We start from the raw sequence: 70628 nt of genomic DNA, 5'->3' as shown, positions 1-70628 counted from the left end.
CACTATTATATAATAAAATTGAAAATAAAATCATTTTTTAAGGTGTTATTATTGGCATTCCTAATATCTCATTGTGCACTCCAATTTTTTATATTTAGAAAGAAAAAAAATTACACTTATAAAAGTGCATTATAAGATTTTAAAGTGCTAATAAAAGTTTTTTTTTAATATATAACATTATTACATATAAATATAAGATACCAAAAATTTTTTGGGGCCTGTGCAATTGCACTTTTGCCTCGCCCTCAACGCAGACTCTGCATCTCGCCAAACAAAGATTTCTCACGATGTAATCATATGCCAAATAGAATCATCATGCGAAAATTTTCCATGTCATCATTGTTTCATTAAAATAATGCTATTTTATTTTTTATTTTTTGCTAGAATAAGAAAGTTAATTAAATAAAAAGCCTCTAGTACAACCAGTTCCATAAAATAATGCTATTGAAACCAACATCTTCAACAGTTTTATTAAAGATAATATTAGGAAGATTAAATTTGTAGACAAAATCTTATAAAGTAAATGGAAGTTGATGATTTAGATCATTATTTAAGTATTTATTATTTCTATTGATAAAACATTATTTAGTTTGCTAATTTAGCCTACAAATTTAGTCTATCTAGCGTTACTTTTTTATTAATTTTTTGTTATGTTAGTGGGTGAATAGTGTTAAAAAAAAACTACTTTAGCTAGTCTTCTTAGCTTTTTATCTATGATCCCTTAACTTTAACTCAATTGGAGCAATGGTCATTCAACTAAAAATTCATTACCATTGGTCCCTCAACTCATCAAAATGTGCAGCTATGGTCCCTCAACTGAAAATCCATTACCATTGGTCCCCCAACTTTAATTCAACTGGAGAAATGGTCCCTTAACTTTAACTCAATTGTAGCAATGGTCCTTCCAACATAACTCATTTTGACAAAAATTTTGACGTAGTTGACGAAAATGACCATAATTACACACTTTGATGAGTTGAATGACCCTTATTATATAAATGGTTATCCCAACATAACTTATTTTGAAAATTTTTGACGAAATTGATGAAAATGACTATAGCTACACATTTTGATTAATTCAGGGACCAATGGTAACAGATTTTTAGTTGAGGGACCATTGCTCCAATTTGATTAAAGTTGAGGAACCATTGCTACAATTTACTCTTTTATCTTTAACAACACTCTCTATTTTAACAAATTTTGGATATTTTATTATCAATCATTTCAAAAACAAAAAACCTAGGAAGAATAAATTTATAGATAATATTTTATAAACTAAATAGCATGGAAGTTGATGATTGAATTTTACTTAAGCGTTGATAAATCATTCCTATTGGTAACAAATCATTTAGTTTGCAAATTTTATCTATAAATTTAGTTTCTCAACCATTACCATTTTCTATAATCACCTTGTCTCTCTTCCCTTTCTCATTCGCACATGAGCCCACCCTCGAGTTCTACTAAGTATTTCATATTTTAGCTCATAAACATCACTCTCTAAACTTAAAGAGTAATTAACCCCTTCTCCTTTTAATTTAAAAATATCGATGTATTAAAAAAAAAAAAAAAAAAAAAAGTAACTTTTCGTTTTGTTATAATAAAGTTATAGATTAAGCTCGTCAACATAAAGTTTTAGTGGCTTTTTAGCTTCTCTTAGAGATGCATCCTTAATCAAATTATCTCAGCCAACAAAATTCACTAGATAACGATCTTCAACTTGACTCATAACTGATACCAAGTTTGGTTATTATGATTAACAATTCAAAAACTGCAAGGTTAGGAACAATCAATGCTCTCACAAGCGGGGCGGGAGGTCTTTATCAAGGCGGTGGCCCAAGCAATTCTAGTCTACTTGATGAACCTTTTTAAATTTCCTTAGACATTATGTAATGAATTTGATGACATGATCTCTCAATTTTGGCGGGGGCAGCGGAGTGGAGAAAACCGCATCCATTGGGTCTCCAACACAAGGTTATACAGCTCCAAGGCTGAAGGTGGACTTGGTTTTCGGCATTTTGAATCTTTTAATGATGTTGTGCTGGCCAAACAATGTTGGAGATTGATTCAAGAGCCACATACGTTGTGGGCACAAGTTCTTAAAGATTGATATTTTCCCACTTGTTCTTTCCTTGACACTAAGCGGGGAGGACGTGCTTCCTGGACTTGGTCTAGTTTATTGGCGGGACAAGATATATTGTTAAGGGGCGTTCATTGGCAAATTATGAATGTTTGACAAGTTCAAGTTTGGCAAGATAAATGGCTCCCACACCCACACATCTCATTAGGTAGACCGGAACCATTGAGTGTGGTGCCTATCACTAGAACTTTGAAGGTGAGTTCTTTGATTAATCCGGCCATTGGGCAATGGGATGTTGAATTCTTGAAATCTTTTGTGTCGCTGAGAAACTATTAAGCAATCTTGGACACACCTGTTTGTGACCCGTTGTGTCATGATCGTTTGGTGTGGCCTTTTGAGAAACATGGCACCTATACTGTTCATTCGGGTTACCATTGGGCTTATGCCCACCAGGGACTACCACAACACATGAGTTGTTTTACTTCAGCTACTATTCTAAATTCTATTTGGAAATGGGTGTGGAGTATGGAGGCTTTACCTAAGATTAAGTGTTTTCTGTGGAAGACCCTTAATGCAGCGGTTACTATTATGGCCTCACCTACTTCAGGGCTCAATCTTGCGAAAGCATGACCTTCAGCTGTCTGAAATAATAGAGGTACAGCTAATTGACCCAACAAACATTCAATCAAACATTAAAGACAAGGTACGATCCAACTTAACCCTTAATTGTGGAATACAAAAATCTCTTTTTTTGCTGGTGCTTCTTCTGTATTTCCTATTGGAGTTTGAGAGAAGCGTGCAGGGTGAGTGAACAAAGAAAACAACTACAGCTTATCTGCAAGTCATTTCAAGTGATTATTGGTCGTATATCTCTATTTGGCTGGCCTGTGAGAAAATTATTTCACAACACCTCATGGCAGGAGAGGCTGTTGAGGAATTAGTGGTTCATCTAGAGAGAAACTTGGAGCTTACTACTTTGGAGTGGGGCGTCAAGTTAGTAGGTGTAGCTTTGGTACATAAACCCTTCAATAAATGATGAATTAGAAAAATTCTTCGATCTTTCTAGAAGGAGATGGGGGAAATAGAAGTGAAGTAGGTAAAAGATAATATGTTTATTATTACAGTACTTGATGAAAATACTGCAGTGAAAATTCTGGAACAGGTGCCGTGGGCAGTTATGAAACAAAATTTCTCTATTAAAAAATGGCCAAGTGAGCTAGCTTTAGAGGAAATCAATCTGGAAGTTGTTCCATTTTGGGTACAAATAAGAGATGTTCCCCTATATCTAGTAACTTTAGAAAATGTGCGGAAACTAGCTTCACAAATTGGGGAATTTGAGGAATTGAAGGACTCGGCAAAGGCAATTGGATTTTTTTGAGAGCGAGGGTGGCAATTAATACATCAAAGCCACTAACTATTGGATGCTGGATTCCTAGGGATAATAATTTGGAAATGTGGGTTGAATTCAGATATGAAAGATTAAAAGACTTCTGTTATCGGTGTGGTCGGATTGGACACTCGAATATGAAATATGCATTTTAACTTACCAACGGTGGCATGGCCGAGTATGGGGACTGGACAAAGGTGGTGCCAGTCTGCGACATCTTTGAGTCTCCATGACAATTAACTATCATGGGAGATCGTCGATTACCGGGGTGTCACGAATGAGCTTAAGGATAACCCATCAAGGTAGCATGCGGACCAATGTCGAAGCCATCACTCATGACGTTGACACATCAATATAGACTTCTCACAAGGTGGCAGTGCAGAATGTCGAGGGTAAAAACTCGAAGAGGTGGCATAGACTACAACGACCGGGGGGGGGGGGGCGGCCAATAATATTACGGATCAGGGGAGAATAAGAGATTCTAGTCAGTTGGTCCACAATCCAGTTGAGATAAGTACGAAGCCTTTGGCGTTATATGGTGGAGAAGAACAAAATCAAGAAGTTCAAACTCCGGAACTGCAAGCAGGAAGGTGCAGTTCGAGTGGATGGGAAACAGGGACGTCTCAAATTAGTGATCTAAGATACTACAGTAAGCGGTGGGCCGAATTGAGTATGGACAAAAAGGTGTCGGAGGTTGAAAGGGATCCACATGATATGTCAGGTAGCAGTTCGAAATGGGATATGGCAAGCAAAACCAGGAAACAGTTCTTTCTCCACAGAAAAAAACTAAACTTCATGGTGTAGTAGATGCAATTTATGGGAAGCAAGCGAAGACTGCTGACAGATTACACAGAATGACAACATAAGAAAAATGTTTCTCAGCATTATATAGATGCTCACTACAAGTTGGTGGATGTACAATGTGTTTTTTGATTTACAGGAATCTATGGCACGTCTTATAAAGTTGACAATACGGATTTTTGGAGTCATATGAACCAACAGTTTGTCCCAAACACCATACCCTGGATTTATGGTGGCGATTTTAATGAATTCTTGTGGGACTCTACAAAAGTAGGTGGAACTGAAGTCCGATACAACCGACCACGCTATCTGGCGAAGTTTATGAGTAAGTTGGAGCTTATGGACCTAGAGTTCAATGGTCCCCAATATACATAGAGAGGAACGAGGAATGGTCAGTTGTTGGAGGCCCGCCTCGATCGGGTGCTTGTTAATGATAAGTGGCAAACGCTATGGCCTAACTCGATGGTCACACATGATGTAGTACTAGGGTTCGACCACTGTCCAATTTTATTACATGAGGAACCGAAGGTTGAAGGGGAAACATCTATTCAAGTTTGAGCCCTTCTAGGTCAAAGAAGCAAGTTGCAGAGAACTAGTGAACGAAGTGTGGGCAACTCCTAGGGATGGCAACCATGCGGAGCGTTAGACTTTAAAAATCAATGATTGCCGTAATAAATTGAGGAAATGGAGTAAAGAGAAGTTCAAAGAATGTGGGTGGAAAATTCAAAATATGTTGAATGAACTACGGAATCTTTAAGGGAATTGGCGGGATAACTGTCAGAAAATTGATAAGCTCTATAAACAAGTGGATCAATTGTGGCGACAAGAGGAAAGTTATTGGCACCAGCGTTCCAGGGTGAAGTGGCTCACGGAGGGGGATGCAAATACAAAATTCTTCCACCAAATGACTTTACAACGGAGAAGGCGGAATTTAATGGTTTTGTTGAAGAACAACCGTGAAGAATGGGTGGCCAACCAAAGAAGGATTAGGCATATGATTGATGCTCATTTTGTTGATCTTTTTACGTCACAGGGGAATCGTGATTGGGGGGATATCTTGAATTGTGTCACTCCAAAAGTCACGGAGGATATGAATGCCCAACTTACTCTGCGGTTTCTGTGGATGAGTTTAAACAAGCTGCAACACAAATGGGCGGCCTTAAAGCTCTAGGTAAGGATGGCCTCCAAGGTATTTTTTACCACTCTTATTAGGATATCACTACAAATTATGGGAATCAGCTAGTTTGGGACATTGTAGAAGAGTCACAGAATCCAACTCGGATTCATGCCACTCATGTTGTCTTATTTCCGAAAGTGCCGAAGCCCGAAACGGTTTCACAGTTCAGACCCATTATTTTATGCAATTACTCATATAAAGTGCTCTCCAAGATGTTGGCGAACCGACTTAAAGTGTTATTGCAGAAATTGATATCCCCTACACATAATGCGTTTGTAGCTAGTCGACAAATACAAGTTGACATATGCATCACTCACGAGCAGTTCCATTTTCTCAAACTTAGAAAGGCAAGACATAAGTTCGAGCTTGGGCTTAAATTGGATATGCATAAGGTGTACGATATGGTGGAATGGGATTTCTTGTTGGCAGTGATGGAGAAGATGGGCTTTAATTCACGTTGGAGGAATTTGATTTTGAGATGTCTCTCTTCAGTTAGCTTTACAATTCTCCTTAATAGTCAACCAGCATCAAACGTTGCTCCCTCCCGAGGACTGCGTCAGGGAGATCCCTTATCGCCATATTTATTTCTTTTCGTTAGTGAAGTCTTTTCCCTTATGCTTAAACAGGCCAGTGTTCGGAAGTGGTTACAAGGACTGCAGATGAATACGGCTGGTCCCATTATATCCCATATGTTCTTTGCTGATAATACTCTCATTTTCCTAACGGCAACTAGAGAAAACTGTCGGCGTCTCATTCAGTTAATTGATCATTATTGTTTAGCCTCAGGACAACAGGTAAACAAACAGAAATCAAGTGTTTTCTTTAGCAGAAATGTTCCGAAGGGTTTATTAAAGGAACTGACCGACATTTTGGGCATTATGAAAGTTAAAGACCCAGGGTCCTATTTGGGGGTCCCAGCTATATAGGGACAGTCGAAGAAATACGGCTTGGCATACGTCAAATTATGACTTTTGGGGAAACTGCAAGGTTGGAAACAATCAATGCTTTCACAAACGAGGCGAAATGTCTTAATCAATGCGATGGCCCAAGCAATTCCAGCCTACCCGATGAACCTTTTTAAATCCCCTAAGACATTATGTAATGAATTTGATGCCATGATTTCTCAATTTTGGTGGGGGTAACGGAGGTGGAGAAAACTGCATCCATTGGGTCTCCAACGTGAGGCTATGCAGCTCCAAGGCTGAAGGTGGACTTAGTTTTAGGCATTTTGAATCTTTTAATGATGCTCTGTTAGCCAAACAATGTTGGAGACTGATTCAGGAGCCGCATACGTTGTGGGCACAAGTTCTTCAAGCTCGATATTTTCCCACTTGTTCTTTCCTTGACGCTAAGCGGGGGGGGGGAGGGTGGGACGTGCTTCCTAGGCTTAGTCTAGTTTATTGGCGGGATGAGATATATTGTTGAGGGCCACTCATTGACAAATTATGAATGGTTGATAGGTTTAAGTTTGGCAAAATAGATGGCTCCTACACATCCCATTAGGTAGACTGAAACCATTGAGTGTGGTGTCTATCACTAGAACTTTGAAGGTGACCTCTTTGATTAATCCAGCCATTGGGCAATAGGATATTGAATTCTTGAAATCTTTTGTACGGCTAAGAGATTATGAAGCCATCTTGGACACACCTATTGGTGACCTGTTGTGTCATGATCATTTGTTGTGGCCTTTTGATAACCATGGCACCTATAATGTTCGTTCGGGTTACCATTGAGCTCGTGCCCGCCAGGGACTACCATGACACATAAGTTTTTCAACTTCGACTACTATTCCAAATTCTATTTGGAAATGGGTGTGGAGTATGGAGGCTTTACCTAAGATCAAGTGTTTTCTTTGGAAGAATCTTAATGCGGCAATTGCTACTATGGAAAATTTATTTTTGAAATGATCTTCTCCATCTTCTATATGTCCTATTTGTAATGCTCAAGAAGAATCCATTGAGCATCTTCTCCTATCCTGTCCATGGGTGGAATTGGTGTGGTTTGGGGGAGAATTGAGCATAAGGATACAGCGGTGTGAAGTTACAACATGGTTGGCTTGTCCAATTAATTGCCTAGAGGCGATTCCTGGAATGAAGTCTGATAAGAAACGGGTCTTATCTTATGTTGCTTTTACCTGTTGGCACATTTGGAAGACACGATGTAACTTTCTTTTCAATCACCAACCCATCAATCCTAGGTAGGTAATCCGCACAATTTCCACTTCAATAGGGGCTTTCTTGGCAGCTACCCAATCATCAGGCACTCGTACAATACCTAGTTCTTGACCATCGGTGACTCCCGTTACTTGGACTCCTCCAAACCCAAGGGTCATAAAGTGGATGCTAGTTGAGATGCAAATTTAGGCTTGGGTTTTGCAAGGGTGCTTGCATGGGGCCATGAGGGGCATTTTTTGGGTGCAAGTGGGTATCCCATGAAGGTTGGCAGTGTGGCTATGGTAGAGGCGCTAGCTATCAAGCATGGTTGTGAGCTGGGTCACCAATTGGGTGAGAGTTCAGTGATAATTGAATCTGATTCCTCTGATGCAATCTCATGTCTGCAGGATTCGCTTTCAAATGGCAGATGGGACGACTTCCCTATAATTTCCCAGTGTGCTAGATTGGGAAGGACTTTCCATGACTGTCGCTGGTCTTGGATTCCAAGATCGGCCAACAAAGCTACACACCTCTTGGCGTCACGGTGAAGTAGGGAAATGTGCAATGTGGTTTAGATGGACAAACCTCCATCTTCCCTAGTTCATGTTCTCTGTAATGATGGACTTCCCTATCCACACTAGGTTTCTTTGTGGGTAATGTGAGGAGTGACATTTCACATTAGGTGCAGAGTCAGTCTCCATGTAGTTCCTTACACTATCTATTTTCTGGTGCCATGGTTGGTTGTTTGCCTCTCTGTAAGCCATCTTGTATACCTTCGGCATCCGGATTAATATAATCTTGTGTTACAAAAAAAAAAAAAAAAAAAAAAAAAAAACATCATGTCGTTAACTATAATTATCTGCACAAAAATATCCAATTTATTTTTGTTTTCTAATACAAGATTATATAGGTCTTGTTTTTGTTTTCTTAGATATGACGACATATTTACACTAAAGAAGCATAATAAATTGTCATCGAACTTGGTATATATAAAATTCGAACATAAAATCTATCACTTACAAGTGAAGATAATTATCATTTTATCGTGATACTAAGTGACTATAAATGTCTTCCGCGCTTTTTATCAGTAATACTTATTCGTAACGTTTTTATGAAAAAGTAGTGTGTTGCTTCACAAGCAACCAAATAGGTGCTTCAACATTGATCAGTGCTTTAGATACTAAAGTATAGTGTTTGGCTACCAAATGAAAAAAGCATTTAGTACTGATAAATATAGGACATTATTTTCCAATGAGCTCCTATTTCTCCCTTATACCAAATACGTATCAAGTTCATCTCAAATCATAATTATCGGTTTGTTTGAAGAAAGGTTGATGTAAATCTTTCAAGGTTTTTTATTTAGGTTGCAAAATTTTTAGAAATTAACTGTATTTTGAAGAAAGTTGATGTTCCATCATAAAAATAATTGGCAATATGAGGAGTAGCACCACCTCTTATAAACCCATGCAAGGTTTCTCCTTTCACCAATGTGAGACATTTTTACGTTCACATTCTCACATGCCCCCACATGTGGAGAATTTTCAAGCCAAACACGTAGACAACACAAATTGGTTGATGTGGAGTACGTGTGGCCGATGGGCTTCACAAGTGAGCCAACCTACTCTGATACCATGAAGAAAGTTAAGGTTCCACCATAAAACCAATTAGCATTATAAGGAGTAGCCTAACCTCTTATAAGCCCATGCAAGGTTTCTCTTTTACCAATGTGGGGCATTTTTACCTTCACATTCTCACTATTTGAACACCAACCTCCAGCATAAAACTAACACAGTGACTCTTGTGAAATCCCTTTCCTGGACTTCACTATTGCAAACTACGTATTTGTATTAAGGAGAAATTACGAACGTTAGAAGTTTCTTAAATAAAATAGGAATTTAACATTTTGAGGGGTTCCTATTATTTTGGAAAGGAACCAATGAGAGAAAGGGAAAAAGAAAAAAAGAAAAAAAAAGAGAGAAATCGAGGAGACCAACCAGAAAAAAGGAAGGGCAGAAGAGAACAGGAATAAGAAATGAGAGAGGGTGGCCGAATCGGGAAATGAGAGAGAAAGAAAGGTGACCAATAGAGAAAGAAGAAGGAAGGAAGGAAAAGGGGAAAGAAACATGGGATCATAGATCCCTTACCCAGATCTTTGCGACCCGACTCGATCGGAAACAATGGAACTGTTGGTTCCTTCGGCCAATGGCGAATTAAGTCGAGCCACCACCTAGAAACATCTCATCATCGTCTCACCTTCGAGGACACCCGATGGTAATTCATTTTTTTCTACAACCCTCCCCATCAATCGTCACCATCAAAATACCTCCCTTGAGCTTAAGAACAATTCACAATCATTGGTTTGAGCGTCGAAGTCGATTTGAGGACAAATCAAGGAACACCCAATTATAGGGTTCCTGCGTATCAATGCTGATTTCAGGCTTTTCCCTGCCAAATTGGACTTCGGCCCAGGTATGTAAATTTCTCCCCTCCTTGAGATCTACATGCTTGTAAAATTTGCTAATTTTTTAAAATAGTTAAATTTTTCAACAAGTCGAGCGGCAGCACGTGGGCCGAGACCCCACCTGCCGTTGCTAGACTATTTGGATACCCTGATTCCATATGTGACATTCAATTGACGAAATCTCATCGTATGACTATAGTTTTGATAGAGACCGCCACTTGGACATTTTATGAATTGTGATCAGATCGTTGGATTGGCATCAAACTTAAATAAATAATAATACATAATATTTGAGGATATTACAAACTAACAGATCGGGAATCTGACTTACATATCTTCTCGGATTGATTTCCTAAGTTTATAAAATTAAACATCAGCCACCACGTAATTTTAGCAATTGGAAGAAATCCGACCGTTGGATTGTTCCGGAAATTAAAAAGACCCTTGGGAAGTTACGGATCAGAAATTGGATAGGCGAATCTTCCGAATTAGACTACTAGGGTTGTAAACCCTACCTTCAACATTGATTGACGGTTGACTATTTAGTCAACTAGCGGAATTATTCTATCGTGTCATTTAGCATAGAGTGCTGATGAGATTTCATGGAGCTTAATGGGCTCATCACGAAGACGAGTGTCTCGATTTATATACTAATGGTGCCAAATTGAGTTATACTTGTTTATTAAATGTGATTTCTATTGAATTGTTATTTTTATTATTAGCCATCGATCTAGGTTTTATTAATTGTGATTCAACTATAGCTTGGAAATTTTTATGAAATGTGGTTTGATTTGTATGATTGGCATGATGTGTATGATTGTTTTTATGACAATGTGAACCTAGAATCTTATTAGAAGTATTATGTATAACTTTTATGTTGGTATGACAAAATAGTTAATGGTCATGAGAAGTTGATATTGTAGGTGACTACGTTGTAATTTATAGGGATGATGAGGTTTATATATACCTGGTACATTCGGTAGGTACTATATCCACATGGATTCCGTTGAGTAATGGTCCGGAATCCCTTCTACTCCACAATTCCGTTGAATGATGGTCTGGAATCATATCCATATGGATTCCGTTGAGTGATGGTCCGGAATCCTTTCTACTCCAGGATTTCATTGATTGATGGTCCGGAATTGTATGCACATAGATTCCATTGAGTGATGGTCTGAAATCCCTTCTACTCCGTGATTCCGTTAAGTAATGGTCCGAAATCATATCCATATGGGTTTCGTTGAGTGATGGTCTAGAATTGTATCCATATGGATTCCGTTGAGTGATGGTCCTGAGTCCCTTCTACTCCGTGATTCTACTGCGCTTCATTGACTGTTCTTTGAGATGTTGCATACTATGAATTGCAGTATGATGTGAAATATAGTGATTTATATGATGGATGAATTGGGAAGCATATGTGTGAGAATGGCTTACCTGCGTGCATGATAAGGTGATAATTATTGTTTGGCGTAAGGTTGATGTGTAGTGTGGTACTCTATGATTCTTGCTAGAAGTATTTTATGAAAAAATTAGAGTTTGACAAATGACGAACTACGAATGGCTTAATCCCTATTTAGGGTACGTAGGCAATCTAAGGAGGAGGTTAGGTGTAGCCATCAAGTATACGAAAATTATTATGCAGTTGGATCTCGAGTTGTGCTTTGCCCATATCCCGGAGACGGGGTATGTTAGAGATACGGGTTGTTTTTGACGTCACATGTCGATCCTGGACTTATGTTGGGATCGGGGCGTGACAACTCTTGGCAATCTTGCTTCAATTTCTTGTAATGGTTTTCTATTTTTCATGTGGCCTTCTTCTATTCCATTGACATATTAATTTCTTTGGAGCTTTTGCAAGTGAATTTTGCAACCACTGAGACCAGAGAGAGGTGTCGATGAGTGAGGGTGTGGTGAAGGTCGCTGGAGGATATTGCTAAGCTGGTTGAATCAGAGAGATTTTGAGAAACTCGACGGGAAGGAGGCCTGCAAGAAGGACATCAATGGACATCGCTGACAAGTCTGCACAGCCCAGAGAGCCTAAAACAATCTTTGATATTTTGAAATTTTAAGGGTATTTCAGACCTTTCGATTTTAAAAAAGTAGTTTCAAAGTTGAAAGACTTTCATTAAATAAACTAAGTGTTTCCTTTTTCACATCTCAAAGCACCTCCTAAGAGCACCCCGCAATGAAAAGCTCTATATGGGGCAAGAAAAGTAATGGATGTAGCCCAATTAAGAACTCTAAGGCTATCTCCAACTGAAGAGGCTATGTTTAGCCGCCATCCAGATTAGAGCCCTGCAAGAAATTATTTTTTAATGAATAGTGACATGCCATTTTATATATCATTTCCAATCGAATGAGGCTATTTTTTAGCCCTCTCAATAATTTATTATTTCAAGTGTTTTCTTTAATTTTATTGACTAATTGAATTAAATTACCATATTAAAATGAGGTTTTCAGACATATTTTGAGTGTCACTTGTCACTAAATGTTGTTTAAGTTTCATTGACCAGATTAGACTCATGTTTGACTCATGGTCAAACTACAAGACCCTTGCTCTGCTCCCCAAATTAGACTCATGGTCAAAATACAAGACCCTTGCTGAAAAATGGGGTTAGTGATACTACCAATTAGTACTAATTAGTACCCTTGCTCTGCTCCCCATAACACTCTTAAATAAATAAATATAATATAAATGTAAATTATAGTACCAATGGATCTGTCCAACTCATTGCAAGTGTAGTTGCTAGGGCCAGAAAACGGGCTGGGTACCAGGCCAAATTTGGTCAGCCTGGTGGCCCTTTAGCTATGTTTTGGCCTGGTGGGCTCCGCTAATTTTTGGCCCAGCCTTCAGTTGGAGATGAATTTTGTCCAAATCAGGCCATATTTTAGCCCTATAACCCGTTAGCCTTCTCCATTGGAGATGATCTAAGGAATCTTTCGTGCTCTAAAAAAGAATCTTTATCAGTGAGGGGTTATATATCTTTCGTGCTCTATATAGGGCTATAATTTATTTATGTAGTAATATAATTATAAATTTACTTTTGTCTTAACTTTTCTTAAGTTGATTTTTGGACATGCTATCTTAAAAAAGATTTAATGAACTTTTCAACCTAAAAAAATTCAAATTCTGACAAAGTGACAAAGTCAGATTTCATCACTTATGTACCATTGGATTAGGTTCTCTTGCCTCAATCTTATTCGTTAGTTTGTTTCTATGAAATCATACAATATAAGATTTCATTTCATTACATCCCTTGTATTGGATTTATCGCATCTCAATCTTGTCTTATGTCATATGTTGATTATCTTAGGTCCGTTTGCTTGTTTAAGCTTTCAAATTACAAAATTGTAATGGCCTTACAATTTAAGTATGTTGTTTGTTTATGTTTTCGGTTTAGGTCTCTATACTACCAATGTTATTTTATCACTTTCTTTTGTGAACTTTTCGATTTAAAAAATTAAACACAAAGCACAACATTTTTTTCTTAATCAATGACGCATGAGTCGTTTATGTTTTCTTGAATAATCGGTTAACAATAAACTCTTAAATCATAAAAAAAAATTGAAAAATAAACCATCAAAATCATGTTTTGGAATTTGAAATAGGGCCCACCCATTTTTAAACTATAAAAAAAAACACCGGGCCATCAATTTGGTGTGGGTCCTCTTGCTTTTTGGGAATAGATGGTGCCTAATTTTTCGCTATCCAAGGAATGAAGTTGCTAATCCATGTGGTGGATGTAATCCCATTTTCTGGTCCATTAGGAATGAAATTTTTCACTAGAGCTATCAATGTAGTAGCCTCAAAGAAAATAAAAACCCCATTAGAATGCTCTAAGTGCTTCTCGAAAAACCACTCCAGGTAAGGGTCGGCATGGGCTGGCCAGGGCCCAATTTTGAAGGGACCGGACCGGATCGGACCCGAGTGCAAAGGAGAAGCGTCAAGCCGAGCTGGGGATTACATTTTTCAATATAGGAACCAGACCTTACCAGGCCCGGTTGAAACGGGTCAGGTCCACGGGTCCTTGGTTTATTTTATTAAAAAAAAAAAAAAAAAAAAAAAAAAAAAACTAAAATTTGCACAAATTCGCTACCATTATGGCACTACCAGTCTACCAGTGCAAATTGCATTTAGGCAGATTTTGCACAAATTCATTGCAATGATTCACATCCAATCTAAATACAAAGTCCAACATCCAAGTTCATGGATTAACAATACATCCAAAAATAACAACATTACATCGTCCAACATCTAAATATCAAATCAAAATACAAAATATCCGAAAGTCCAAGACATCCGAATTCCGAAGTCCAAAAATCAAATAATCCAAAACAACATAAACATAACATCTGCAATAAATTCCAAATTAACATCTGAAACCACATCCAACGTCCAAGTTCCAACAACATTCCTTATTGAATCTGTAAGGAAAAATAGAATATAAATGAATGAAGTAGGCCTCATAAAACCATCTGGAATCTGGATTTTATAACGCAAGATTCGTACTTTAATTATTTACCAAATAGACTCATCAAGCCAACTGATGATTCATATTCAATAAAGGCATACACAAAAGCCATCCTGATACAAGGGTTGTGCACTAGAGAGACCATCTTCATAAAACTAATTCCAATTACTAAAATTGAAATTATAAACTCAAGTTAAATGCACAAGAAAATAGCAAGCGTTGTTCCACAAAAAAATATAAATCGCCAGACTTCATATTAAAATATGAAATCAGGCAGAAGCCGTCATACACACACAACACACACACATAGTCAAATAAGCATAATTTACATATATACAACCTAGATAAATAAGCATACATGAAACACTAACCACAAAAAAAAAAAAAAAGCCAAATATGAAAAACGCTGTTCTTGTTCTTGATCCAAATTCCAGTTAAATTCAAAATTGCCTACTCATATTGAAATCCCGATCCCAATCCCAACCAATAACCAAACACTCCAAATCCCAACACAAATCCGAAATCTCAAATCCCAAATCCCACTCCCATCCAAACAGATCCACAATTCCTTCACCCAAATGTTCATGCATTCATCAAATTACTCCCACCTAAAGATTTGGTCTCAAATCAAATCCTATTATTCATGCTACTGATCCTCCGCATCAACAAAAATAAAATTCGGAGAAGTAGACTTACGATAGCCGATGAAGTAAAAGAATCTAAGCTGGTAGCAATATCCTCGACGTCAGTGATGGGTGATGGTGGTCACGATGGCGGTGGTGTTGTCGAAGAGGAGAGAATCGAGGTTGTGGGACCTGGGTTCTCTGGGTCCTGGGATGTCGTTGAGGTCGGAGGATGGCTAGATGGGTGGTGGTGGTGTCGTTGTGTTGGTTGTAGCGTTGATGATGGGTTGGGTTCTCTAGGATGTCGTCTGAGTCAAGGGAGTCAAGTCGAAGGAGTCGAGGGAGTGACAGATGGTGGAGAGGTGGAAGTGAGAGAGTGAGACTGAAACTGATTCCGGAAACCTAGGTTAGAAATTAACGGTTCAAATTGGATGATAGGTTATCAATCTTGACTGTTGATGTGTTATAAATTAGCACACAAATTAAACCCTCTTGTTGACAATTGTAGTAAAGATGCAAGTAGGGATCGTTCGAGGCCGGGGATTAGGAGGGATTGCCAATCTACTTAAAATTGACTTTAAAACATAAAACTAGGCTTGAAAAAAACACTTAACTAGACTTAAAGAACTCAAAACAAACTAAAAAGACTCAAAACAGAACAAAACAATCAAATAACCTCAAACTAGACTCTAGTACTTACTTTGGACGAAAATTGAATTGGTTTTGACTCAAAACACTTAAAAACACAAAATAGGACAGATTCTAACTAATATGACACAACAAAGTAAAGGGGATTGGGTTTTTGACAAATTTGAAGTAAAAGCAAGTAAATTGCAGAAACAAACTAAGTTTAATACGAAATTAGGTGAATTAATGGGTGATAAGTTAGCTAGAGGGTCCTTCTCCACACTTGCATACAAATTGATTTCCAGTTGCTTTTTCAATAAACCATGAACCTCAACACCCCAGATTAACCGTGACATCACTAATTAACCCTCAGATTTTCCTTAAGTCATTGAATTGGATGGAAAACGCATCAGCAACCAAATTATTCTTCAATAGTTCCTTACATGAACAACATAATAGAGATACAATCAAAGATCATTAAGCTTTGTGAAAATCATAAGCATTGACAAGGCATTCATAACTCTGACATCATAATACTCATGCCAGGAATTCAACTTAACACGATCGTGACCAGCGACCTTCACTACTTGTGAATATAAGTTTATAACGATTATGTGAAACTCCCTTATATTCTAGCATCAAATTCATGCATACAAACTAAGTATGCATCCTTAATCAACATACAAGAATAAGTTCTTAATCCAACAGTTAAGTAAATTGCATTCACGATTTATGAAATCACAACTAGAAGTAATCAATTCATATTGCAAATATAATCATGCTTTCAAAGTCTCCTCTAGCTAAAACAAGTTTAGCTCCTCATGTTCACAATTAAACAAAGAAAACTTAAATTAAACATTGAAAACAAAGATTGAATACACCTAGAAACGCTCCAACAATCCAATCTTGAATGGCAAGCACAGCTCCAAGGGGTCTTCTCTCCTTTTTCCTTGCTAAATTTCGGCATAAGGGTGTTTGGGTATGAAATTGGGTTGTGGTGGATGGATGGTGCGAATTCTGGTGGTAGAGGATGGATAATGGCTAAATGAATGAATGATGAATGGCCTTATTTTGTGCGGCAGATTGTCTAAAATAATGGGAGAAAGGGCAAGGCATTAATTAATTAATTCGGGAAGGTTTTAAGACTCCAAATCCTCCAAGAAAAGGGTAACAAATCACATTCCTAAGAGAGAAAAGGAAGGGAAGTTGTGGCATGGACAGAAAATAGGAAATAGGAAAGGGAAATGTGGTTCCTTGCACGGCAAGGAAGAGAAAGGAAGGGGTAGGGTGCGGCATCCCTCTTTGACTGGGATTAGGGCTTCTAGAACTTATATTTAAGTGTCCTAAAGTAATTAGGAACCCCCCTTAACAGCTGGAAATTAAGTAGGAAAAGATTAGGATTGACTAAGTGAAAATAAGGAAGTTTGACTTATGTTTCCTTCTTTGTAGCTGATTCCTTTTCTTCAAAGTCTTGAATTAATTTCTTCCATCTCTTTAGCAGATTCCTAGCCTCCTTTGGTCTTCAATTTCGTCCATTCACCTTGCTTCATTCATGTGCTAACCATTCCAAGCCCAACACTGCTCCAAAATGCTCCAAATTGCACTTTCTTGCTACTTTAGTCAATTGGACCTACAAACAGAAGAAAATAGCTTAACATACTAAAATAACTAAGAACTAACTAAGTAAATGCAAGGAATTAAACTAACAAAGTCGCATAAATATGCTCCTATCAACTGTTGATTATAATTAGAAATGGGTCGGTCCGGGGCCTCGTTTTTCTAGGGGAGGAACCGGCCCGCCCCGTAAATAATAATGGCCCGGCCCGGCCCAACCCGTTTATTCCCAAAAAAAATAGGAACCAACCCGTACCTGCCCCGAACCTACACCACTCACCCTGACCCACGGGTCCTGTACCTGTTTACCCACCCTAACTCCAGGTGCTTCTTGCCAAATGATTAATATTTAAAGCAAAAATTAGAAAGCACTTTTAATTCATAACCATTATTCAAATGATCCCTAAATTAGTATGGGTATTGTTTAATAGGATTTGTTGATGTCATTATCCTGTTATATTATATGTAATTCTTAAAGTAATGCTAACGTAATTAAATTTTTAAATCAAATTTTATAAATTAAATGAAATAAAAATGAATCACATGGCCAAAGGCCCTCAATCAAACCATTCCCTTGGTCAGAACTGATGGGCCAAATATTTGTCCCAATATTCTTGAACCATATTTCAGACAAAACAAACACATAATGTCATCCTATCTGCCAACACAAATTATTATTATTATTATTATTAGCACCAGATAGACTTGCGTAACGATGGGCCTACCAAGGCCAAAGCCCCAGGTTGGCGTCACGTGGCCTCACGCCCCTTTGTGGCCTGCGACTATCCACATTGGCAAAACTTTGGAAACCGGAGGGAAATAGGATCCTTTCCGGATCCTCATGGTGAGAATTCAATTGTTCAATCAATCGTGTTTGTTTATCGTACATCGTATGGTTAAAAATTATTTTAAATTAAATATAAATAGTATTCGATAAAAATTAACCGTATAATATACGATAAATAGACACTCGATTGCCACATCAGCACATAATCCAATGAAAAATAAAATCTAGTCGCGGCAATTGCATCGAGACACGTAAAGTTTGCTCCATAAACCTGACGACATGTGGCGTGCTCTGGATCAATGAGGGATGGAAATGGATCGATCCCTTCCATCAAGTTCATCAATCCGAATCTTTGAAATTTAATCTAACATCTAAAATCATTATAACTTTTAAATAAAACTCTTATTTTTAGGGTTGGATCAAATTCCAAGGATTTTGATTAATGAATTTTGTGGACTTGGTGGAGGATCCCTTTTCATGAGGGATTTGAGGTGGTAGGCCGAGCATGTAGAGGAACAGAAGGTGTAGGTACGCGCCCATACAATTCCAACTCAATGTCCACTGATTCCCCGCCACGCGGAGAGAATGGAAATGTCACGTGATCATCACGTGCGTTAAGGTGGACCTCAGCGCAGGAGAAAACACCTTAACAACTTCGAAGGAAGTGTTGAAGATATTAAATCCTGTATTGACGAACATGCCCCCGGACTACTTTCGTTTTTGATATTAAAGGCTGCGAGTGCGCGATGCGCACATATACTGGTGTGCTGAGACAGAGGGTGCAGGAGGAAAATGAGAGACTGCCAGCTTTGCGGAGTCCGGGCGCGGGTTCACTGCGAGCCGGACCAGGCGAGGTTGTGTTGGGACTGCGACGGGAAGGTTCGCGGAGCTAACTTTCTAGTGGCGAAGCACCCGAGGAGCCTCCTTTGCCGCGGATGCCAGTCGCCGACGCCGTGGACAGGGTCGGGTCCCAAGCTCACACCCACCGTCTCGGTCTGCCAGATTTGCGTTGAACTCCCCGGAAGCAATTTCGAGGGACGCGCGGAGGTTCAAGAAAGCGAAGCAGAGAGTGAGGGCGTTGATGGTGAGGAGGAGGAGGATGACGGTGCTGATTGTGACGAGAGTGATGAGGATGAGAACCAGGTGGTTCCGTTGTCGTGTTGTTCGTATTCTGAGGCGGATCCTCCGCGGACGGCAAGTTGTTCGAGCAGTGAAGAAGAGGAGGAGGAGGAATTTTCGGTGTCGAAGCGATTGCGAGAGAAAGCGGATGAGGGTTCTGGCTTGGGATGTGATGAGACGGAGGCGTTCGGTTCGTTAAGAATTTTGAAGCGACGGAGACTGGGCGGGGAGAACCGTTTACAGAGTAAGAGATCAACGGCGATGGGGAGCTCAAAATCCAGAGGCTTGCTAATGGAAACGGAGGCTATCTACGAAGATGATGATCATGATGAGAGCCATTAGATGTCTAGTACTGTCAGTTTTCTCAGATTATATGTTTGGATGGAGACTTCCAAATTCAAAGAAATTGAGTTCAATTAGTAAGTGATGGAGCTTAAAATGTAAATTAAATGGATTAGTAATGTCTTTCATGGGCATTTTAAAAGTATTTGAACGAGATTTACAGATGACACATTCTGAGTAGCAGTTTACAGATTTTTCTCTCTCGCCAACTTTTGCAATGTTCACAGGGGGCACGCTAATCCTCTCTAATTTATATTTTATTATTTGATTAGTCCCTCATCCAAACATTATTTAAGTTTTTCTTTACCAAATGGAAAAGGTAACCGTATGTTTCTTGCAATTTTGAATTTAAGAAATCTCACTGATAAATATGTTAGGTTTTACTGTTCAAAATTATGATGATGTAAAATATTAGGTTGTATGTTACCTATGATTTTGGTGTTCTATTTGGATTTGGATTTTGACTTCTGAGTTGGTTTCTTTGGTGGAGAGATTTTGTTAATTACCTATTTAATTAGGATTTGGATTTACTCCGTATTAGGATCCTTATTGTAACCTTAATTCTATGCACTATAAATAGGACCTTAGGGTTAGTGTATTTCGTGTGGCTCATTCGTGTGGCAATTTGGTGAGAGTCAATTGTTAGTTAGACAGCAATTTGGGAGAATTTTTTCCGTTTGTTTGAGTTCTCTACTCATTTGCTTTAGGGTTTGTAATTTGTGGGATTTAGGTTGTGAGAGTTTAAACATCTTTTTTAATCTCCGTTTGTTTAGTGAAATTCCTAGCAGTGCTTCGCTCGTGGACGTAGGCTTTACGTCGAACCACGTAAATCTCGTGTTAGTTTGAGATTTTTTGTTTTAGCTTTTGCCTACGACTTTGATATTTGGCACTTCGTTATAATTCGCTTCCGTTTGTGCATAAAAGTACAACAAGTGGTATCAGAGCCAGGTTTCAACTTGGGCTTTGCTTGGCAGTCACCATGAAGCCTTCTATGTCATCGGTGAAAGTTGATATTGAAAAGTTCGACGGCAATGACTTCAGTATTTGGTAATTGAAGATGCGTGCTTTGTTAGTTCAACAAGGGCTTTTGAAAACACTAAAGGGTGTGAAGGCTTTGCCGAATTCATGGACTGATGAGGAAAATGGAGACGTTATGGAGCGGGCACTTGGAGCAATTATGCTGACTTTATCTAATGAAGTCTTGCATGAAGTTGGTAACGTCAAATCTGCACCGGAATTGTGGCTCAAATTGGAGAGTTTGTATATGACTAAATCTCTTGCTAAACGGTTGTATTTGAAGAAAAGTTTGCATACTCTTCATATGGATGAAGGTACGTCAATTCATAGGCATGTTGATGAATTCAATAAACTTATGATGGGTTTGAAAAGTGTGGACGACCAAATTATGGTAGAGAAAGTCTTAGTTTGGAAGATATTAAAGCCGCTTTGAATTCTAAAGAGCTAAATAATAAAGTGTCTGACACACAAGATGGAGCTTTCGTAGTTCACGGAAGGAATAAGGAAAGGGGCCAACTTGAAAAGAACACGTGTAGCTATTGTTATAAGGAGGGTCATTGGGAAGTACATTGCCCTAAACTCAAGGGCAAAAAGAAGGCCTTTGATAAGTCTTTTGCTAGTGTTGAGGCAAACATTGGAAAAAAATCGTTGTTGTGAACTCCGCTAAAAGTTATGTGAGGAGGTGGAGCTTGGTACTCAAGCTCTTTGGGTGGAGTGCAATTCGCACGTTTTGTTTGTATGTTCAAGCTTTTGCTTGGATTTTGTTTCATATTTATTAGTTTCCGTAATGGAATTTGTTGGAGAAGGCGTTAGAGGAAATTTCAAGTGTGAAGACTTATGGATTTTTTTTTTTTTTTTTTTTTTTTGAGTCTAGGTGGAGATCGGTTTTGAAAGAATTTGGTGCACGTTTGCGTTTGTATTTTGGTATCCCAAATTTGAAGTTTGCTAATTTCTCGCCGAGGTGGAGATTGTTGGGTTTTACGTCTCAAAATTAGGATGATGCAAAAAATTAGGTTTGTGTTACCTATTTGGTTTTGGTGTCCTATTTGGGTTTGGATTTTGACTTCTGAGTTGGTTTCCTTGGTGGAGAGATTTTGTTAATTACCTATTTAATTTGGATTTGGATTTACTCCCTATTATGATTCTTATTGTAACCTTAGTCATATGCACTATAAATAGGACCTTAGGGTTAGTGTATTTCGTGTGGCTCATTCGTGTGGCAATTTGGTGAGAGTCAATTTGTGAGTTAGAGAGCAATTTGGGAGAATCTTCTCCGTTTGTTTGAGTTCTTTACTCATTTGCTTTAGGGTTTGTAATTTGTGGGATTTGGGTTGTGAGAGTTTAAACACTCTTTTGTAATCTCCGTTTGTTTGGTGAAATTCCTCGTAGTGCTTCACTCTTGGACGTAGGCTTTACGCCGAACCACGCAAATCTCGTGTTAGTTTGAGATTATTTGTTTTAGCTTTTGTCTACAATGTTGATATTTGGTACTTTGTTATAATTCGCTTCCGTTTCTGCATAAAAGTACAACAAAATCATAAATGAAGAAAAATATTGCTAGATTGCAGTGAGTAGTATTGTGCTCAACTCTCATCAATAAGTGAAGAAAAATATCGTTAGATTGTAATTAGTAGTTATGTGCCCGGATTGTGAGAGGGTAAGTTTTGTGACCTAAAAGAAAAACATAAAATCTGAAGATAAAATGGGGAGAGGGTGTTGGAAATGTGCCCTAAAACCAATCATATGATGATACTTTATGGACATTTCACATGTTAAACTAATCTAGTTTAATATTAAGGGCAAAGATTATTGTTTGAGTCATCTCATATAAATGTTATATGCTTAAACGATAAGTCCAAGGAATATGTGATTGGAAGAATGATATCTAAAGAAGTTAGATTCATGAGACCATTCTTTCGTTGACACATCCTAAACGTTCCTGATCATAGGATTGTCAATTGGGCATTGACAGTCCGTTAAGATCAGTACGTGCTATGTCTTCTCTCAGGGAGAGTGACTAGTCTCGAGTCATTGGTGTGTGTGACATCAAGACAAGTACGTAGGTGCTCAATAGAGAATGAGTTCACTGAACACGATCAACAAAGAGTTCTCATATTCATGTCACATGAGAACTCATGGTTGGGATAATGCAAATTAGTCTTTTGACCTGAGGCATCACAGTTGTCTTATGGTTAGGTCCTTAATCTTTGATTATGTCAAAGTCACTCCATCAGGAGGGTGTCCACGGCATCGTTGGGGTTAAGCCACTTAGCCATGGAGACAAGTGAATGCGCAACAAGGGATCTCTAACCTTCAAACTGTTTGAGGGAGAATACTCTATGATATGATTTAGAATCTCTGGCCAGAGTATGAATGAGATGTTGGAATGCGTTCCAGATCACATTCAAGGTAATCATATAAGCACAAGATTCACATTGGATAGTAGACATGAATAAACTATCAAACCAAACAATGTGGTCAAGAGTATTGTATTAGAGAAAGACCGTATTGCATTTGTAATCCTAAAACTGAATAGGTTCTCCACCTCTTCTGATTAGCTTGGGTAACCATGACATGCTGCTAGGCGTCAACCATGGTTTGTGGAAGCCCTAAAAGTGTATTATCACTAACGGGAGAATTGAAAGTAAGTTCCAATTCACAATCGATTTGAAAGAGTTTGAATCGCCCACTGCCTCGCTAAAAGGAACCTAATGGATCGTACACCGTGTAAGGTAAAGATTGAAGATTCAAAGGAGATGAGTAAGAATAATTAAATGGTTTAATTATTTATCTAAGGCTAGGATTAATTAATATGTTAATTAATCAAACGAATAAGTTCGTTAAAGACCTCAGGTTAGTTTTGGGCTGCAAGGCCCAATGGGATTTGAATGTCAAGCCCATTAACTCAAGTTGTATGACAACTTGAATAAACAAAGGGCTTGAAAGCCCAATAAACCCTATAGGCTTGCCATGTTAGAAGAATAGGGCTTTTGGTCCATTAGGTCACTTATTTGAAGGGACTATATAAAGGACTTTATAGCCTAAAATTCATTAAGGGTTATTTTTGGGGAAAGGATGAGAACACAAGCTCTCCTTTCTCTCTAAAATTTCGGCCACCTTGGAGGGATCATCTAGCAATCAAACTCCTCCAAGGTCACTCATTTCTTCTTCATTATGCCTTGGTGTGGAGACTTAGAGGTTCTCAATTTTGGGAACTTGGAGAAACCTTTTCATCCATCCAAATCCATGGATCTAAGATGCAAGGAATGAAGGCCCTCTCTTTGGGTGATTAGCCTTTGCTTATGCAAAGAGGAATCTACAAAGGTATTGATTTCTCAACTCACTTTGTTTTGAGTTGAGTCTTGGTTCACCTATCTACTAGGCTTTGAAGTTCATGGGTTAAGTTTTGTTTTTGAGTGCATATAAACATGATTCCGCCTTTTAATTGTTAATTGCATGTTGTTGATGTTGCTCAAATGAACTTGTTTTTCAAAAATCTTCCTTCAGAGGGGTCCGTCAGGGTTAGGGTTGGAGAGATTTTTTATTATATGTTTAGAACACGAAACGGTACGTCATAAATATTATACAAGGGAAGAAATTTTTTTTTTTTAAATTATCTTTCTACTTAATTAATAACACATAGCGTATATACTCATATTTTGAACGCTTAAAAATCTCTCCTAGGTTGAAGTTAGAACGAAAAGAATTAGGCGTGGATTGACAAGTTGAGAGAACAAGTGAGTGGTGGTATGAAAGTATTGTCCTTTTAGTTTGGTGAAGAAATAGAAATGTTACTTTGACTTGATTGGTTTGCTTCCTCATTTGCATCGTTTCGTGGAAAATATTATTTTTTATTATTATTTTTGTTGTACACATAATTTACTGAACAATTATAGAGGTCATATAGAGAGAGGGTGCGGCATAGCTAATCAACTCATAATAAGAATATAAGATATATTCTCATATCTACAAGGATTTCCACAATCACATTCATATTCCAATAGGACTGCAACAATTTTGCATTTTTTAATTGTCAATTTGTCACACTGCCTATCTTGTTATATATTACGCATCATCTGATGAGGCGAGGCAAAGCAAAAGACAACATGGGGACAGAAGAAGAAGATAAGATAAGCTAAGCTAAAATTTACATCCAGCATGTTGGACCTTGGTCTACAATTATATTAACATTATTCCAAGGAATTTTTTGTGGTTATAGCAAGCCAAAAATTCTCAAGAAACTGGATAAGATTAATCTTAACATATACGGTTCAGAATAAGTTTAAGAATAATATTAGAGAGATAAAATTTGTAGATAAAATTTTGAAAACTAAGAAACATAGAAGTTGATGATTGGTTTATTACTTACACGTTGATAAACGTACTTATTTTTATTGGTGACACATCATTTAGTTTGTAAATTTAATCTTCAAATTAAATCTCCCTAATATTACCTTAAGTTTAAATATTAATTACTCTTTTACTTTACAATCCAGTTATAATACACGTCATATTTTATATTAGTTGTTACAACGAAAAGATAAGACAACTGCTTATAATTCTAAACACATAGCTAATCACATAATGAGTGATGTAGAAACATTTTATCGCATCAATCAATACATGCAAACTTAGTTAAAAAAATGCTAAAGAGATTCTCTTAAAAGTTGAATGTTCTCTCATTTTTTTTATGCAATTTTCATGCTAACTTACAAAACATTGTTCAAAATAATAAGATAACAAAAAAATCAATATAGTCTCACTTTTAACAAAGTCTCCGTAGAATTCCTTAACTTAATAATATCTTGCCGTGCGGTAGGGGTTTTCTTCGTGGTTATTGAGGCCGTCTCATTCTGCCAGCACATGACGCTTCATATGCCTTCCTTGTCAGTCAAACTTAGTAAGTCAATATGTCTACAGTTGATGTAATATTTGTAACTGACACCCCTACCCATTTCCAAAACTTTGGGTCTCGGTTTCGTATTATGCAATACACGATTGACATGGACAGCGTCAAGACTCATGCGACAATCCCTAAATACAAGAAAACAACTTGCATGGTATAAGTATACAGTTATCATGATATCTCGGATTAATGTTACAATATCATGAACAAAAACTTCCCCATGTCTAGAGATAGGTATATAGCTATCGTGATCTCGTTTCAAGTTTACGTCATGTGAACAAAAATTTGCACAGGTCTCGACATTCCAGTATACTTATTGCCGTGTCGTGTAAGTCTTTATCCAAATGCAAACAGATCATTCTGTTTATAAAGTATTTATTATTGAAACACTTGGCTAACCAACAATTTCCTACGATCGATGCTATCCTGCTGATATTGTCATCACAAAGTCGGTTTGAAAAAAGAATGAGTGGGTTACTATGTTGGATTGTTGCACGATGTTTGCATGCCGAGACATTCACTTGTGGGTAAACACTCGCGTCCGGCATATATATCCATCCGGGTTGAAGTAAAAGAACAACATTATGCTAGTCCAGAACAGACTCCACCACACGAAGGAACCCACAGCGAATCAGCGCCACATGAACGACTATCCTTAGCATCACTCTTCGGACAAATCCGACACAAGAAAAATGAACGACTTCAAAATGTAATGCAATCACAGGTTGTGGTGAAAAATGAATTGACTTCGAAATGTAATGCAATCACAGTTTGTGGTAGAAAGTACCTTACCATACCAAGCAATCAAAATATAAACATCCAAATTTATAAACGGCGTCTAGGATAATTATTAGACACATCTAATAATTAAATTTGTATCATACGAGCAACAAGAAGCACATCCCTCGAAACTAAAAGGAGTATCGAGTCACAAAGCAGTTGAACAAAGTAGGAAAGACGTCGAGAAACCCTAAACCTCATTCACCATACAAATAGCATCTACAATCCTCCCAAAGTTCATACATGAGAAAGAGCTATTGCAGAGGAGAGAAAGCAGACTTGACTCCGGCAGGCTGGACTCAATGTGTCAGCCACTCCCAGTCGACTCAGACATCTACACAAACTGCACAATATAGAACCACGACTTGGTCACATTCCACACAACTAACTCAAAAACGATGCCAGACTATTTCGCATGAAAACTGTGTAAAGATAAAAGCGGCAGGAAATATGCGTTATAAGAAACCCGCTTTATGTCTCTGATGTCTATGTAAATAGAAGCTCTCACTGAAGCAAATTCAAAATTATCCAAAATTGAGATATTCGGCATTAAGTGCAAACCTGTACTTGAGAGGATTCAACTACGACTCAGAATACGGGCTAAGCTTCTGCCACAAGACAAACAACCAATAATAATGTCATGAACATCTAAAGATCTGTATAAAGTTTAGTCCATAAAAATAAAGGACAGAACATCCCAAAAAAATAAAAAACACTTCGTAACAAGATTTCTAGCCTGCTGATCTCCACTCTTTTGGAATCCAAGAAAGTAAATGTAAACACACAGAAACTTACTTCTACATGCATACAACGAAAAATCTTAAATCTACAATGGCATTTCAGCCCTTCCAGAAACTACGTGCAAGACCTTCTTTCACGCAACCTTACAACATTCTCCTATAACAATCTACCTTGAGGCTAAATACATATAAATATGTGTACATGTTTACATATATTATTATGTAAACTGTACACTAACATGTCAATAGTGCACCAACTAGTACACAAGAAAGAAACATATCCTGGGGCTCATAAACCTAATAGAGTAACAACTGAAACTTACAACAAGAGAACAAACTGCTCCTCAGTAACTGAAACCATGACAAAATTCAAAAAATAAATTCTGCAATTTAAAATGGATGAAAGCATACATGTAAATATGTGTAACAAGATTAAGTATACTATTTAATGTACCGCACGTGTCATTGTCGTAATGCATTGCTTAATCAACTATTATAGAGTAAACACTTCCATAAATCATTCATAGTTGTCCAATATGGGTACAGGTTATACACATATCCCACGGTAAACAGATTCACCTGAGATTCATGCAGTAGATAATAAAAAGACATCCAAAGTGTTCATCGGGCCAAACATAAGCATTTTGACAAAATGTTCAGTTTGAGGATTTCCTTTTAAAATATATTAGTTGATGACTTGATATGACTGATACAGGGGGTGAGAGAGGAGATGAGTGATACAGTCAAATCAGTCAAACTTACTGATGAAACAAACTGTTTTGTTATACTTACAATAAGCGAGCACACATGTAGAAGCCAATTGATAGTAGCTATCCTCTAAAACAACCAAAGATGAGAAATTTAGATAATTAATTAATCATTTTCTACACACACGAAAAGGTGTGGTTGGGACCTGACAAGTGGTAACTAGACGTGTAGAGAACAGTAAATTTACAAACCAGATTAATGTTTTGTTTTTTACCATTATTCACGAATCCTGATTAAGTCTTGATCAAACTTGTTTATCTCCTAACTAGCAAGAAGGCAAGATCCGGCAGAAAGAGAATACAAAAGAGGTACCAAACTATGAGCAGCAGATAAGTCAGAACAAGTACTGGCATCTTCTTAGCCTACTGAACGTACTGCTAAACTTGCCATCGATGTTTATAACCTTGCTCTTCATTAAAATTTCAAACAAATATACTTTTTTTTCCTACAGCATGGGCTTATGCAGCAAAGTGTCTAGGAAACAACCAACTAGAAATAAGAAATATGACCAATGAATTTTCCCTAACATGTCATCGATACGAGAAGTTTGTAAAATTTATATCACTTTTGGCATGGAGAACTTATTCCGACATTAGAGAAAGAGGTAGACTTGCTTTTGTTTATATGAAGCATCTGGCACATACTACCAAAGGGAGAACTAACACCACAAGTCATTCTTCCAGAAGAAAGAAAAAAGGATATTCTTATAGGTAGGATATTTAATTGAGAAACCTCAACAGGCAAAACCACAAGTGCATGGGGACAGTATATGCTGCCTAGAACCTCTATGCACATACCGAATTTCACAAAGGATTGTTAAAGAAGATTGGAAAGACCAATCAACTCTCACACTAAGAAACATAAATTGGAAGGCTCCATGCTAATCTAATATAACACATCTCGTTTTCGTTCAACAGTTTTTTCACATTCAGAGAAGCTCATGATGCTTTCAGAAAACAAGCTTGAGTTGCGAACATTGCAAAAAGATCAAACTTTGTTTAATCAACCATGGCTTTGAAAATCCATAACATAACATTCGTAGTTCAAAAATACATCGGAAGCAAATTCAAATTCCATTTTGCGAAAAGTTAGACGGATACATCAGTAACTGCTAATTAACAAAGTTGCCATTTGGAGCTCTCATTTCAGATATGTGTAATGTGCAACAAATCATACCCAAATATGATATAATCATGAATTAAACAAACTATATTGAAAAGAATCATTAAAAACCGAAACTTGAAGTTCCTACAATTAAATCAGAGAAAAAGCCCTAACCTTTCTTATGCACCTCCTTTACCACCGGCACCGGCTTGATCACGGCCTCTTCCTCCTCATTCTCTTTAACCGCAACAACCGCGGCGGCAACAGGAGGACCACCAGCACCGCCGCTATTGTCATCCTCCGGAAACCGGACAACAACAACGGGACAAACGCAGTGATGAACACAATAGTCGCTGACGCTCCCAAGCCTACCATCAGTCCCACGCTTGGTGGCGCCGACCCCTCGGCTCCCCATGATCACGGCACTGAGCCCAAGCCTCTCAACCTCCAAGCAGAGCCGCTCCTTCATGTCATGGTCCTTGACGATGTGGATCTTGTACGGAATCTGCGCCTCCTTCAAGGGCTTGGCGAGATCGGCGACCTTGGAGGCGGTGAAGGCGTCGAAGTCGTTCTCGAGTTTCTTCTGCTTGACAGAATCGTGCAGGGCGTGATTGTCAACGAAATCGATGTCGTCGTTGGTGTTGATGGAGAGGTCGACTGAGCCCCAGTCGGCGCCGAAAAGGACGGAGGTGGGACTGACGTGGAGGAGGATGACGGCGTCGCCGGGGCGGATGTAGTGATCGACGGCCCAGCGGACGGCGTGGGCGCTCTCTTCGGAGAGGTCGACGGCAACGCCCAGCTTGCGGCGGGCACCGGCGGTAGGGGTGGGAGTAGCGGCGGAGCCGGCGGAGGAGGAGTGGTGGCGGGGAGAGTTTGGGTGGTGGATTCTGATGTGGGGGAGTTGGGGATCGGACGGGTCTTGGGGCTGAGGAGGCTGCTGAGGGTGATTCATCTGGGTTTTGGAGAGGTTTCGGTTGTGTTGTTTTCTGTTTGGATAGTCGGAAAATTGATGGGAAAGTGAGAGGGATAAAAAGTCTTAAATGCTTATAGCATTAATGATGATGCTTGCGTATATGCCGAAGTCCAACACAGAATGACATCCGGATGTTCCTCATTTTCTCTCTCCTTTTACATTTTTAACCCTTTTTTTTATTTTTTATTTTTATGAGATTTATTCAATGGGTTTATATTTGGGCCCTTGCTAAATTGTGGCCTAGCCCAATGCTTTGTTTGTGGTCAAATCATTTTACTATTGAACACCAATTTGTAAGCCTATATGGTTTTTTTTATTTTGTTTTTTTAGGAAACACTCCTACTCATAAGCGTTGTGCTAGAAAGAGATGTGCTATGCTCACCCGGACGCACCTGGGTAATGAGCATGGTTTGTGAATGACCCGGGTAAAAATGTATTGATAACATGTCTCGACAATATTAATAGTATATAGATAGTGTATGTCATTGTAATGTCAACATGGTAGAGATACATTGTCAATATGAGTCGTGCAAATTATGTGCACAACCTAGATCTGCGAGTGAGCATTTCTAGCGCTCTCTAGAAAACCACATAGAAGTTCTACCTAGAGGCTCTTTTTTTTTTTTTTTTTTTTTTTTTGGTAAACAATAAATTTGTTAGATTAAATGTTAGATTAGGGAGCCGACGGAATTCGAACTCATGCCGTAGTAAAAGTGGTGGAGAGGGCCGCTTGCTACGTAGAGGCTCGTTTGATGAAGCGTTTTTGGCCTTCCCATAAGCATTTCTGAACTAATTAACAACAATGGTGCTGATTATTTAGTTAATTAGTGTAAATGGTCTAAAGCCCAATCCCATCTTCCAAGTGTATATCAAGTTGGAATTAAAATAAGACTTAAGATCCCCCCACTTGGGCCGCCACCCATGTAGACAAAACTCTGCAAGGTTTATGTCGAACATGGTTTTTTAACTTTTTACATATACAATTTATTTTGTTTAAACTCCACTACAACAAAATATTTCATCAATACTAGGATTTAGTGATATTTTTCTTCATAAATAACTGGAAATCTCAGCTACCTAAATGACAAGTTTGGTATCTAATTATTATGGATGACTTATTGTGTGCATTAACACAAATTTGCACTTATCAATATGTAATTATTATGATTGATTTATTGTGCGACTTAATACAGATCTCCAAACTATAATAAGAGTCATTGAATCAAATTATCTAACCAAGACGTTATGTAGTATAGTTTGAGAGAGAGAGAGAGAGAGACCGCAACTATTAAAATAGGATGCAAACTTTTACACCTAATAAAATTTCCCAAACCTTTATGCTTGACTGCTTTGAGTGCTTGATAATTATGGAACCTTTTTGTCACTGCAAAGCCGATTTTTTTAGGAAACTCGGATAATGACAGTTCCAATCATGATACTAAATTGTGAATGTGAAGTGAATCAAAGAAGTATCACATAAATCTAGCTCATTAATATCTCGGTGCACTTAAAGTCACAGAGTATTGTAACTAGGCGTTTATGCATTTTATTGTGTTACATTAGTTATGAGTAGTGAGTTCGTGCAATATTCCTTGAATAAATATAATGACACGATAATTTTCTTGCCACCAATTACTTGGCAACAAAGTAAAACGTAAATAAAAGAAAAGCATTATTTAATTAATGAAAGAACCAAAAATATGAGAGCAGAAAAAGAGGAAGTGGAAGGGAAAAGCTGCACTAGCCCACAATAAATATATATATATATATATATATATATGTATGTATGTATGTATGTATATGTATATATATGTAGGCTACTGGCTAGGGTTTAGGTTGATCATGATCAGAGTGCACCCAATGAAAAAGCAGCTGGAAAAAGCTTCCATCCCCATCTGCAGCATGCAGGCATCAGATCCCTACAGACTACCAGTGAGGTCGCCTGGCAGCTGCTGCCTCTTCTTCTTGCATGGTCTGGCCTTGGTCTGCTCCGTATACTCAGCAAATCAGCAGCAGCCACTCAGTAGTATAACATGTCGTTAATTACATACAGCATGCAGCTATATATAGCAGATTACACGTAATCTGATCATTTCCATTTACACTCTTTTCAATTATATTCTGAACTCATATATAGCTTTCTCGATTCGACCTCCATTGGTGATATGTAACATTTTCTCTTATTTCTACGTACCCCACAAGACAAAAGGGTCGGTTATACAAGCTTTATCGATTTAAGCCATTCCTTATACAACTAAGGGAAAGATTAAGCCAGATACAATTTCATTGAATATTGAAGCCGAAATTTGGTAAATAAACAACGGAAAAAAATTAGTTTTTCGAAAGACATGAACAGAACTAATGGGCTCAAACTTATATGAGCGTTGTAGCACAAGCTATCATAGAAGCACCATTTCGAACAATATAGTGAGAAAAATCGTAATAATTCGTGAATATGATATTTTCTTTTCTTATGAGTATATAGAAGAATACTACCTCAGTTTATACTGATACTGATGTCTTAGAAATTGTCCAACATCTAGTTGAAAAACTTGAACAACGTTTGATTGCAGTCACTTATACCTTTTTTTCAACAGATAAACAATGGTCATTACCCTCTTTTGACCAAAAATAAGATATTTATGCACTATATGGGTCACAAGCCTATAACTAAATATCAAATTAATCACAAATATATATATACATCGTCCTTTGCATCTATGTGAATTAGATTTTGAGACCTGCAACCAACCACTCAAACAAAGCTAGTTGGTGTGACTCACTTACATCTACATTAATTTTAGAGCAATACCAAATTAAATTGCAGCAATTCAAGGGATTAACTAATAACAGATGAAATATAGATCACATGAGAAGTAATGGCAACTTGGATATGGAATTATAAAACAACTATTGAAAATTAACTTTCGAGACAGAGACTTAGATTCTAGCTTTAAACATGCATTAATCCAGCTTCTATCGCATGGAAACTAAATTAATTAATTTAGAGATGATAATATCTATGTCAGTTTAATTAACAACAAAAGGGAAACCAAAAAAGCTGCATCAGCTGGGTTTGTTTCTTTCCCAAATGCATGACAGATCACCAGTAGCATCAAAACCCACCGAAACATACACCTTTTCTTTCTTTTTTTGCTTCTAAAATGAAAGCTTGAGTGACAAATCAACAGGATTATGATGCTGTTGATGATCATGGTAACTGTCAGCTGCCCCAATCCCATAGCCATTGAAAGTTGCAGCAGGACTAATATCAGAAGCTTCTTCTTCTTCTTCCCTTCCTACTGTCTGCAGCTTGGGATATGTGCCTCCTCTTTTAATTTCATCACTTTTTTTATGATCAGCAGCTGGAAAAAACTCATATTCCATGAAAATCCCACCACCAGCTGACCCTCCCTTTCTGTGCACTGCCCTAACCCCTACACCCTACAAATTTACAAAGTCAATAATCCAACCAATCAAGTTGATTAGATGTTCATTGACCAAAAACAATATTATATATTTATCTGTTCATTACAATCTGAAAAAAATATATATATACCCAAAAAACAATAAAACCAAATTAATATATACATATTTGACTTGGACTTTATATGGGTTTTTTTTAATCTCTAGCTGTAAAATTAAATTTTTTTCTTGTTCCATACCTGATCATCAACAAGGTTGCTGCGCCCCAGGTACCCGGCGGCTCGACTCACCACTCGGTCACCAAAACTGCCGGTTTCAGGGTTCAATCCGAGAAAATCAGAACCGTTGATTGGTGAAACAGTCGCAGATTTGTCACTCCAGCCGTTCAAAGCCATGTAATCCCCACTAATGAACCTCTTCTTCTGAATCCCCTAAAGAAAGAGACAGAAAAGGGATCAGCAAATTTAAACCTAAAACAAAACGTGGGAAATAACAAGCTCTTACTAATGTAACAGTACTAATAGTCTTAATAAACAAAGGGAACACAATGGCTTCAAAGATTTCATTTTTTCCACGTTTTCTCGCAAACTAAACAAGTTGGAAGTTGGATATTTATAAAAATAAAATAGAATATAAAACAAAATAAAACAAAAAAGTAAAGACCTTGAGGCAGTGATCACAGCAATCAGAAGACAAAGATTGTATCTTTGGCATTGAAGATAGCTCTCTCGAGGTCTCGCACACAGCCCCACTTTGAACCCTCGGATCCGGAGCCCCGACTCCGTACGGACTCGGGTCCAGGTTCGTCACCAGATTATTCCCCCCAGCATAACCAAACCCAGAACCATTCCCAACCCTCTGACCCACCAAACCATAAAAACAAGTTGTACTAACAGCAGAACCACCACAGCCGTTCATCACCGAGGGTCCATTGAACCTGGATGCACCGTACTGCACCGGAACGCTGTTAAGCGGGTCAGGTAGGATGATGGGGTTTTGGTACTGATGATGATGATGATGAGGAAGAGGAGGAAGATTGAGGACTTGGGGTTGGGGCTGAAGCTGGGGCACTTCGGTCATTTTCTTCCAGTCTTGAAACCTCAGGCGCTCCAGCTGAGCCACTCCAAGGCCTCGTTGTGGTTGCTTTTTAGTGTTTGAGGAGGCTTTGGTGGAGGATTTCTTGGTGGTTTTGGTGGGTTTGGCGGGCTCGGATTTGGATTCATCGTAGGACCCGAAAAGGGTTTTGGCGGGTTGTTTTGTTGTGTTCCGCTCAGAGGCCATGAGCAGCATTGGCGTCGCCATATTTCTGAAAATGGTGATCAAAGACTGGAACTTTGGAACGGTTAATGGATTTTGGGAGAGAAAAAAGACTTGGTTTTGTGTAAAGATTGGAAATGCAGAGATGCTTAATGTTTTTAGTGAGAGATCTAGAGAGAGAGATAGAGGGAGGGAGAGAGAAAATATGAAGTTAAGAGAGAGTGTGTTGTGAGTTTGGCTTTGGATTTTTGGGATTTTAAGGTTGGAGATGGATGTGTTTTTTGATTGAGAGAGAGAATATGAAGTTATGCAGTTTTAGAGAGAGAGAGAGAGAGAGAGAGAGAGAGAGAGAGAGAGAATAAGTGTGGAACTAATGAGTGTGTGTGGGTGTGAAGTGCCAAAAGGACATGGCTATGTCTTTGTATTGCTCTTTATCTGTGTTTGTGTAATTTGAACCCTAGTGACTTTTACTAGTTCCACCCATCGTTTTTACTAACTCCCACCCCAAAATCTCCTTGCCCTCTCCGAATTCTCTCAAAAAAGGACATTGAAATAGCAAAACCAAGCCTGGACATAACATCTTACCCAACTCCAGATAAAATACAAATCCCAGAAAGGGTCTGTACTTTGCAAAAACCCACCCAAACTTCACTCAAGTGCATGTCACGCTCCAATGCGAGATCCAATTGTAATGCACGCTCCCAGAGAACAGGTGGAGGTAGAGCTAAAACAACATAGTACCGGGAGACACGTGGCAAGGGGGGGTTTGAGGATTGGCCAATTTGTAGCTGCAGGCATTGGTCGGAGAGAACCCTAAAGAGCGTCAATTAATTGTCCTGAGGCGGCTTAGCTTCCAAAACAGGCAAAGTCGGTGGCATTGTTGTAAATATGGTCTTCGTTTCCAGACTTGGCAAATATGGAGAGATAATTATTAGGTTCTCAAGTTTTACATATGGTTTATATACGGACTAGGATTTTTTCATTTTCTCTTTTCATTTCCTCCTCTCATATTTTTTTATTTTATCTTTTTTTTTCTATAAAAAAATTAATATAAGATGTTAACGTATCTTAACCGTGATCATTCAAATAGAAAGATAAAAAAGATAAGGAAAAAAAATAAAGGAGAAAATTCTACTCCTACGTACATGTACGTGTGTATATTATATTTATTAATAAAAAAAAAGTGAATAATAGGGTCTGATGATCATGGCCTAAGGTGATGGGATTTTGGGGGCTGTAGAGAGCTGTTTGATGTTGATCAGGTGGAGAGATTTTTCAATATGACCGTCACACAAGTGGTACATCACGTGTCCTTATATAAATGGTGGGTTATTTGTGTTAAAAGGTTAATAACTTAAAAATTAAAAATTTTCACCATTTGCATAAAAATATGTAGTATACCATTTATATTCCTGTCAGAACTAAAAATTTATGGATCAGGTGGTTGTGGTTGAAGTTGAAGTTGAAGGGTGATGAGAGTAACAGTTGAACACATAGTGCAGTAGTAGTAGTTGAACACATGGTCTGTGGAAAAATCATATAGACTAAGATGGAGGTAAGTGAATCTGCCTTGCTATGATATAGGCTTGCAATGATGGCTTTCTCTTTGTAGTACTACATCCTACTCATACATGTTAACATCAGAAAGCTGAGGAAGATAGATCCAAGCTCATCTTTTCAGGGTTAAACCGAATAAATAGTGTGTGAAAATTACACCCCATTTCAAAAGTTTATAGGCAAATAAAAAAGTGACCTCCTTACAACGTTACAAGGGTATACCATATCATTTCTGGAGTAATACCACTGAAATCTCTAGCAGAAACCACTCTAATTTTGGTTTTCGTATCACATGCATATGAAGAAAATATACCCCTTTGAGATGCTTAATTCACACCAATCCCAAGACCCTGAAAAAGTATTTGTGGTTCTGGAATACAATTACATGGTATAATCAATTCGCGAGTTACAATATACGAATGAATAACGAGGTTAACTATAGGATTCATGTACCACACTTACCCATCGTATAGTCTAACAAACAGGGGCGGAGGCACTATATGCCTAGCATAGGCCTAGGCCTACTCTCACTCTTTAAGCCTTCCTAAATATTTAGTATTATATATTTATTTATTTCCTATAAACTTAGTATTATACATATTTTAGTTTACACAAAACTCTTAAATTATATTCACCAATGGTTAAAACAAGAGGTCTTTTATTCTTTTCACCCAACGACACTAATCCTAAAACTAAATTTAACTCTTATTTTGTAAACAAGTCAATAACTCTTAAAATTAAAAACTGAAGTCTACTTTAGTTTTTCTTTTACATTGCCAACCGAAAGAATAATAAACCTTGAGCTTTTCCTCCTTCCCTTGTTGAATTTCATATATTTTGTCCTCCAAATTTCCAACCCAAAACAATATTAAGGTTTGTAAATCTCTTCTTTCTTTTTTTTTTTTTTTTTTTTTTTTGTCGAATTGTCAATCTCTTTGTTCTCCTTAACTTTTTACTAACAATATGGTCTAAAAACATGATCTCCCTAGCATTTGTCATTGACTTGATATTCGAAGGTTAATTTCTTTTAATCATCTTTATTTTGATTAACTACTCTCTATATTGACTAGATATTAGAAGGAAAAATTTAATTAGCTCACAACTCCAAGCATGTATTATATTTATACCCTCTTGTAAACATTATCTATTTTGTTTTTTTAAACATTTAGTCACTCAATACTATGGTCGATGGTATTCCTCTTTCACTTGGAAGTGAGAGGTTTTAGATTCGAATCTCGTGGACGGTGAATTTGATACCAAATTAGGCTGCCAATTATGTGGTTTAGCCGAACTCCCCCTCCCCTTAGTGTAAAAATATCGATGTACTAAAAAAAAGTGAGACCCCTCCTCACATAAAATTCAGGCTCCGTCACTGCTAACACATTCATATAAACCATACAATTGTATTTCAGTACGTCACAATAAATTCTCAAAAATTCCAAATAATCCAATATGAGACTTGATCAAATAATAAAGTAATCAATCCTTTGATGACCCACCAAATCCTCGCCTAGCTATAAGATAGCAATCGACACTTTTAATGCAACTAGTTCATTCAAAACCGCATCCCACTGCCATGATTTCTTCATTGCTATGCACAATCTTAGAACACCACACAGCTTTTGTAACACATATTAAGCATGTTGCTCCGGCATTAGCCATCCATTGTGTTTGTTTGGTCAAGAGCCCCAACCGCGTGACAAGCCGACACGTGTCAATACCATGTGTACATAGGCCTGAGAAAATACGATCCCCGTGTGTATGTAGCAATAGGAAGTACGAACCTCCCCGCCGTCCTAAACCCCCCATGTAACCTCGCGAGCTTCTCACCAATCACGAACTTCCACGTCGGCAAATGGGATTCACTTTCCATTTATGGACTTTTCTCTTCCCTAGATTTAGACCGTATAAAGAGAGAATCGAAACGAGCCCCCTATTTTAATGTTAAGGACTTTCGTTGAGGGATCAACTGCAGCTGGTCCTCCGTCTACGTGGCAGGTGGGGGCCCACTGGGAGATTAATTGGACGATAGAGGAACGGTTGTACGGAAGGACAGCGCCTTGGGGAAAGGGTAGGGTTTGGGGTAGTTGGCTTGGCTTGTTGGTTGGGAGAAGTATTTGAAACCACACCGTGACGTTTTGTGTTAATTAGAGCATCTTCAAATAAGATATCAAATTCAAAATATCCAATTTTAATTTGATGGTTGACTTGACAATTTGACATACTGTCAATATTTCACTTCCACCCGGGTTGTTATTGGTTTAAAAATAATAAAATAATAGTTAAATGTGCTAGCGTTTAAGGTGAGGTAAGTGGAATGCCCTTGGAAATAGGAAAAATCATATTTGAAGGCAGCTTCAAATTTGACATCTCTTTATCCATGTCAGCTTAGTCTTCTTTTACATGTCAGTTTTGACATCTCGGTTGAAGAAAATAGTATGTCATTTGTTACTGTTATATGCCTATGTGGTATTTTTTTACATCTTCTTTGGAGATGGTCTTATATATTGTACGTAAAAAGTTTTTTACATTCATTATAGTATTATTGGTATAAGATGTCACGACAGCTGTGTATCTATGCCAGCTAAGTTGTTCTTGTCGGGAAGAGAAATGATTTTTGCAATCATTTGTCATCTCATGTACACTTTTTTCTCGCTGGAGCACATTTTTTGGGGCCAAGGGCAGTTCAAACCAATCGCTCTTGCAATTCGGTGACTTTATGATCTTAGTTGGCCTCGTTGGGTTGGATATTTTATACAATATCCCCACCTTGACGTTTTCTGCTAAAGACACAACTGTATGTGAAAAAAAAAAAAAAAAATTATATACGTTGTAGCATTATTAGCACAAGACATTACGATAACAGTTGGAGGGAGCGTGAAGTTTGGCTGGGGTTGGCACGTGGGAGGGTTGATTATATTTTGTTAAATTTTGGGTATTAATTATATGTTGTAGTTATCGGTGTTGGTGTTGCTGGGTTTGGACAGGCACGGTGGATTATAGGGTTCTGATGAGAAGATTGTGCCCTGCATAGAATGATTGAGGAGGACCCGGCCAAATTACTCTTTGGGACCACTTCACACGTGTTTGCTTCACCCTCCTACTACTTCTGCATTAATTATATGGAAAATAGATCCTCTCCGGATCTCTTCCTCCAAAGCCCGAGAATCAAGTGATCCGGGCTCTTGAAATTTAATCTAACGGTAAAAAAATTATTATAACTTTCAGGGGCTTGAATTTCAAGGGTCGTTGGATCCAATTTCAAGAGCTCAGATCACTTGATCCGTAGGTTTTGGAGAAAAAGATCCGGAGATGATTTCTTTCCAATTATATGGTTCTTTTGTGGGTTTAACTAGTGTTAATTATATGCGTATCTCGCTCATTATGTTACCTATCATCATAATAACATTTAACGATTAATATTTCGTAATCAAATTTATGCAACAATATAAATAATAAATAAATAAACTGCAATCCATATACAGAAACTTAAATCTTATTAAGCGCTTCTGGTTAATTAGATTTTGTCGTTAGCTTAAATGGTGAACGACAATGATAAAGTAGGTTAGAATTAAGCTGTGTTAAGAGTTTGAATTCCTTTAATGTTTAAGAAAAAACATTACTCAAACATGTCTTTATTAATAAGAAAAGTTGAGGGAGCATTTGGATTTGATACATTTTTGGTTTTTGTGTTAATAAATTTAAGGCATTTATAATACATAGGTGCAATGTTAATTTAGGACTCGAAAGATTTGGGGACCGGAGGGGTCGCCTCCTTAGGTTTCCCTCCGGATTAGCCTTCGTATTAGATACACGCGAGCAGATTTGTGCGCCCGTAGAAATTGAAGCTTCGAACATAGTTAATTTATAATTCATAACTTGTGTTACAACTTACAACTAGTCCTCCTTTCGCTCTTACAAATAGATAACTGATCGTAGCGTCCTGCATAGTTCGTAAAAATGCCGAATAAAAACAATAGATTGCGATGATGAGCCCTTTAAAAATTTTGTTATACAAATTTAATGGGTGGCCTTGATGTTTCCTAGTGGTTGCCAATCCATATGAAAACCAGAGAGTAGAGTAACTGTTGGTTCTGGCTTTTATGCAACTTGTGTAAGACCTAACCATTTATGCACAAAATACCCTAAAGATCCCACCCTCCATTCCTCCTCCTCCCTGTTACATATTATGGGTAGTGTTATCAATACACGTTTTTTATTTTTCACATACCTCTCTCAATTTTCAATCAGCCACTTAATACTATGGTCCAGTGATATTCCTCTTCATTTGTAAGATAGAGGTCTTTAGTTCGATTTTCACCAAAGACGAGTTTGAACCACATTATTGCTTACCCATTGTGTGAGGCTAAGTCCAGCCCTTCCTTTTAGTTTAGATAATATCGTTTGTTAGAAAAAATTTCAGTCGTCGGATCGAATGATTTGAAGAAGATCAAATGACAAAAATTAATAGAAAATATGTAAAAAGTAAAAACAAGTATGTAGATAGCATCATCTCATATTATTTGTACAACCATAAAGGGTATTGCTACCCACACACAGATATTTTCATTTCTCACACACTTCTCTCAATTTTTGACCGTCAAATGAAATGAATTGAAAAAAATCAACGACCCAAATTAACAAGAATTATGTAAGATAAAATTAAATGTGTAAATAACACTGTCAAACCATACATTATAGGACCACAGGAGAGGACTCAGAGGAGATATAATTATTTAGATCTCAATCTCTCAACTGAGATTCGGTCTCTTTCCTCTGTGTCTTTCACTTGATTTTACCATATGGCCCTCAACCACCATCTCCAAAGGGGTAACATTGTCATTGTGTATCCCCAGCCGCTGTTTAGGGGCAGTCCTACATACGACAATTATGGCAGTACATGCAGATTTAGGACATGTCTTACACTGTGGGATTTGTATGGAGGGACCGGATGAGGCAGCATGCCAAATGCTGGGGTGAATCTGGGCCGTCCATGGAGGACAAATATGTGCAACAAATATTCGGTTTTCTGTGGCATTTATGTACATTTTTGTGTATTTTTTGCATATATGTGCAGATGAAGAAGAGGTCCCTGTCATCTGTTATTTGTGTTGGCAATTGCAAGATTTCTGCACAAAACAAAACACTCTGACTTAAAAGCAAAATATGTCCCTAGCTCTCTAGGTCCCTAAAATATTATTATTTATTAAATTAAGCAATATGACTATTTAATTTCTAATTTCAAGATATTTATAGTTTCTGTTTTGACAAAATCTAAATTAACTATTAGTTTTGATTTTGAAATAATGTAATTCCCTATTGCGGTCCGAAAATATGGATGGTTCTTATTTTTTGTTCTCTATATATGGTTTAAGAGTAAATTGTAATAATGGTTCTGTAATTTTAATTAAATTGGAGCAATAATCTTTTAACTAAAAATCTTATTTCATTGGTTCTTCAACTCATCAAAACGTATAGCTACGGTCATTTTCGTCAACTTCATCAGAATTTTGTCAAAATGAACTATATTGGAAGGATCATTGCTATAATTGGGTTAAAGTTGAGGGACCATTTCTCCATTTGGGTTAAAGTTGAGGGACCATTTTTCCAGTTGGATTAAAGTTGAAGGACAACTGGTAATAAATTTTTAGTTGAAGAACCATAGTTGTACGTTTTGATGAGGTGAGAGACTAATAATAATGAATTTTTAGTTTGAGAATGTTTTCTGATCATCGTCTTCTTTCTTTCTTTTTGACAAGATGATATTCTAAACTAATCTAATATACAGAAAGCAAATTCAAATTTGGTGCAAAACTTACATGAAACTGATTCACTACCATGTGACGTCTAAATTCAATAATACATTGTCATATAAAAAAAAAACATACACATGATGCATTGTTGGAAGGGGATACCATGTGACGGTAAACCCGTAACCCGTCTAATATAAATCATTATTCAAACTTGAGCATAAGGAGACGGACAAGTACATTGCCTAAACCCCAAGGTTTAGTCAAGGGACAAAGAAAAGAGGTAAAATGAACAACCATTAGGTTATGCAAGATTCTTTTTCCTTTCTCTCTCCTAATTTGGAAAACTACCAATTTGGGCAGCAAGATTCTTCACTTCTTATCTTCTCTTCTTCTCCTTATGTGGAATACGACCCACAGAAATAAGGGAGGTTTCTGCAGCAATAGACTTTAAGAGAGAAATCATCTGAAAGTAGGAGATGTTTGTTTGCTCCCACAGCTAGCAAATGCGAGTAACGATTTATCTTTTGAGACCAAAATACCAAGAAAAGTTGAATTTCAACAACTCCATTAATGGAAATTAAGATGACAAATTTTTATTTCAAAATGGTGGGATAAACTAATATCTCTTAAGTTCCCTACCTAAGTGTATCCGCGTAGATATACAACATAGTTTATGTACAAAACTCGAGGGTGTATGATGCTCACGCGCTATAAAACTTTACCTATATTTACATATCCAAAGTTGGTTTTGCATAAGCGACACTCTTAGGGAGGTTGAATGACGCACACAACATCCATTTTCCTGGTGCAACAAGGCGTACCCTATGCATTTCTACATCAACTGCCGCTTCTGAGAGCGCAATTCTTATTCTCTGCATTAGTTGGGGAAAAAGAAAGGATGAGGTAAGAGTTAAAACTTGATGAAGGTAAACATTAAGAAATAAACCGAATAACACAAACATGTGAGTATTTGGCACCGTACCTGATGAAAGTCAAACTCCGGATCTTGAGCTTTGGAGAATCCATAAACATGGATCATTGGCAAGGTAAATTCTTCTTCCGTTGGTCTATCTACTAATATTCCCCGAAATGCATCTGTTCATAAGGTAATTCACATAGTGAGTGAGAAATAGAGTCTACAGCAATCCAAATTGAACAATTTCAGAAACCAACTGATCTTATCGTCAACTACTCTTTCAAGCACAGTAGAGCAAAAGTGGCCATCAACTAAGGCGTCTCTTACTTCAATAGGTTCTAGAAAAGTGAATCCCTAGATAATCCAACTAGCCCAAAATGTAACCCGATTGCCCAAGAACTAGGTGATCGCTCTATTTAGTAACAAAGAATTAGTTAGTTTTCCCTTCCATCCTTCACGTATCACTATTGCAAGTTGACAAGCGGAAAAAAAAAAAAAAAAAAAAAAACTATCACAAAGTATAAACGAGTAACTACACAAACCAATAGTTAAAGGGATGAAAATTAATTGCAATCAATAAGTAAAAAGGGAATAAGTCCAACACACCAAGATACTCCGCAGCATCATTTGGCAAATTCATTACCACTTGAGTTATAGACTTAGCCTTATCACTTGCAAACATAGCACCAATGAACCTCCTTCCATCCATGTTGAAGACCTAGTGAGTGGTAAACAGTTAACAGATCCTTAATGAAGCATACCATTTTATTCTTCAAGTCAAACATCCATATAAAAATAAATAAATAAATCAAAGGGAAAATTTGTTGCTAACGTGATCAACCATGCTAGATATGGGGCATAGGAAGGGAATGGCTACTGGAGAGTCTACAAAATAACAATTAAAGAATAGAAAGTTTGAAACAATTTGATGAGTGGGTGCAGTTACTAACTCACAAAATCTGCTATATTCATAAGCTGGTGAATTTACAATACAATTAACTTATAGATTTGTCCTTTTTCCTTTGATCAACCAGAACTATTCGTACCAGTTTAAAGTCCAAGCTCTGCGAGAATTTTAATCAATATACAAAATAGATTGTGTTTACTAAGATCTGCACCAAATAAGCTAACAAGTATTGCATCACTAATCAAATTAAACTCATCAATATTTGGCCAGTTTTTTGTTAGAATCTACATGCTGCATCTTCTTTTTTTTTTTTTGGGAAAAAAGTTCGCGTTGTATCTCTCATGAATCCTCTCAATCAAAATATGAAAAGAAAAAAAACAACTGTTTTCAGATAGTATCATCATACTGCAATTACATCTTTCATAATCATACCTTAATCTTCCTTTCAAGTTTGTTGATCACACTATTTCTTTCCAGATATTCAATTGCGTTGGGATTCAAATCATTGGCGTATACTCGTTTCACCATCCTTGCCGCAGACATTGCTATTGGGCCAACCCCAGTGAAAACATCACCTGTCAACAGCAAAGAAATATTGACATTATCAAAGGCCCAGGAAGACACCCTCCGGAAAAAAACAAGAAAAAAAAAAAGAACAAGAAGCAATATAGACATTATCAAAGGCCCAGACAGTATAAAATATCTTTTAAGATGCACTGGACGTGGACATACACACAACATCTTTCCGTGTAAAGCTGTTTACAAGCCTTTGTCTTTCAGTTGCAAGCCTGGAATTCCAATACCTGCACCAAAAGAAACATGAGACTGTGATCCTTGCCAGTCATTCATTTTCATAAAATAAACACCAGCTACTACTTAGAACAAAAGAAAGGAGGAAACACTAAGTCATTGAAATAATTTCAGCACAATGATTATGGTTCACATTAATTTCACCTCTGAATCTGAGTTTTTATTTACAACTATGAATAATAATGATCTTCTAGTCAATTTGCATCTATACACTAACACCCAAGCACACCGAGAGATAAAAAAAAAAAAAAAAAAAAAAAAAAAAAAAAAAAAAAACCTGCCCCCAAATCTACAACTAAACCAACTTTGGCGTAGACTAACATCATGATCCCAACTATCTTGTCCCATGTCCATGAACAAGGGCCTAGCAGTGTGAAATAATAAACTCACGAGATAGGGGATGAGAATGTTATCAACAAATCCGAATATTACACAGTAGCATAATTAGCATAGAACCGATCAGTTTCCCATTAGTAAGACAGTCATTCAAAAACTCAATTGGAGTTTTCATTTTCTTGCAAGCTAAGGAATGAAACATACACTGTTGCTAGGTCAACATGAAAGCGCAACCCATTTTCAACTACAGTAGTCACAAGGGAACGATTCCCAGCTAGAACTTCGAGTTGCATCGTTCTGTAGCCATTATGAATGGCATCAATTTTATTGACAACCGTCTGAATCTTTGGTTTATTTTTATCAAGAATCACCTGTAAAAAGGAAGGATTTCTTCCCTGATTAGTGAACATAGTGATTGAGCAGCAAATTAAGAAAATGGAAACTGAAAGATATTAAAAAATTGAGTACCTTTGCTATAAGCTTTTTGTATGGTAAATGTTCATCTCTCAGGTTTAGGTGTGCAATATGCCCGACAGTTTCAAAGGCTGAAGGAACAATCATACCTTCAGGCAGCAAAGCCTCCAATATCTGCCAAAAAAGTTAAACCCACTGATTTTTTTTTTATCTTTCAGCACTATTTGGTGCATCACATATATCCGATGTACACATTCAATCATAAATACATTCCTTAAACAAAGTCTTTTCAAAGTCAATCATGGAATATAAGAGCGTACACAGAAGCTAAGCATGAAACATTCAACTGATGTGCATAAGTTTTTGGACCGAAATTAACCAGTACACGATATAAAAACTCAGAAAAATCCTTCAAATGAGGAACAAATTAGCTAGTTTTTTCCGTTCAATTAGGTTTTTTAGTTCAACTTGGTGTCAGCGTAAATAAAATTGGGTTACTGCCACAGCAGATGGAAGTAATGTGGAATAAGAAAATAAGGTAGCACAGACTAAATAAACACACCTAAGATATCCTTGGTTGAAATACCTCATTCATCTGCCAGTACTCGTAAAAAACAGTCAGTTTGCATCTCACAAGCTCAAAAGCCGGCCTCATACTTGTCCCGGTATTTTCTTTCATCGCCACCTAAAGGATAGGGCAAGAACATTAGACAATAGAATATGGTGTCACAAGCCAATGTAATATAAGGCCATAAGGGAAATAAGTCATGTAACGCACCAGAATTTACAGAGAAAAATCTTCCATATACAGGAAATTGGATTGAATGTTAATTCCCCTGCCTAGCAGATGCAACAAAATCACAAATATTTGTCCAGGCGTATCATGCATCAGACCTAACCAAAAGATAATTGGGGATCTAAGGGGGCCCTTCCATTTAAATGGCCATGATTCACAGCTCCCTTAAATGGGTCAAGACTACCCTTAAAACGAAAAGTCATACAGACAACAAGAACACCATCTTGCAAGTTCATAAAATAGTGTGTCTTGCAACAATCAAGAGCAACAATTTAACTTAGATTCTTTCAAAAGGTTCCTAACAAGGTAAAGAATTCCCATATGCCACTGACTCTGCCCGAGGGAATGCTTCACATTTTCGGATCATGAGCCTGTCCCATTACGCAAAGGCAAAGAAACACTCTTTTCTAATACAAAGCCTACCAAAGCTGTAGAATTTCCAATCACATTACAAGAACAAAAACTCACTACCACTCGTAAGTTAGAAACGAAAACTAATAGATATTATTCGAATTCAATATGCAATTGTGAACCAAAACAACACCTTGATTGCCTCAGGCAACTCCTCCACCCCTTTTTTCGCATACCGCTCATCCAATAGCAGCAACCGTGTGGATCCTCTCCATTTCCTCCTGCCCTCAAACTCATCCCCCAACAAACCTTTCAAGTCCTCCCCTTCTCCTTCACCCTCTTCGTCATCCACAACCTCCAGCACCGAAAACTCGCTCTTCCCCCATCTCTTCTTCCCTTCACCGCCTTCAGCTTCCTCATCCCCCCTCTTCTTCCTCTGGTTCGGCCTCGACATCCTCGCAAGGTTTCGGAACTTCACGTACCCCCGCGAATCGAACGTCTTCGCAAGCTTCTCCCTGTACAGCACCGGACTAAAGGGCTCGCCGTCGCCCTCCGCTTTCCCGTACATTCGGCGATTCAACGAGGCAAGGGCATTTTCGTCTTCGAGGTCTCTTCCCTGATTGGCGAGAAGCTCAGCGAGCTCGGCTTCCACCTCGTCGCCGGGGACTCTGCCGATGTTGCGAATGCGAGGCCAGTTCAGCAAGTGGCCCCGGAGTCGGCTCTCGAGGGCGAAACAGTCTTTTGCAGGGACTCGAAGCGCCGCGATGTCGAAAACCCTACTGAAGCTCTCTTCGTTGAACAAATCATCGTCGTCGTAGTCGTCCTCGGTTTTCGTGAAGGGAGGATGAGACCGAAGAGTTAAGGGGTGGGTGCGCTTGCGCAGGGAGGGTCCGTAGAAGTTCGAGGAATTGTTTGGGTTTGAAATTTGGGTATGGATTTGAGCGGCGGCGGTGGCGGAGAAGATGGAGACGATGAGGAATCTTTTGGGGAGGGAGGGTATTTTGGGGAAGATGAGGAATTTTGAGGGGAGAGTGGAGAGGGGAAGAGAGTGAGGTGGTCTGAGAACGAGCTTGGCCACCATTGTTGCTCACTTGATTCTGTTTTGCCGGGAAATCAGAACCCAACACAGATAAGTGGCAATTGAGGGTTTAAGATATGTGCGTGAAGGCTTAACCTAAAAACACGTAATGTACTATTTGTGTTCTTGTTATATTTAAAAAAATTTCAAGCAGATTCTTTTCGAATTTATATCTTCAGAGCCTAACGATCAAATAATTTTGGCCTTTAAATTTTGATCTTGCAGCCAAAAGCTATTGTAGCTTTCAAATTTTTTTACTAACTTATCTACTTTTGATGGTATAATCAAATTTTAAAGATCAGAATTATTTGATCTCTAAGCTATGGAGGTATAGGTCCGGAGAGGATTTGCTTCGGAGAAAAGCACACAAACCCATCAATTACATCCATGTTAGTTTAGTTACTTAAATTAAAGAACAGGCACTTTGCATAAGCTATACAATAATACGATTCGTGCACTTGCAAGGTTGAATTCGATTTGGTACAAGTTTTTGGAGAACAATTGAAACAAAAAAATTTATACAAGCTAGAGATTAGTTTATCTCTAATATAATCTTCTTATAAAAACAAATTAAAAATAAAAATAGCACCAAAATATAAATTACAACCAAATTAGTGTGATGATTAAATGAACCAATCAACTTTAATTTGTCATTTGCAGTGAATTGTTCGAGTCTCTTGGTAGTAATCCTCCAATGATGAATTTCTTCTTGTCAATCTTGTTTGTTGAACCATGGTGCTGTCCAACACTGGTACACCAAAGAGGCATGCTAAAGAGCGACACCAAGGTGCATAAAATGGCACAAATTTTACCGTAAAATATCAAACCCAACAAACCCATGAGCAGGAAACCCAAACTCGCGATGGATCTGTAACATCCTTTTTTGTACTTGTTCTTCTCAATCCTGGTTACATCTAGGTCTTGTTGTCCTTGCCCTTCTTTTGAAGCATTTGTATTTGCTTCAAACGACTTGTTTTTAGCATAATTAGATCTTGAACTGTTACTAGTCGAAGTTGGTCGAAATCTGCCGGACAAGTACTTCAAATTGGCTTTAAAATTACGCGATGAGCTTGATCGAAGAGATTTGATCTTCTTGGACAAAGACCTGATGCTTGAATTGGATGTTCGCGATAACGAACTTGATGAAGAGTTTACAGAAGATGAAATGAAGACAGAACAGTTAGTTAAAGAAGAAGCAGTGTCAGACATCGCTCTTGGGTCATCTTCCTCGGAGTTGTACTTTGAACTCTCATTTCTTCCAAGTTTATTTCCCTTCTTTCTTTTTTGAATCTTATTGGCCTATCAATAGTGATAAATGTACGTATGAGTGAGTACAATATCATAGGACATATTAAGATTATAGACTATCACTTTGTGTCTCTCGTTACCTCATAGACTATCACTTTTCATTATGAGATACTTAATCTCGTCATTATTTCATCTATATTATTGATATCATAATGGTATCATGGAGAAATAGTTAACAATTACTGTACAAAGTTGACGGCTAGAGTAAGGTGAAATACATAATAGCATTTCGGAAGAAAATACGTAATACGGTTGCAAAAGCAAGAAATAGGGTTTGAAAAGAAAAAAAAACTTGTGGAAAGAAACCAAAACTAGAAAACTAACCAAAAAACCCCAACAAAAGAGAGATTGAAGTGAAAATAAACTCACCAAAGATGTCTCGAACAAAATCGCCTTCAAAACACGAGATAATTTACGTTGGCCCTTGCTTCTCCAATATTGACTGTCACGTTTCTCATCATTTTCTTCATTACCTAGCAATGGTGAAGCCATTGGTGACACCTTCGGGAGCACCGCACCTCGCTTTTCTTCCACGCCAACGTATGAATTTTTCTTGGAGATCACTCTCGGCACATCCTCCGACCGATGTCGATTAGGAGTTGAGGTAATTGAACTCTCATGTGTTGTGTTTGCAAAATTCTTTTCAGATTTTCTTTCTTTAATCTTATTGACCTGCCAATGTTTACAGATATGCATGCATGCAATATTAATAACAATGATAACATGAGTAAACAACAAAATAAAAGGTTTACTTGACCTAATCTGGGAGAGACTTTTCCGTGTATCAGGAACATGAGCCGGAACATTATATGTCATTATACAATTAGAAAAAAAGTTTTTTTTCTTTTCAAGTGTCCCTTCAATTGTATAATAACATATGGTGTTTCGCTTTGTGTTCTAGGCACACTAAAAAATCTCTCCTAATTTGGTCACTATTTGAAAAAATAATAATGAGCCAACGCTCCCCTTCTAGAAAATTATGCAGAAAAAGAAATGTTTAAATTTAAAATATCAAGAAGTATTGTTCCAAAAAAAGAGACCAAGAAGTACAATACAGGTTGTTTCTTGAGAACTTTAACGAAAAGCTTCCGGTATTGTTTACTTTAACAAAAAACCACATTTTTACACTAAAAAATCTTCACTTTATCCTTTATTTTGTCCTTATCGTTAAAACTCAAAGTTTTTAGGTCTTTTTCATTAATTTTTCTTTGTTTCTTTGGTAATAGAAAAGGGAGGGGAATCGAATTCGAAACATTTTCTAACATGAGATAGAAAGAAATATCACTAAAGGGAATTTCTCTATGGTGCCCCTAATTAATATTTTTTTTCTTTTTAAAAGGGACAAGTTGGTGGCTTCATCACAACAGTCCATCATTCTAGGGGGCCGAGAAGGCCCACAGATGCATTTCAGCTTCCCCTAAACACTACCGTGTACCTATTTTAGGGTTTTGTGTAGGAAGAATTAATAATTGAAAAAATTAATTTCAATACGCAAGTTTGATATAATCACAAAACTGTGGCAAAAACATGCATGACGTTATTAATTAGAGATTTAAAAAGAGAAAGCAACTAACCAATTTTGTTTTGAACAAAACTGCCTTTAAAACTTGATAAAATCCACATCGTGTTTTCTTTTCATTTTGAGTACTACGACATTTTTCATCGTCTCCTTCATTATCTGATGTTGCCAGCGACGACACTGGCACCACCTTGGGAAACACCCCACCTTCCCTCTCGCCTACAGCCACATATGTGAAAACATTCCTAGAAGGTCGTCCAGGTTCTGAACCGACCACATCAAACGATCGAAAACATAGGAAGAAATTTGTAGCTTTCTTTTTCTTCTTCTTCGTCTTCACTTGGGTCGTTGTAGAATATCCATTGGCACTTCTTGTGCTAGCGTGACAAAGCGGGCTGTAGTTTTCGCGATGCATGGCTCCGTTGACATGGAATTTTTAGGGGGGCTAGTTTGTGTTTGTCAGCCAAGAAAGCTGGGATTCAAGAATCCGAGAAAACGAGGGTGGGAGGGAACAGTGTGGTGCGCCATTTTGGTGTCAAAAATTAATAACAATCATCTGCATCATGTGTTTGTAGTTAATTTGTATTTGTAACTTGCATGAGATTTTCAATGGTAAGCCATGTTGTACGCGCTTAGTTTGCTCCTTTACGTCAAAATTTATATATAAAAAATTGGATTGCAAAGTGTTCTATTTTTTGACAAATATGGATTTTGTGGTTTTCTGTTTTTAGCTTTCAAATACGAATCAACCAATGTAACCCAACGTGGACTGAGTTGTGCCATTTGTCAACGTCTCAACAATTTCATTCCTTTGTTTGCTAAATTTAATTTGTTTTGTTTTATATCTAAAACAATTTCATTTGGTTGTAACTTCAATGGTAGAGAGTGTTTACCTGAGTTCAATTGTGGGTCTCCTTTCAGAGCATTAGCTCTCCTTTTGGACAAAACGAGAAAAAACCGAATATGTTTTTACTTGGTACAACTTAATTTGGTACCAGATGTAAAACTCATTGAATGTCAATGGACCATTGACCAAGTCACTTGATTATTGAGAAATTTGATATTTAAGTTACTTGATACTCAAGTGATCTTAAGATTCTAAAAGAATAAGAATCGTGGAGTCTTAATATCATGCAACTAATTATGTGAATACATGTCAATGTGGAACACCGATTGATTGGATTATGATTCGGTAAATCTCTCCTTCCTATAATAGGATGGATGGAGAAAAACCCTAATTAATATAAAAAGCTTGTCTCTGTTCTCACAATGATTGTTCTCATACACAATCAAAAGATAAGGAACTTAGTTTAATTAGTTTCTCAATTCTAATATTTGTTGTGTTTTTCAGAATATATCATACACCAGCTAGTACCCAACTTAGTTTAATTAGTTTTCTAAAAGGATAAGGAACTTCCATTAGTTATTTGTAGACTAATAAAAGCATAAGGACTATATTTGCAGTTAGAAAATAGAAAATTGCTCGTCTAAGTTTCTAACTCACAAATTATTCGACAAAAAAGGGACTTGAATACAACAAATGATTTTGTTTTAACAAACATAAAATTGACTAGTCTTTTTGTTTTTTCAGAAAGAAAAATAATTATTTGATCTTGAGTTTAAGATAGATTGTGTCATTGTGACAAATCTACCAGTCAATTCACAAGAACCGCTGCGCTGGGGTTGAAAATTATCAGAAAACGAATATTTGAGTGAAATATCTGCATGGTAACCCTAGCTAGCTAGTATGATTACACTTAATATTCCGACTGAAGGATTGAAGCTATGCAGCTGGAGTTTGAGACCTTATTGTCCCACATTGGTCAACAGTATTTTTTCACTAGCCTTTATATAGGCTTATTCTTTTTTTTTAGTAATTAGAACTTGGACCATTTGGAAATGGATTGAAGGCTTGGGCTTGATGGTTGTGTGGATTAGGCTTGATGATTATACTATAATATTAATATTAATTAATCAAGACAAGGGCCTTGGGCTCTGGGGCACTTGGGGTCAAGGAATTAAAATTAATCTGATCAATTAGTTTGAATTTCGAATTAAGTTTTTAATTAAATTAATTAAAAACGTTTTGATTAATAGACACAACTCTTTGGAAAGAGTTGTATAACTTCAGATACATCCAAAAGGTATTTGAAGAGGTATGAAAGAGCCTATATAACTGGAGTCCTCAGTTCCATCAAAAATCATCTTTTCTTCCTCCTTATCTTCTGTACAAACTTTCCAGAGAGTAAACACACAAAGCAATTCGCTAGAGTTCTATAATCCAGTGCAGGTTGTAGAATTAGGTAGTTGTATCCTGGTCGAGCAGACGTTGTAGAATCACAAGCACACGAGTGAGACGGAAATACTGTTCGAAGAACATAGCGTTTGCGCTAGCTTCTACCTTCAATTCATTCAAGTTAGTATCATATTAATTTTTTGTAATTATTATGTTATTACATTCTGTATTGCAAGTATTTTTTAATAATAAAGAATAAGTATTTCGGTTCTGTATTTCTGTCATTTTATTGTTTCTAAATTGTTCTCCAACACTGCAAGCCTGCAATGGTGAAGAAGATTAATTGAAAAAGAATAGCTAATGGTGTCCAACGGTAGTCTTGAGAGGGTACAATGTGTTTAAAAGGCAACGAATCTACATCTCCGGAGCCTCCTCAGGCCAACTTGGCCATTCTATCTACCGCTACATTGGCGGTTCTATGAATGTGACAGACTTTTGAAGAAACAAAATTACGGAGGTTACTTTTAATATTTTCAACAAGAAAATTAGAACCTGATGAACCTCCTTGCAGATTACCAAGAGCTTGGACAACGTGCAGCGCATCGCCCTCTATTATGACTTGCTGCCATTTCGTTCCCAGGACAAGCAGACTCCATTACGTGCTGCCAGGGCCTCAATCATCTTTAGGGAGGTGACGTGGGATATTTTGTGAGCAAAACTTCCAACATAGCTACCAACTTCATCGCGAAATATATCCCCGACACCCCAGTATTTGTAGTGGCATTGAAAGCCCCAACGACATTGATCTTGATCCATTGCGGAGGGGGATGAAACTAGCGTGAAGGGGACTGGAGTGGCTGCGGTTTGGAAGGTGGCTGCTCTTTTAAAAAGTTCAAGAGATGAAAGCCTACCAAATGGCTCACGAGGGCTGGGTTGTCCACTTTGCCATCCTCTAGGAGGGAATTCCTAGCTAGCCCGCAAAATATCATGAATAAACATAAGAAAATGGGCAAACTGACCTAATGAGAGAGCAGCAGCTTGGTGGCTAACTCAGTCGTGGACAGTAGATAGGGCAGCAACTCGGGTGACATGGCTGATGCTAGAAGAGAAAACACTACACATGCAAATGGACACTCGCTAAGCACATGTAGCGCCAACTCCGGAGAGGAGCTATATAGAACACAAAAGTTGTCCATCGCAATACCCTTTTTCCCCAAATTAGAACGGTTTGAAGGATGTCCAAGCAAGCCCGCCAAGTACAAAATTTGATTTTACTTGGTAAGCTGGCCGTCCCGATTAGATTCCAAAAAGAGCGGTCCTCAGTATGTGGCCTCGAGGTGGAAAGCCTCTTGTATAATGATCAAGCTACTTTTTATGCACTTTTAACCGAGAAAATACCTTTAGCATCATAGTGCCATATCAAGCTATCCGGTGGAAGTCTACCGCTGAGTGGAATGAGGAGAATCAAGTGAACCTCACTGGACGGAAACAGAGTAGTGACCTAGTCCCGGTTCTAGGAGACCGTGCCTGGAGTTATCAGTGAGGAGACAAACTCGCCATCAAAGCCGACTGGAGGGGGAGAAAATGACCACAAAAGATGTGGGCGGTCCACCCACCTGTCATGCCATATCCGAATTGAATTACCATTACCAACCTGCCAACGTGAGCCTCTTTCCAGTATTAGACGAGCTTCCAATATTATTCCTCTCCATCAAGCTAACGGGCAAGAGCCTAAAGAAGCATCCCAAAGGGAGTTGCGGGGGAAGTATTTGGCTTTAAGTAACCCAGAATCAAGAAAGTCAGGGTTAAGTATGAGTCCCTCTCTCTTAGTGTAGATAATATTGTTTGTTAAAAAAAATACTCATGCCAAAGCCCACATATGATAATTTGGTTACTATATATTTTTCTAGGGTTATTTTATTGGCATCCCTTATATTGTTTAATACACATTACTAGGGTTATTTTATTGGCATCCTTTATATTGTTTAATACACATTATGTATTAAAATCACCCGACACCTTCTTTTAAATTAAAAATTATCTTAGTACACTTGATTTACTTGCCCAAACTACCTCACACCCTACACCTACTTCGCACATTTTCTGCAAAGAGAACCTGCTCATATCCATGAAAATTGAGATTCGGTAGGTCGTTACCGAGTTTATCAACACCGTGAAATATTTTAGCAGGAAAATGTCAAAACCTTATAACTTTTCAACAGGTATATACCGAAACTCTGCATATTTTCAGTAGGCACCAAGTAGGGGTGGGAAATTTTGCCATAAATCGATTTACCGACCGAACTATACCGATCTACTCATAATGGTATGGTATAGTTTTGGTATTTTTTCATAATCGGTTGGCATTTTACCGAACCGACAATTAATGGCATGACTTTGGTAATTGATTTTGTATGCCGGTGGCATGCCGTACCTACCAATATATATATATATATATATTATTTTTTTTCTATTTAGATATTTTAGGTATTTTTTACATGTTTGACTCCTCAATTTTAGGGTTTAGAAAATAAATGACTCCTTAGTTTTAGGGTTTAAAAAAATATATGTATATGTATATGATTCATGCCATAATAAATATAGAAAATATTGTTAACAAAATTGATAGCATGATTACTAATACTATATATACACGTACATATAAATGATTTTGAATGTATATGCGTTGCTTATGTTTAGGATGATGGAGTCTAGTCAATCAACTGCTAGTGCACAACATGGATTAACCCAAAATGAACCACACAATGCAACTGAACAAGAACCCCAATCTGAAAATCAAAATGAGCCCTTGAAATTGGAAGATAGTGAGGAAGAAGTGGAAACCACTGGTTGTGCCATTTATCAACCAAACCAACCAATAATTTTGGCTGAACCGATTTTTGGCAACCGCAAGAAGATGGTTGATTAGTGGTAACTGACTTTCGGTAATTATGTATATGTGGCTGACAGGTGGCACAAGGAATTTGACACGGTTGCCAACCAAACCCAGCCCTAGCACCAACCAAAGAGTACGTAACAAATGCAATGGTGAAAATTTTGGCAGGTATCTACCGAAAATCTGAATTGTGATTTGGGATTCAACAAGCATGATGATTCGTTCAACCTAAATGGCAATATGAAAAAAGTATGAAGTCTTATCTTATGCAGAGGCCTCCAAACAGTCGATTTCATATTTTATTTTCTAATTTTTTAAACGTGTTTGTGCCTTTATTGGTTATGATGTTGTTATGTAATGTAGAGGTCGACGAGGTTTTAAAGTATGAAAGTTCTATTCACATACTCATTTTTACTTCTCACACACCGTTATCAAATTTTGACCGTTAGATGAATGAGTTGAAGAATATAAATAACCACAAATTAATAAGGATGTGTGAAAAGTAAAAATATGTATGAATAACACTATCCTTAAAGTAACGCTTGAAGAAAAAGAATTTTATCAAGTTAAACCCAAATAAACTACATTTTGTTGGGCTCTATATATAGTAGGCTTCCTAACTTCAAACCCCATGATACAATACAAAAACCACTAGAGTCCCATGTTCTCTACCAAATTGCTAACTTCTTTTATAGTAATGTTAAGAAGGCTAAATTCTTCAAACTAAATCAAACCAAATGATGTGATTTAGATGATTTGATTATTAATTAAACATCGATTGAAGTGTTATTTCTTATTGGTGATACAGCATTTAATTTAAAAATTTAATCTTCCCAATATTATTTGTTTTTTCAACTCTTGTTGAGATGGGAAAGACAACTAAAGAAATTTCGAAAAAGTAATGATAGGAAATTAACTTTTTATATCATATTAGAAATTATATAATATTTAAATAAAATTCAATCACAAAATCATATAATTTATAAAATATAATTTAAATAGATGACACTTTCCAAAACATATTCAGTGTTGTTTTTGTATGCAAGAAGCATACAGAAACTTTGCACTTAGGGCAAAGAACCATATTCTCGCCCTCTCTCTGTCTCTCCCTCTCGTCCCTATCCAATTTCAAAACCCTTTGTTTCTGCAGAGAGAGCGATGCTGGATCCTATGGACCTGGTCCGATCCAATCTCTCCCGGGTTCGGATCCCGGAACCCACCAACCGCATCTACAAGCAAGAATGCTGCATCTCTTTCGACACTCCGGTAACCAATTTCCCTCCAATTTTGCTCTCACTCACTTTATCTACTCCAAGCTCAATACTTTAGAATTTGGTTTCGTTCTTCTGTTGAATTTTCTCGAGCTTTCTCGCCGGCCAAACAGGGGATTAGCATGTTTACTTGTCTTCTGTTTGGCAATGGCGGAGCTAGAAATTTTTTACCAGATGGGCTAGCTTAAAGATTTAAATCTTTATAAACAAAGAAATTTTTTGACAGTATCAGCTAACTTAAGAAAATTTTCACAAGGTGAGCCAAGAATTTTTGTTATTCAAACAAATTCAAACTTGTGCATGTACAAGAAGCGATGAGAAAAAATATGTGAGAAAAAGAGATGATTTCTAAACTGTATTATATAATTAAACCAATAGAATTCAAATCAGTAACTAAATATATGGTGGGCTACATTCGAAAATCAGTAAAAACTACATGTAAAATTTTATTTTCTACCAAAAGCTACCTGGGCTACAGCCCAGGGTAGCCCTTAATGTGGCTCCGGTGCTGTTTGGCTGCTGAGGAAGTATAGGAAACAACTAGAAGCTGCTACGACGAATTCAGGATTTGCTCACTATACTAATACTGCCCTTTGTGTTAATTTTTATTTTCCCTTGATTTCTCAATAGCTAGTGTTTTCGAATTTGAGTGTTTCTTCCAAATGCTGCTTTGATTTTTGCTGCACTTCAATGATTTTTATGGCTTATCACTGTGTTTGTTTCGTTTTCTTTTTTCCTTGTATTTTACTGGTGCAATTTCCACTTTCATAGTTTGGATGCCGGAAAAGTGTACAGAAGGAAAGTGACTCTGGTTATCAAATGACTGAACAACTGGGAGCAATTTACTTACGATACTTGGTTGACATACATGCAAAGTAACTATGAATTACGAGTTCAATATAGTTGGTGAAGTTTTCTGCATGTTCATAAAAGCAAATACCTAAATAACTTAGTATGAAACATATTCGTAGGGTTTCAATTACTTGGTTTCTTATACAATGAATAGTGTTTGGTTTTAGGTTGTTGTGACTGATTTTTTGTCCCTTTTTTTTTTAAGAAGTTATAAGGGCTAAGAGGCTTCAATTTCCCTTAACATTTAAATGTTGAAAAGTTCTTGGTTGTATCAGGAGTTCGCTTAAATAATTTCATACAATTTATTTTATTTGTGGGTTTGTTTTCTCTAATGGTTATTCCGTGATGGTTTTCAGAGATCAGAAGGTGGTTTGTTTGTGGACATGAACACATTTCTTGCTTTTGGGAAGGATTGTGTGGGCTGGAACTATGAAAAGACTGGAAATCCAGTTTATTTGCATATAAAGCAAACAAAAGTGTTGGTTCCTGAAGATAGGCCTTTGAAGAAACCCACACTCATGGCTATAGGTAATTTTAATCAAAATGATCTATGCCTTTGCGGTATTGGAAATTACTGAGTTTGGATGATGTATTTTTGCAATCTATGCTATTTAGAGGCACCATTATGCATGTTGGATGACATATCCTGATTTGATAGTATTTAGACTACAACGCATGCAGCATATGTATAGTCATCGAACAGTAAGAGTTTTAACAGTTCTCACTGAAAACAAAATGAATGTGTATAATCTTCAAAGGAGAAAAAGGAACCTGATCTCTCTTTGTTAATATCGAAGCAAATAATGTCTGTTGGCGAGGAACACACGCAAATAAGTTGGTATTTGCAAATAAATCTTATTCAAATTTGAAGAACCGCTCGCTCTATCTCTCTATTTCTAGTATGGTAGTGCTGAGTCCTATTTTCCAAACTATATAAGCCAAAATGTTTCTATTAAAACTTTTGAGGTAAATAGACAAGATGCAAATTTTATGGATCTTTCCTTAGTACATACTACTACAATTTGTATCTGTATTATTTGATGTGGTTGGTACAGGCTCATCATGTTTTTAGTGTTAATATTGCTTGCTCTGCAAGACCCAATGGTTATCGTACTGTGTACTAGTAGTAGATGTTCTGTTGTGGCGAAACAAATTTTAACCTGTGGTATGATTTGTAGGTGTCGATGGGGGATTTGATAACAATGAGGCTGAATATGAAGAAACACACAATATAGTCCTACTGCCTGATTATGTAACTCTTCCATTTCCTTCTGTCGAATTACCAGAGAAGGTGCTCATTCCTTTCTATTTGTTCTAGATCATTATTGATGTGAAATAAATAAGAGAGCAAATAGGGAACAATTATGACTTTTTTCTGCAGGTAAGATTGGCAGTTGATGCCATTTTATTGGCTGAGGGTGCTGAGAGGAAAGAACAACTTGCAGCATGGACAGCCGAGAAGAAGCAAGTTAGTGCTTATGCAACGAATTTTCAACAGATTGACAATGGTATTATTATTCCTTCATCTGGCTGGAAATGTTGCAAGTGTGATAAAAGAGAAAACCTTTGGTTAAATCTAACTGATGGAATGATCCTTTGTGGGAGGAAAAATTGGGATGGAACTGGTGGCAACGACCATGCCATTGAACACTATAAGGAAACAGGCTATCCTCTTGCTGTAAAGCTGGGGACAATTACAGCTGATCTGGAAGGAGCAGGTAATGCTGCCTTGTGTTGTTAAAATCTCTGCAATTACTTATCGTATTCATCATGTGCTTGTGTTTGTAAGTACATAAAAGTTACGCAATTTTATCTGGTTCATGTTCATGAATGAAAAACATGCTGTTTAGCAGACAAATCCTGGCAAACATGACCTAGTAGTTGATTATTTCAAATGAATGAGTTTGTGTTACATGTATTGATTTCTATTGATAACTGACATATTGTGGCAGCTCAGATGTTTTCTCATACCCAGAGGATGATAGTGTATTAGACCCACTTTTAGCGCAACATCTGGCATTTTTTGGCATTGATTTCTCATCATTACTGAAGGTTAGTTTCATCTTTTCTGAAATGTGTTTTGGACCTCCTAATTCTCTATTTTTTTTGTTCCAAGCAGGGCTCCTCTATTCTTAACGTATGCTAAAAAATGTTCTTAATATAGAGAGTTTAACTATTATTTTTTTATTAGTTGGATTAAATCTTTATGTGGCATTCTCATTACCAAATGTGAAATGATTCAGTTATTGTCAAATTATATACCAGTGGATTTTCCTTGCAAAGATTGAAATGAAACATGTGGTATTGTATTTTTATACACATATTTGAATAAATTTATTTCCCGTTATGAATGAAAATTTCACTTTTTAGTGTGTTAGGGATATCTTTTAGATATAATTGAAGACAATTATAATGTTCTAGCAGGATAACAAAACTTGTGAAATGTTTGACTGGGTCAACTTTTTAATAATACAATGAGGTATGAAAGATCTAATGTTCATCTTTTAAGAGGAAGAAATCTGTTGCATGCCAGTAATCTAATGGTTTGGATTTTAAATACAGTAATGATATCATAAGTTCTGTAACAGCTACAGAAGATTTCTGGACTCTAGCTCTTTGAACAGGTCTTGAAGTTTTCTCTTTTGGTTGCATTTCTGTGTTGCACAGAAGAGTCAGCACTCTCCGAACGGGGGATTGATCACATATTCCTCTTACCTTTGGTTAAAGCACTCCCTTGCTGGACCATTTGGTTAAAGTGCATGGTCAATCGTGAATGTTCCAATGAAAACCAGATATCTCTGACTTCTGATTTGCTTTTGAAGTTCAGTATTTTGTTTCCCTGAAATTTCTTAACATTCCAAATGTTTTCTTGGAAATTGTGCATTTGGATTGCTGTGCTTTTGGTAATATTATTCTGTCAGTGTTAAATTTGATAGAATAGCTGATACCATTCTTGTTTTCAGACAGAAATGACAACTGCTGAAAGAGAGCTTGACCAGAATACCAATTTTGACTGGAACCGGATTCAAGAAAGTGGACAGGAGGTTGAACCGATATTTGGACCTGGTTACAATGGACTTGTCAATCTTGGAAACAGGTATATTTGGTACCTGTTTAGTATTCTGAAGACATTGTATCTATTGACAATGTCTTGATTTCTCATTTTGTTTTATTGCAGCTGTTATATGGCAGCGACTATGCAAGTTGTGTTTTCAACACACTCTTTCTATTCCGGGCGAGTTTACACTTTATGTTATTTAGTTTCAATGAAAACAAATCAATTTAGAAGAGAAATGTTTCATACCGGTTAATATTTTGTTATTACATTTGATCAGATACTTCAAGAATCAAAGTTTGAAAATGGCTTTTGAGAAAGCACCAGCTGACCCCACTGTAGACCTGAACATGCAGTTGTAAGTAGTTAGCGGATTCTTAGTGTTGATTCTATGTGCATTTCTATTATCTATTGTGGTTAACTATATGTTGCTATTCACGCTAAGAAAGCTAAGCTGTGTTACTTGTTAATGTGAGTCTTGTGTTCGACATTAATTGCTTTGCAATTATTGGTGTAAACACAAGTGTCTGCATGTGTAGGTCTGTTTTTTTATTTTTATTTTTTATACTTCTGCAAGTAGTTCTTTTCCCTCTTCCTCGGCCTATCATTCTAAGAAAATTAAGTTGAGTCATAAAAAAACTGGTTTAGGAAGGTTTTCTGTGCAAGGTCATTTGTACTTAAGATTTCTGTGTTATATGGCAGAACAAAGCTGGCGCATGGTTTGCTGTCTGGTAAATACTCCGTTCCTGTAACCGAGGTATGTTTGTATTAGCAAAATGGTTTATTTGATTTGACGGTTTCTGTTTGCTTGATGGTGGCTGAGATTTCTTATATGTTGTCCAGGAAAAAGATCGTACAAATGCCATTGCCCCTACAACAAAATTAGTAAGCTCTCTGGATAAGCATCTGCATTCTAAGTGCCGTACTTATCTATGCTTATTCATTGTTAGTGTTTTGGTATTGCTGTGTAAATTTGAACTCAACATGCTAGTGATTTGTTTCCTGTTCACTTTTATATTGAATCTTGATGAGACTGTTGTATGCATATTTCTCGATACTTTCCCAATACTTACCTCAATTTCTTATACTTTAAAAAATCAATAAAAAGAACATGCTTCCGCCGTTTAATATGCCAGGTTCATTCAGAGATTTCCTTTTGACTTGTTCTGTCTCTCTTTTGTTTTAATCCACCTTCAAATAATATTAGAAACAGGAAGGGATACCTCCTCGTATGTTTAAGGCGGTTATAGCTGCCAGCCATTCTGAATTTTCTTCCATGAGACAACAGGTACATTCACCATCTCTTATGATCTATGACAAAAGATTTGCAATTTTTTACAGAAGTCTGTTTTTTTATCCTTGAAGAAGATGCGTGGTGTTTTTTTAAAATATTTTTATTGTCTTATTTACTAAAAAATTGAAGTTTAAAACCTCGATTAATATCCATGTGTGAATTTATAATGTAAATGACAAAAGGATGAAGCAAGAAAATGGCAGAGAGAACGTTTCTATATTTCTGTAAATCTCATATCTGAGCAAGAGGTACAAGAATAATGATATTTTTCTGACACAAGATCCTATATCAGCCACTCAACCATTCATCCATTGCGATTATAACACGTGGCCTACACTTGGCATGTGAGAAGAAGCGACTAAGAAACTAGCTGTTAGAAACTAATCCACAACATTTAAATTTTAATGAACAGCTAACAAAGCAGTAAACAATTAAAAGCATATGCAACTGGGAGAACAATATTTGATCCTCTCACATATGACTTTTGCTGTTTAACGTAAATAATTGAAACCAAATTTTGTTTAGGATGCCTTGGAGTTCTTCCTTCATTTTCTTGACCAAGTTGAACGAGTTCATTCTGGAAGATCTGAAGTGGATCCTGCGAGGAGTTTTAAGTTTGGCATTGAAGATCGTATTATGTGTTCGTCTGGGAAAGTTACTTACAATAGAAGGGTTGACTACATTCTCTCATTAAACATCCCACTTCATGCTGCCACTAATAAGGGTGAGTTTCTTCTTGGGCCACTGTTGATGGTCTTGAGTCACTAATCACTATTGATGCTGAAACATGAACCAGAAGCTGATACTCTTGTTTTCTTCTTACTTTGAAAATTCAGAAGAACTTGAAGCCTTTCAGAAATTGAAAGCAGAAAAGATTGCGGAAGGCAAGGAAGTGTAAGTTTATATGGTTTCAAATTCAATATCATGGTGTCGTTTTTGATCTCCTTGCACACTTTGAACTAAGAATGTGAGTTCTTCCAGATCCAGTGATGAGATTGTACGTCCAAGGGTTCCTCTAGAAGCATGCCTTGCAAGCTTTTCATCTCCCGAAGAGATACAGGATTTTTACAGCACTGGTTTGAAGGCCAAGACAACGGCTGTGAAGTAAGCTTTCTGATTGCTGGTGTCAAATTATTTTTAAGTTATGTTATTTTCGTCTGCTAAAGGCTGATTGATGGACAAGAATGCATGTGGAGGACTTGAAGTTATTTGGATAAACAAAATGATGGAGCTGTCCACTAATTTTGGTTAATTCTGTTCCACTGCAAGTTAAGATGTTTAGGAAGGAAAATTGGTTAATTCCGTTCCACTACAAGTTAAGATGTTCTTTTATCATGTATTTCCGAACTGTTAACTAAGCATGCCTTGAATAATCTTGATGCCTACTGAAAAATTATATTTTCTTTCTTAAATCTATTTTAATACATTGCAGGAGTGCAGGTCTAACTTCGTTCCCTGATTATCTGGTGTTGCACATGCGAAAGTTTGTAATGGAAGTGGGCTGGGTGCCGAAAAAACTTGGTATTTTCTGCTGGGTTCCTAAATTGTTATGCATTAATACTTCTGGTTTTTTATAGGCTTCTCATTGTTTTCTGTATCCGTCTCTGCAGATGTATATATAGATGTTCCTGATATCATAGATATCAGTCACATGCGCAGCAAGGGACTCCAACCTGGTGAAGAGTTGTTGCCGGAGGGTGGTATGTGTTACAATTTTATTTTCCCAATATCTTATTGAATATTTTTTGGAGAAATTGTAAGAACTTCTCGATGGTGCCTGCATATGTTCGTGGATGTTCCCTTAAGTGCATTTTACGTGGAATTTTCACTCAAATTGTAGTGCATTTCAGTGGATCTTTGTATTGTCATATCATAATTAAACCCAAGTACTCTCATATTTTGGAAGTCTATGAACTTGCAGCCAAACAAAAGTGTTAAAATCACGTTTTTAGCATGTAATTGCATTATGCTCCTTAGACATGTCCTTTACTAATTGAATTTAGAAAATGTGCAAGCACCACGAGTCTCTTTTGCATATTTTGGTCTTTTATGGTATTTGCATACATGCGCTTGGCTAATTTAAAATGATATTTGTGCTTCTCTCTGAATTATGCGTTGACTAGACTATTCAGTTTCAGGGGAAGAGGAGGAACCAAATGAGCCTGTTGCCGACGAGAGTATTGTTTTCCAGCTTGTTTCAATGGGTTTTAATAATTTTCACTGTCAGAAGGCTGCCATTAACACGTCAAATACTGGAGTGGAAGAGGCAATGAATTGGCTACTTTCTCACATGGATGATGCAGGTAATGCAACAAGGTTCTTGCCAGAATGTCTTTCATCTCAGAAAGTAGTCATCTTTCTAGCAAGAGTTAGCTTTTGAGCTGTGAGCTGTTATGTTTAGGGAACAAAATGATACTGATGCGCTCTTCCATTTGCAGATATAGATGCTCCCATTTCTCAAGGGGGACACAGTGCGGTTGACCAATCAAAAGTTGATATGTTGATTTCATTTGGTTTTCAAGAAGACACTGCTCGGAAGGCACTGAAAGCATCGGTAAAACTTTTTAGGAGCTCCTTTTTATTTCTAGAATAGGCAGCTGTTTGTGTATTTGTCTAACTACAGAAGATTTTGGTAACCTTTGCTTATCTTTAAATTATGTATATTTGACAGGGTGGTGACATCGAGAAAGCCACGGATTGGATATTCAACAATCCTAATGCTTCTGCTTCATCGGACATGGATGCGACAACATCTGACACTGCACCTGCTGCGATTGATGCTGGACTGCCTGATGGAGCAGGGAGTAAGTATCTTAGACCTCTGATAGATGTATATATGTGATGCATATGTGATACGTGTTAAACAGTAATTACATGAAGACATCCGATGTGTTCAATTTTAGGGTTTTGAGAACTGTTGTCGCTTGGTTCTATGCAGGATATAGACTGATTGGAATTGTAAGCCACATCGGAACATCTACTCAATGTGGTCATTATGTTGCTCACATCTTGAAAGGTGGCAGATGGGTTATTTTCAATGACGACAAAGTTGGAGCTTCCGTTAATCCTCCCAAGGACATGGGATACCTTTACTTCTTTGAGAGACTTAGTAGTTAAGTTGAGGGACACCACATTTGTCGACACTGGAAGATGAGACCGGAGATGTTCAAAGGTGTAAAAGAGGCAGTGCAGGAATTTGCTGAAACTGCGTAATTTTGCCAATATGCTGGGGGATGGTGTTTGAATTTGCTACATAGATTCATGCCAATTGCTGAGGTTCCGCATTCGGATTTAGCCAAGTTTCTTTTTTTTTTTTTTTTTTTTCTTCCTTTCCCCCTTCTTCTAAACATATTGAAGTTCTTGTACTTAAAGAAATTTTTTATGAACGGTAACATGTACAAGGACCATCTTGAAGTCCATTCTTATTTTTGTTGGGTCATTAAGTAGTGTTTTTGTTTGGTACACAATTATATTATATATATATATATATATTAAATGTTTACTACAAGATCTTGAACTTCTTCGCACGTACATCCGCGCCATTATATGAGACTTATCACTTGTGTTGTAATCCTGCACTCTAAATTTACTATGACACTTTATGAAGAAAATTTACTATGACACCTTATGAAGATTTAAAGTGTTCCAAAATAAGGCTAATGGCACTAGCTAACATTAGCATAAATGGCTCAGTTGGTTAAAGCATTTGCTCACGCATGCAAGGTCATGTGTTTGAATCTCTTTCTGTAGTTTAGTTAAATTTAACGTAGATTATCCTATCGTTTAAAAAAAAAAATGAAGAACTTAAAGGAAATGTAGGTCTAACATGAAAATAAGTTGATCTTGGATTCATTGTTTTAAACTCAAGTATAACTTAAAACTTTAGCTTATTATTTAATACTAAAATAGTCAGCTCTACACTTTTTTTTATTCGTGCAATCACTTTCCTCCTGATATCGCAGCCAACATTCAAATCGCTGACATGCTCCATTCCCTTGATCTCTGCTTCCTCTTCGCCCTCGTCATAAACCTCATGCAGCCCGACTTCAAGCCAGCCGGCATGTATATTTCCCGAACTTTGGGTGGTATTGGGACTCCCTCGGTCCCAATGTACATCCTTCACTAATTGATATGATACTAAAACTTTATAATGCAATGTGAGGAACTAAAATTCTGTGATGCATTTAGAAGTCACCTAAGACGTAATTAGCCTAAAACAAAATAATAAAACCATCATAAATCAAGTCAAGATTAACCATCGTATCAAGTATCAAGTCATTTTTCAAAAATATATAAATGATGAGATTCACGTGAATTTCAGATTACTTCAAGGCCCTAGCTAAAATCAGAGTGCAATATTAAAAAGTTCACACAAACTTTGATTCGCATGACTCATGAGCGAACAAAATTCCTGCTTGCTACACAGCCCCCTCGTCTAATAATTATTAATAACGTTTTTCTCACAGAAGTTGGGTGACGTTTAAGTCATTGGGAATGTCATGATACATATTTAAGATATTGCTGCAAAAACTATCCCTCTCATCTTCTGTGCAACAATTGGCATACGTAGTGGTGGCCGGACTTGAGGAAGGTGTTGATAGCAGCGAACCAAAACTACACATATTTTGAAAGCTTTGATTATTAACGTTATCAGAAATGCACGCCGGCTGGTAATCTTGTCCTGGAATATTATGGCTAATGATTGACTCGTAGTAAGAGTCATACGAGTCCACCTGGTTTGTTATTATGGGAACAAAACTACTCTGATCGGCTCCATTTGTAGAACAAGGGTGGCCAAAATCAGTGATAAGGGGTTGGTTTAGAAATGGGGCAATACTTGGGAGCTGGTTTGATTGAAATTGGTTTTGATCATTGTTTTGTAAAAGGGAAAGTGGGTTTTGTTGAGCATGATTCTTTGAAGGAAATTCAGGATAGGATGATTGCGGTCTGCGTTGGCTTGATAACAAAGTAGCGGTTAAGTTGAGGAGCTCTGGATCCATTATAGGTCCAATACTGAGCAGATTCGGAATATTAAGCTGCAAATTATCTGACGATGAGTTACAAAGGGTTGATGAGAGAAGGGAGGTGAGTTCAAGAAGATCGAGACGAGGAGTATGAGTGACAGGATCAATCCCCATTTTTAATAGCCTCTTTCTGATGTGTGTGTTCCAATAGTTCTTGATCTCATTATCTGTTCTTCCTGGCAAGCGAGAAGCAATGGTAGACCACCTAGATAGAAAGAGATCATCTTAATTAGCTTATAGTTAAGTACTGAAATGAAAAATTGGCATTGACTTGTACACTACTTTTGTCCACTCTTCAATCAAGACTTATCTAAATATGGCTTAGCTTAAATTGACAGTTGTGATGACATAAAATGTCCTAAGCTCCCTTCTTGATACATAGCGACAAACCTAATCTTTATAAATTAAAAGATTTATGGAGTAGACAAAAGTTCTTTTTTTTTTTTTTTTTTTTTTTTTATTTTAAAATTTATTATTATTAAGGGGTGGGGAAGGATTTGAAACTATTACAATAATTTAGGAAAATGGGAAGTTTCGACTCAAGACGCATGAGTGGAAACCCGGAACCCTTTCCATTAGGATATGAGACCACATGCCAACAAAAGTTCAAAATTGTTTTGGATAAAAATCAGTTAAAAGAAGAATTTTTTTTCAATGGATTGAAACAAAGCATGAAACCTAGAACTTTGTCCACTAGGATATGAGACCACACGCATGAGTAGAATGTTTTTGATAAAATGGAAAACTAAAACATGAACAACAAAATTTTAGTAAGATATTTTCTAGTGTATATGTACGTACTTGTTTCCCAAAACACTGTGTAACTGTATTATGGTCTCTTCTTCTTCCAGTGAGAACCTCCCTCTCTTAATATCAGGTCTCAAATAGTTTGCCCACCGAAGGCGACAACTCTTTCCACACCTTTTCAGTCCTATACACAAAACAATAAATGACCAGGAAACTTCACAAACTTAGTGAATTATTTGTACTTAATTCAATTATATATAATTAAACATGGAACAATCCACCATGAAAGAAAATTTAAGACGTGATGATTACTAATTTGTAATAAAACTAACCTGCATTCTTGGGGACGGTTCGCCATCTCCCATGCCCGTGTTTCTGAATGTAATGAACGAGTTTATGATCTTCCTCCGGAGTCCATGGACCCTTTTTCAATCCATTCGTCTCACAACAAGGAATTTTCCCCATAATATTAGTTGGTCAAGAAAAAGTTAATCTATGTTTGGAAGAGAGAGAGAGAGGAGAAGCAAAAGAGCAGAAATGTTGCTGTAGGGGAAGTGTTAAGGTGTATATAAATATACAATAAGGGAGCAAAGCAAGCGAAGCAAATTGGGAAGTCAATGGGGTTCGGTACCACCCTAGCTTGTTCACCATTCCAACGAGACGTGTCCTGTTAGAAGGACAAGTATATGTTATATAATCACCTCTCTTATTCAATGAGGCCACGTAAGCTGCATGCAAGATTATGCTGCCTAATATTACGTCCCTAAATATTAACAAAAAAAGAAGAAGAAAGTACTATACTATACTATGTGACATCCCACATCGCCCAGGGGAGTGATCCTTAAATGTATATTCCCATCCCTACCTAGCACGAGGCCTTTTGGGAGCTCACTGGCTTCGGGTTCCATAGGAACTCCGAAGTTAAGCGAGAAGGGGGCTAGAGCAATCCCATGATGGGTGACCCACTGGGAAGTTGCTCGTGAGTTCCCAAAAACAAAACCGTGAGGGAATGGTAAGCCCAAAGCGGACAATATCGTGCTACGGTGGTGGAGCGGGCCCGGGAAGTGGTCCCGCCGGGGCCGGGATGTGACAAATTGGTATCAGAGCCAATCCCTGGCCGGAAATGTGCCAACGAGGACGTCGGGCCCCTAAGGGGGGTGGATTGTAACATCCCACATCGCCCAGGGGAGTGATCCTTAAATGTATATTCCCATCCTTACCTAGCACGAGGCCTTTTGGGAGCTCACTGGCTTCGGATTCCGTTGGAACTCCGAAGTTAAGCGAGAAGGGGGCTAGAGCAATCCCAAAATGGGTGACCCACTGGAAAGTTGCTCGTGAGTTCCCAAAAACAAAACCGTGAGGGAATGGTAAGCCCAAAGCCGACAATATCGTGCTACGGTGGTGGAGCGGGCCCGGGAAGTGGTCCATCCCGGGCCGGGATGTGACAGTGTACGTATTGATAAACTTTGTAACTCAAGCATGGTCCATCACCAATATCATTGATATTGTTTCAAATTTATTACCTATTATTAAGTGTTGAGTTTTATCACAAAGCCATCTAAGGGATGGAAACTCCCATATATTAATTGAAGAATATTTTATCATAATGTGTGATCTATTCTCCAACACGTATGAAATTGTTCTCAAATAACTAAATGACTACTTCGCATAAGATTGTTATAAAGAGCATTTTTGGTTGTTTACAAACACGAGTTACTTAGGGTACGTGGGTCGGGTAAAATTGATAAATAGAGAACTTATTCCTTCGAATATGGAGTGGCAAAAGCTCGATCACCAATATTAGTTCATTTTTTTATTTTTTTTAAGCAACGATATATTAATATTTCAAACATTTGGTGTGCAGAAAATAATTCCTTGAAGAAATGAAAAAAAATGAAGAATCAAGATGGAATCGAGAATCAAGATTCAAGATTCGAAGATGTAGAATGGAAGCAGTAGATACCAAGATTGATCAATCACCGAGCGATTAGCTTTTTTGGCGAAGATATTATGAAACAAATTGAGGTTCTACCATAAATCAATTGACAAAGTGAGGAGTAGCACAACCTCTTACAAGTCTTTGCATGATTTGGTCGCTCCCCGACGTGGGACTTAATCCTCACATTCTCACAAATTTGTTCACCGTAAATTATTTTGGTTCTTTCGAAAAAACTGTCAATTTCCTAGTTAAATAATCACATGACTTAAAATAGCAACTGGAACTACAAATATAATAGAAATATATTCAACATCTAACTGTCCATGCTCGCACAATAAAGCATGTCAATATTATTCAACCTCGAGGTACTTTGACCAGCTGGATTTTATCCAAATTAAAGTCGTTAACAGTCTGCGTGTGACACATTAAGATCCTTTTCCCTTGTAATGTCTATTATCACAATTAGTAGCTGTCACCAAAATCATGTCACCACGTTATCCCCCACCGACGAAATCGTAGACTGCTACAGAGAACATTACATCTTATATAGCCAGATTCCAGGCAGTACCAGTTTCACGCATGCATGCATGCATGCATGTATGTCTCCCAGCCTTCAAGCCTATCAGCTGCAATTTGTTATTTCTTCATTATGTTTGGCCTCGTTTGGTACGAAGAATTAGATTACAATGGATACATCACTGTTTATAAGTTATTTTAAAGAAAGAAATTGAAAAATATGGCTAATTTAGAAGTAGAAGATAGATTACTAAAAAGCTTTAACGTTTTCAGCCAAGCCAAACTTGGCTCCGCCCTTCCATTTGATTGTCTGCAAGTATTGTTTGGAAGATTTTATGTCTTATCAAAAGATATCATCGTATATTTCATACTATAAAATGTATTTACGTTAATGGGATGAATTTGATTGGGGTTATTTAACTTTAATCCTTGAAAAAGATTA

At 37.4% G+C, this 70628-nt stretch overlaps 7 protein-coding genes across 9 annotated transcripts; 2 read left to right on the top strand and 5 right to left on the bottom strand.

Moving 5' to 3' along the window:
- The first annotated feature begins 18934 nt into the window (after positions 1–18934).
- LOC137714782 (uncharacterized) lies at positions 18935–19809 on the top strand. Its single transcript, XM_068453922.2, has one exon. The coding sequence runs from the start codon at positions 18972–18974 to the stop codon at positions 19638–19640; it is 669 nt and encodes a 222-aa protein (XP_068310023.2). The 5' UTR covers positions 18935–18971; the 3' UTR covers positions 19641–19809.
- Positions 19810–26288: 6479 nt separating this feature from the next.
- LOC137715094 (universal stress protein PHOS32) lies at positions 26289–30061 on the bottom strand. Of its 2 annotated transcripts, XM_068454318.2 has the most exons (3): positions 29130–30061; positions 26905–26951; positions 26289–26686 (listed from the first exon to the last, which is right to left on the bottom strand). In XM_068454318.2, the coding sequence occupies exons 1-2, from the start codon at positions 29905–29907 to the stop codon at positions 26944–26946; spliced, it is 786 nt and encodes a 261-aa protein (XP_068310419.2). In that variant the 5' UTR covers positions 29908–30061; the 3' UTR covers positions 26289–26686; positions 26905–26943. The 2 variants fall into 2 exon arrangements, with proteins under 2 accessions (XP_068310419.2, XP_088546881.1); XM_088690755.1 differs by lacking the exon at positions 26905–26951.
- Positions 30062–32798: 2737 nt separating this feature from the next.
- SPL (sporocyteless (SPL)) lies at positions 32799–34975 on the bottom strand. The gene is made up of 3 exons (XM_068453718.2): positions 34018–34975; positions 33594–33785; positions 32799–33372 (listed from the first exon to the last, which is right to left on the bottom strand). Exons 1-3 carry the CDS (start codon positions 34654–34656, stop codon positions 33088–33090), a joined length of 1116 nt encoding a protein of 371 aa, XP_068309819.2. The 5' UTR covers positions 34657–34975; the 3' UTR covers positions 32799–33087.
- A 7494-nt stretch (positions 34976–42469) lies between these two features.
- On the bottom strand, positions 42470–47666 carry LOC137715674 (Met-10+ like family protein). Its single transcript, XM_068455008.2, has 9 exons — positions 46645–47666; positions 45891–45989; positions 45359–45478; positions 45095–45261; positions 44477–44547; positions 44177–44319; positions 43444–43555; positions 42904–43016; positions 42470–42793 (listed from the first exon to the last, which is right to left on the bottom strand). The coding sequence occupies exons 1-9, from the start codon at positions 47530–47532 to the stop codon at positions 42650–42652; spliced, it is 1857 nt and encodes a 618-aa protein (XP_068311109.2). The 5' UTR covers positions 47533–47666; the 3' UTR covers positions 42470–42649.
- A 292-nt stretch (positions 47667–47958) lies between these two features.
- On the bottom strand, positions 47959–50990 carry LOC137714702 (uncharacterized). Its single transcript, XM_068453845.2, has 3 exons — positions 50412–50990; positions 49207–49509; positions 47959–48828 (listed from the first exon to the last, which is right to left on the bottom strand). Exons 1-3 carry the CDS (start codon positions 50769–50771, stop codon positions 48172–48174), a joined length of 1320 nt encoding a protein of 439 aa, XP_068309946.2. The 5' UTR covers positions 50772–50990; the 3' UTR covers positions 47959–48171.
- A 5525-nt stretch (positions 50991–56515) lies between these two features.
- Positions 56516–65468, top strand: LOC137715227 (ubiquitin carboxyl-terminal hydrolase 14). Of its 2 annotated transcripts, none has more exons than XM_068454475.2 (20): positions 56516–56754; positions 57968–58139; positions 58790–58902; positions 58993–59329; positions 59569–59663; positions 60575–60708; positions 60790–60846; positions 60947–61024; positions 61369–61423; positions 61510–61551; positions 61874–61954; positions 62486–62684; positions 62797–62854; positions 62942–63064; positions 63393–63481; positions 63571–63660; positions 64099–64263; positions 64399–64514; positions 64632–64764; positions 64899–65468. In XM_068454475.2, exons 1-20 carry the CDS (start codon positions 56647–56649, stop codon positions 65075–65077), a joined length of 2424 nt encoding a protein of 807 aa, XP_068310576.2. In that variant the 5' UTR covers positions 56516–56646; the 3' UTR covers positions 65078–65468. The 2 variants fall into 2 exon arrangements, with proteins under 2 accessions (XP_068310576.2, XP_068310574.2); XM_068454473.2 differs by having other exon boundaries at positions 64093–64263.
- Positions 65469–66200: 732 nt separating this feature from the next.
- On the bottom strand, positions 66201–68395 carry LOC137716193 (transcription factor MYB41-like). Its single transcript, XM_068455604.2, has 3 exons — positions 68064–68395; positions 67786–67915; positions 66201–67189 (listed from the first exon to the last, which is right to left on the bottom strand). Exons 1-3 carry the CDS (start codon positions 68194–68196, stop codon positions 66421–66423), a joined length of 1032 nt encoding a protein of 343 aa, XP_068311705.2. The 5' UTR covers positions 68197–68395; the 3' UTR covers positions 66201–66420.
- Between the last annotated feature and the right edge of the window lie 2233 nt (positions 68396–70628).

Source organism: Pyrus communis, chromosome 3, assembly GCF_041283825.1.
Source record: "Pyrus communis isolate YQ-2024b chromosome 3, ASM4128382v1, whole genome shotgun sequence".
Taxonomy (NCBI): Eukaryota; Viridiplantae; Streptophyta; class Magnoliopsida; order Rosales; family Rosaceae; genus Pyrus; species Pyrus communis.
Note: the sequence above shows the minus strand (reverse complement) of the source record. Positions and strands in the feature narration are given on the sequence as shown.

What these genes read in the sequence shown, in the direction of transcription:
- SPL (XM_068453718.2), bottom strand. Translation starts at nt 34,656, where the DNA reads ATGGCGACGCCAATGCTGCTCATGGCCTCTGAGCGGAACACAACAAAA. An exon ending in GCTGTGATCACTGCCTCAAG is followed by an intron (nt 33,786 to 34,017) that starts GTCTTTACTTTT and finishes CTCTTTCTTTAG; the next exon opens with GGGATTCAGAAGAAGAGGTT. An exon ending in GCAACCTTGTTGATGATCAG is followed by an intron (nt 33,373 to 33,593) that starts GTATGGAACAAG and finishes GTAAATTTGTAG; the next exon opens with GGTGTAGGGGTTAGGGCAGT.
- LOC137715094 (XM_088690755.1), bottom strand. Translation starts at nt 29,907, where the DNA reads ATGAATCACCCTCAGCAGCCTCCTCAGCCCCAAGACCCGTCCGATCCC.
- LOC137714782 (XM_068453922.2), top strand. Translation starts at nt 18,972, where the DNA reads ATGAGAGACTGCCAGCTTTGCGGAGTCCGGGCGCGGGTTCACTGCGAG.
- LOC137715227 (XM_068454473.2), top strand. Translation starts at nt 56,647, where the DNA reads ATGCTGGATCCTATGGACCTGGTCCGATCCAATCTCTCCCGGGTTCGG. An exon ending in ACCCACACTCATGGCTATAG is followed by an intron (nt 58,140 to 58,789) that starts GTAATTTTAATC and finishes TATGATTTGTAG; the next exon opens with GTGTCGATGGGGGATTTGAT. An exon ending in CTGGGTGCCGAAAAAACTTG is followed by an intron (nt 63,482 to 63,570) that starts GTATTTTCTGCT and finishes CCGTCTCTGCAG; the next exon opens with ATGTATATATAGATGTTCCT.
- LOC137716193 (XM_068455604.2), bottom strand. Translation starts at nt 68,196, where the DNA reads ATGGGGAAAATTCCTTGTTGTGAGACGAATGGATTGAAAAAGGGTCCA. An exon ending in AACCGTCCCCAAGAATGCAG is followed by an intron (nt 67,916 to 68,063) that starts GTTAGTTTTATT and finishes TTTTGTGTATAG; the next exon opens with GACTGAAAAGGTGTGGAAAG. An exon ending in CACAGTGTTTTGGGAAACAA is followed by an intron (nt 67,190 to 67,785) that starts GTACGTACATAT and finishes CTTTCTATCTAG; the next exon opens with GTGGTCTACCATTGCTTCTC.
- LOC137714702 (XM_068453845.2), bottom strand. Translation starts at nt 50,771, where the DNA reads ATGCATCGCGAAAACTACAGCCCGCTTTGTCACGCTAGCACAAGAAGT. An exon ending in TTTTGTTCAAAACAAAATTG is followed by an intron (nt 49,510 to 50,411) that starts GTTAGTTGCTTT and finishes AAACATTGGCAG; the next exon opens with GTCAATAAGATTAAAGAAAG. An exon ending in TTTTGTTCGAGACATCTTTG is followed by an intron (nt 48,829 to 49,206) that starts GTGAGTTTATTT and finishes CACTATTGATAG; the next exon opens with GCCAATAAGATTCAAAAAAG.
- LOC137715674 (XM_068455008.2), bottom strand. Translation starts at nt 47,532, where the DNA reads ATGGTGGCCAAGCTCGTTCTCAGACCACCTCACTCTCTTCCCCTCTCC. An exon ending in CATGTTGACCTAGCAACAGT is followed by an intron (nt 44,548 to 45,094) that starts GTATGTTTCATT and finishes CTTTTGGTGCAG; the next exon opens with GTATTGGAATTCCAGGCTTG. An exon ending in TACACGGAAAGATGTTGTGT is followed by an intron (nt 44,320 to 44,476) that starts GTATGTCCACGT and finishes TGCTGTTGACAG; the next exon opens with GTGATGTTTTCACTGGGGTT.